Raw genomic sequence first — 72089 nt, forward strand, 5'->3', positions numbered from 1 at the left:
AAGGGTTAAATTAGTAACCTCCAGGCTTGGAGCATTCCTACTGCATGTGCAGCTCTCCCTATCCAGCTTGCTTTCCACCCACCAGAGCTTGGCAAGACAGCCTTTTCCTTTGCTGTGGGGTTGGTGTGCCACTCAAACCTTTCCTCTTTCTTTCTTTCTTTCTTTCTTTCTTTCTTTCTTTCTTTCTTTCTTTCTTTCTTTCTTTCTTTCTTTCTTTCTTTCTTTCTTTCTTTCCTTTTGATCCTGAAGACTTCACTTGGCATTTTCAACTGAAAGCTAGAGCTGGGGGCTGTGTCAGCATCTGCTGGCTGAGATCACGAGAGAGATGTTCTCTCAGACTGTCGCGAGGAGAGCAAAGCTGGCTGGCCAGCTTGGAGTTTCTGGGCTGCTGAGAGCTGCCTTGCGTTATGGAAATGACACATCGCTGTTTGTTCTGCTTTCCCCTTAGACTAACTCCCACTGGCCTTGCTTTTTCTGCTTCACATGGGCAGGTGCTGCATGGCCCAGCAGTCTACCTGAGTTCCAAAAACAGGTGTCATAATGATTGCTTTGCTGTCACTACCTTGCTAGAGTTTAAGATTGGCTGGCCTGCCCGGCGCTAGCTCGGAAGAGGACTGTGGAATTTATATTAGAGACTGCAACTACAATTAGCATCTCACTGGGCTAGGTGCAGTCCCTGTCCTCGGGCGCTTACAATCTGCATAGCCGGGACAGACAAAGGGGAGATGAAGTGACTTGCCCATGGTCCCTCAGCATAGGTCCCTGGATCTCAGCCGGATGCCCTATCCACTAGTCTGCACTGCCTCCTGCCACAGCATTGGCTGAGTATTCAGCGCTGTTGAGGGGAGAAGGGGTTTTATGTCCCTATGCACAGACCTTTCTGGCCCATTAAGGAGAAGTAATGACCATTGCTGAAGCCTTTTCAAGAGTAGCCCCAATCCTGCTGGCTACTACACCTGAACCTGGAGGCGACACAGCCACCTCCTCCCCGAGGGTTGGGCAGACAGTGGTGTTCTCTTTCCAGTCTCAGCCACCAAGGGGGCGGGGGGCAACAGCACCACAGGGCAGTGGAAAAGGGGTAAGAGGGTCAGAAATAAAAAGGGGCTGGGAGGAAAAACTGGGTGACTCTAAGTGGGTGATCGTTGGGCTCGGGGTACATGGATTACAATGGATGGTTTGCATGTGAAGGAAGCAGGCAGCCAGGTCAAACAGCTGTTCTGGGCTGGCTGCAGGAGTCACTGGGCGAGGTTGTCTGGCTGGCGCTGCAGGAGGGTGGATGAGATGATTGCAGTGGGCCTTGCTGGTCTTAAAACCCATGACTCAGACTGGGAGGAGAGGTGCATTGTCTGTGAGCCCAGCCAAATGCTGCTACTCCCCTGCCAGCGCCTCCCAGGCAGGGTGCTTATGTGATGTGAAGAAGAACCAGGATGTTTTCACAAATAACTCCATTGGGTGGGGCAAAAGGCAGGAGGGATCGATCAGTCCTCTGCAAGGAGCACAAGAGTTAGTTACAGTCTCGTTGTCATCTCTCCTCCTCGACTGGGGCTGTCCCACAGTAGCCCAGGAGCTGGTCGCAGCCCTTGGGAGATGAGCACACAAGCACTTCAGAGGGTTAATATGCCCCACCCCAAGTGGGAATTCTGGGGAGTCCCATTGCAGCTGGCACAGCACAAATGCATAGCAACGCAGCCAGACTGCTGATCCCAGTGACGGGACATGGGGAGGCTAGGAGACAGAACCCAGGGGAGCTGAAGAGCAGGGGGTGGGCTTGCTTTGGACTGAGCTAAGTAAGTTTGCACGGCTCTATGGGGTACAAGGCTCCCTGAAGTGGACTAGCAAGGGGAGATGGTAGCTGGGCTGAGGGGCACTGGCAGAGCTGCGTATGATTGGCCAGGACTGGAGGTCAGACTGCTGGTTGGGACTGAGGGGCATCACAGGGTTGGTGAGGGCAGTCAGGAATCACTAGGGGGTGGGGAGGGGGGGTGGGGAGGGGGACATTGCCAGGACTGTCTGTAGCAGGGCATAGCAGGGCCTGTTTGGAGCTGCATGGAGGACGTTTGCTGCTGTTCCTGGCTGCAGTGCATCTCCCTCTACCAATCCAGTTATTAGTACCTGTCCAGCGAGTGCTATCAGTGCCAAGCAAGGCAGTCACTTTCCCAGGCCTACCACAGACACAGCAGCGGCAGTGTAGGTCTGTTGCTGTGCAGCAGCAGCCAGTTGGCCTGCACTCCTGTGCCTCCTGCCAGCGAAGAGTTAAGAGTGGGAGGAATGTGTTGAAGGGCTGCCACATACCAGTCATTCCTGTCTGACTCTGCCTTGACCAGCTTTCCCAGGCTCCCTTTGAGGGCTTTGTTTTTCAAGGATTCCATTTCCTTGGCTCCCCTCCAGGAGGTTGCTTGGGTCTCCAGTTGGGGGAGGCAGAGCAAAGACATGCTTGAGGAATCTGTAGGAACATGGTTTGCTTGTGGCCTGTATAACAGGGACAAGTTGGTTCTTGAAACAAGTCACCACAGGCAGCAAGTAGGTTGAGAAGGGGCAGCCTCCCAGGTGTACAGTATATCTGGGCTTCCTGTTAGTCCTAAACCTCACCATTGCTGCTGGTACCTTACATTCCAAAGAGAGCTGCTCTGGCTGCTGTTGCAGCTGAGGTCTCAGAGAGGCAGGGTTTCCGGGCGTATCTCCCTCTGCTGCCTGCCAAGGGGTCCAGTGACATGACTTTACTTTCCGTAGAGACTGGGAGATAAGATGGCTTCTTTGGTATCCTCGATGTAAGGTCAGAGCTTACATTTGGAGAGGGATGTGCCCTTAAAGTGCAGTGCTACTCTGAAAAGCCAGAGGGCAAAATGGTGCCTTGGAACTAAAGCCAAGTGGGCATTTTCCAACAAAATGTGTGGCATTGAAAAATGGCAAGGTGGTGAAACTAAAACTGTTTCCAAGCAAGGGCTGGTGTTGATGAGTCTCCACTTCTAAACATTTCTTCTCTAAGAAGAAATTCCTTTCATCCTCAGTTAGAGTTCAGCGTGGATATTCCGGGTCCTTTCCCTAAGAAGATACCCAGAGGAAAGCTATACATACTGACCTTCATGGATTTTGCCACCCGATGTCCAGAAGCAGTAGCTCTAAGCAACAGCAGGGCTAAAAGTGTGAGCTAGGCATTGGCAGACATTTTTGCCAGGGTAGATTGCCGCCCCGATATCCTTATGGATTTGGGAACTAACTTCCTGGCAGGGACCATGAATTGTCTTTGGAAAGCTCAGAGGGTTAACCACTTGGTTGCCACCCCTTACCACCATCAAACGAATGGCCTACTGGAGAAGTTTAATGGGACTTTGGGGGGCCATGATACGTAAATTCATGAATGAGCACTTCAACAATTGGGACCTAGTGTTGCAGCAGTTGCTCTTGCCTACAGGGCTGTACCACATCCCAGTTTGGGTTTTTCACCCTTTGAACTAGTTTATGGCCACCAAGTTAAGGTGAAGTTGCAGTTGGTGAAGTAGCAATGGGAGGGGGTTACATCTTCTCCGGGAACTAACATTTTGGACTTTGTAACCAACCTACAAAACACTCTCCGAAGCTCTTTAGCCCTTGCTAAAGAAAATCTAAAGGATGCTCAAAAAGAGCAAAAGAGCAAAAAGCCTGGTATGATAAACATACCAGAGAGCATGGTAGATAACCTGCTGGCTGGATCTGGGGAATTTGCAGTAGCCTACCTTGATGATGTGACCATATTCTCAGATTCATGGGCAGAACACCTGGAATATCTCCAAGCTGTCTTCCAGCGCATAAGGCAGCCAGGATTAACCGTTAAGGCCAAAAAATTTCAAATAGGCCTAAACAGGGTAATGTATCTTGGACACCAGGTGGGTCAAGGAACGATCAACCCCCTACAGGATAATGTAAATGCTATCCAAAATTGGCCTGTCCCTAAGTCAAAGAAACAGGGCTAATCCTTCTTGGGCTTGGCCGGGTATTACCGACAATTTGCACCATACTATAGCCTAATTGCCACCCCACTAACAGACCTAACGAATTAAAAATAGCCAAATGCAGTTCAGTGGACTGAGAACTGTCAGAAAGCCTTTAACCAGCTTAAGGCGGCCCTTACGTCTGACCATGTACTAAGGGCCCCAGACTTCCACCAGCCGTTCATCGTAACCACAGATGCGTCCAAGCGTGGTGTAGGAGCAGTTTTAATGCAGGAAGGACCAGATCAACAGTTCCATCCTGTTGTGTTTCTCAGCAAAAAACTTTCTGAGAGGGAAAGTCACTGGTCAGCTTCAGAAAAAGAATGTTATGCCATTGTGTATGCTCTGAAGAAGCTACGCTCATACATTTGGGGATGGCGTTTCCACCCGCAGACTGACCATGCTGCACTGCAGTGGCTTCACACAGTCAAAGACACTAACAAAATGTTCTTCGGTGGGGTTTAGCTCTCCAAGACTTTGATTTTAAAATACTACATATTTCAGGAGCCTCCAAGAAAGTGGCTGATGCACTCTCCCGGGAAGGTCTCCCAGAATCAGCCAGGTAAAAATGTCCCTGCATTCTAAGTCATTGTAGTCCTTGAAAAGTGAAAAATACTGTTTAGCTCTTCATATAATTATTAGTAAAGTTAGAGATTCATGTATCTTATTAACTCTGTTTCCTAAACTTCCAGGAAGAAATCCCAGGCCAGTGGACCTGACCTGAACCAGGCTGGCCAGCACGATCTGTGATTTGGGGGGGCATCTGATAAATGAAGGGCGGGAAAGCTCCCCTTGATGGACACTCAGGCAGCCCGTTATATATTTTTTCTTTTTTAATAGAATTTTCCTTTTTAAATAGGATTGGGTTTTTGTGTCCTAAAAGGTTTGTGCATATGCTATTTAAGTATCTGGTGCCAAAGTTGATTTCCTTTGTTTTTTTTCTCAGCTCTTCTCTGGAGGGAGGAGTGAAAGGGCTTGAGGGTACCCCATAGGGAGGAATTCCCAAGTGTGCCTTCCTGGGTTCTAAAGATTGGGTTTTTTTGCATTTGGGTGTAGGCAGCATGTACCCATCCAAGTTCAGAGAGACATTGTAACCTTGGGAGATTAATATAAGCATGGAGTGGCCCAGTATTAATTTTTAGAATGCCTTGACATCTTCTTCTAACACGTATGCCACATCCCAGGAGTGGTATGCAGAGGCCAGTTCTAGATTGCAGTGGTGTGGACTACACTAAGCATGTCAAGTAATGTCGTTCTTTTCCTTGTCTCCCTGGGATTTATATGCACTCGAGCATCCAAAGTAAAAACCTGAATGATCAAAGAGGCGTGTCAGCTGCATATTTGTCAATTTCCTTGAGCCATACCTCCATCACCAGAGCTGTTAGGCTAGTTTCCCATGGACCCTATAGTCAACCTGTTGAATCATTAGGCATTGGAAGCCACTGAGGCAAAGAGTGTTGGTTGGTTAAGAACTAGGTCATTCATACTTTGCATATCATAGAATCATAGAATATTAGGGTTGGAAGAGACCTCAGGAGGTCATCTAGTCCAATCCCCTGCTGAAAGCAGGACCAATACCCACAAAATCATCCAAGCCAAGGCTTTGTCAAGCAGGGCCTTAAAAACCAATAAGGATGTAGATTCCACCACCTCCATAACTAATCCATTCCAGTGCTTCACCACCCTCCTTGTGAAATAGCGTTTCCTAATATCCAACCTAGACATCACCCACTGCAACTTGAGACCATTGCTTCTTGTTCTGTCATCTGCCACCACTGAGAACAGACTAGCTCCATCCTCTTTGGAACCCTCCTTCAGGTAGTTGAAGGCTGCTATCAAATCCCCCTCACTCTTCTCCTCTGCAGAGTAAATAACCCCAGTTCCCTCAGCCTCTCCTCGTAAGTCATGTGCCCCAGCCCCCTAATCATTTTCTTTGCCCTCCACTAGACTCTCTCCAATTTGTGCACATCCCTTCAGTAGTGGGGGGACCAATAGTGGATGCAATACACCAGGTGTGTCCTCACCAGTGCTGAATAGAGGGGACTAATCACTTCCCTCAATCTGCTGACAATGCTCCTACTAATACAGCCCAATATGCCGTTGGCCTTCTTGGCAACAAGGGCACACTGTTGACTCATATCCAGCTTCTCCTGTAATCCCCAGGTCCTTTTCTGCAGAACTGCTGTTTAGCTAGTCGGTCCCCAGCCTGTAGCGGTGCATGGATTCTTCCGTCTTCAGTGCAGGACTCTGCACGTGTCCTTGTTGAACCTCATCAAATTTCCTCCAATTTGTCTAGGTCACTCTGGACCGTAGCCCTACCCTCCAGCATATCTACCTCGTCTCACAGAACTTTAATGTCTTCTGTGAACTGTGCAATTAATCCCATCATCCAGATCACTGATAAAGATGTTGAACAAAACCTGCCCCAGGACCGACCCCTGGGGCACTCCGCTTGATACTGGCTGCCAACTAGACATCAAGCTGTTGATCACTACCAGTTGAGCCCGACAATCTAGCCAGCTTTCTATCCACTTTATAGTCCATTCATCTAATCCATAGTTTTTTACTTGCTGGCAAGAATACTGTGGGAGACCATATCAAAAGGTTTCCTAAAGTCAAGATATAACACATCCACTGCTTTCCCCATATCCACAGAGCCAGTTATCTCATCATAGAAGGTAATCATGTTGGTCAGGCATGACTTGCCCTTGGTGAATCCATGTTGACTGTTCCTGATCACTTTCCTCTCCTCCAAGTGCTTCATAATGGATTCTTTGAGGATCTGCTCCATGATTTTACTGGGGACTGAAGTGAGGCTGACCGGTCTGTAGTTCCCCGGGTTCTCGTTCTTCCCTTTTTTAAATATGGGCACTATATTCGCCTTTTTCTAATAATCTGGGCCCTCCCCCAATCGCCACGAATTTTCAAAGATAATGGTGCATTGTGTTTATCAGGCTCCTGCTCCCATTGAAGTCAATGGGATCTTTGCTTTTACCTGGAGTGGGTAAGGCCAATATCTCTTGCACTCAGAGGTAGGCCTGAGAATTCCAGATGAAGAGCAGTATCAAAGAACAGAGAGGAAAGCCAGCTGTGCAAATGTGTAGCTAGGCAGGCTATGGGCAATGGACTCTCCTGGCTGCAGAATAAGAGTGAGGGTTGCATGGCTGGCCCGGTGCAGTGCGGTTTTTCCTTGTATTGCCTTCCCGTGATTTACTCAGCATGCTTATAACCTCTATTAGCCATGTACTATCTATGAAACCTGATCTAAAGGGCAACAAGGATTTTACTGTTTACATCTTTGAGTGTATTCCTTGGTGTTGGGTATTTGGTTGTCGTGGTAATAACACCTTGTTGCTATGGCAACTGAGTTAGATTATTAGGGGATAGCCCAGCCAGTTTTGGCTGGTTTGGTTAGTTCAGTGTGTGGAAATAAATGGCTGCTTTCATGGCTCACAGCTCTGTGTGTCTCAAGTGATTTCTTCCTAAAACTGCTGCCCCCAAGGATACAACAAAGTGACGATGATGATGGGATCCCTGTGCATCCCCAGCAACAGAAAAAACAACCCTACCAAAATCTTTTAGCTGTTGGAAGGGGGTGAGAACTAGCTTGTTTGCACTGACTGTGCTGGCTTGTTGGCACTGACTGTGAAACCTGAAATGAAAACCATGGCTACACTTACAGGGCCACTGGAACCTTTTGAGGAGAATATAGTGCTATGTCATATGTATACTGAGCGTTTTGAGCTTTTTGTTATTGCAAATGACATTACAGAAGAGAAGAAGGTGCCAATATTCTTAAGTGTTGTGGGGGGCTAAAACCTACTCCCTGCTATGCAGCTTACTACACCTTGTTAAACCTGAGACCAAATTTTACAGTGACATTGTGGAAATCCTGGGGTCCCATTTTTCCCCAAAACCACTGGTAATCGTTGAACGATATAGGTTCCACAAAAGAGACCAAAAAGAAGATGAAACAGTTCTACAATTTGTAGCAACTTTAAAAAGGCTAGCAGAACACTGTGAATTTAAGGAGATGTTAAATGATGCCCTGAGTGACAGGTTAATGTGTGGCCTGTACAGTGAAGCTGTACTGAAGCGCCTATTGACAGAGGCTCAGCTTACCTTACAGAAGGTGGTTGAAATTGCGGTCTCCATGGAACTGGCTACAAAGGAGGCATAATACATTGGTGCATCCCCTAGGGTGCATAAAGTGTCACAAGAACCTACCCACAGAACTGTGCGGAGTCAGGAATGTTACCGCTGTGGTAAGCCGGGTCACCAGGCATCAGAATGCTGGTGCAAGGACCTGGTGTGTCGACACCGTGGCAAAAAGGGACACATTGAGGGTGCCTGTAAACAAAAGAAAAAGAGGCCTGTGGTCTGACTGACCAAAAAGGGGAACCTGCATACCCCTAGAGCAGACCCAGGATGACCAAGATGACCCCTCATCGCAAGAAGAAGTGCCACTGCACATTTTGTCTTTGGCCGTGGGCTCACATGAATACTGGGTAACCCCGCTGTTGGATGACAAACCCATACACATGGAGCTGGACACTGGTGCAGCCGTCTCGCTGGTCCCTGAGACTGTGTATAAAGAAAAGCTACAGCATCTTCCGCTTAAGGCAACAAAAACTGTTCTGAAGACATATACGGGAGAAGCTGTGCCCATGTTGGGCATTATTGATGTTAAAGTGGAACTCAGTGGACAAGCTGCTAAATTGCCACTGTTTCTGGTGAGAGGTAATTACCCAGCCTTAATGGATAGGTCTTGGGTTGGGAAGATTCAGCTGAACTGGGCAGAAGTGCACCGAATGACTAAAGAAGAAACCAGTCTGATCTTATACTAAGGAAACATGCTGCTGCTTTTGGAGAGGATCTGCAAAGTATGAAGGGAATCACTGTGACATCGAATATTAAACCTGACAGTCAACCAAAATATCTGAAAGCTCGAACTGTGGCATATGCCATCAGGCTGAAAGTTGAAGCAGACCTGGAGCACCTGGTCACAAATGGAGTCCTAATACCAGTTACCCATAGGCCATGGGCCACTCCTATCATTCCAATAGTGAAGAAAGATGGCTCCCTCCGGATTTGTGGTGAATTTAAAGTCACTGTCAACCCAGTGTTGTGTGCAGAGCAATTCCTGCTTCCCCGCATCGATGACCTCTTCGCGGGCCTGGCTGGGGGACAAAAGTTAAGTAAGATTGATCTGAGTCAAGCGTATTTACAGATGCACGTCGATGAAACGTCTCAAGAGTTGTCAACTATTGTGACTCATAAGGGGCTTTATCGATACTGTTGCCTACCCTTCAGAAAAACGTCTGCTCCCGCCCTGTTCCCGAGGGCTATGGATCAGATCCTGTGTGGCTTGCCAGGCATTCAGTGCTATCTGGATGACATCCTGGTCACTGGAAGGAATGAAGAGGCTACGCTACAAAGACAAAGAGTATGGCCTATGAGTCCGCAAAGACAAGTGTGAATTCTTCCAGCTCTCTGTTGAATATTTGAGACAGATCATTGATGCTGTGGGTCTTCATAAGGCCCCTGGAAAATTTAAGGCTATTATGGAGGCTCCCCTGGCTTGAAATGTTAGTCATCTGCGCTCTTTTCTAGCACTATTGAACTATCATGGAAAGTTCATCTCACAGTTAGCCACACTGCTAAACCACTTCACGAACTCCTTGGGCAGAACAAGACCTGGAAGAGGACTGAAGCCTGTAATGTTGCATTTAACAAAGCTAAGGATGCATTGCTAAATTCTGAAGTTCCAACGCACTTTGATCCATCCTTACCCCTAAAATTTGCCTGCGAAGTCTCCCCTTATGTAGTGGGAGTGGTCGTGTCACACATTATGCCTTTGGGAGAAGAGAGACCAATTGCTTTTACTTCATGCACGCTAAGCAAAGCAGAAACTAACTATGCCCAAATTGAACGTGAGGCATTGGGAATTGTTTTTGGAATTCGGAAGTTTCATCAGTACCTGTTTGGGCAGCAGTTTACTCTTCTTACAGGTTTCAGAGTGTGCACCCGATGAAGTGAGCTGTAGCTCACGAAAGCTCATGCTCAAATAAATTGGTTAGTCTCTAAGGTGCCACAAGTACTCCTACTCTTCTTACAGACCATCCAACCTCTGACGTCAATTTTTGGACCCTACACAGGCATTCCTCCATTGGCTGCTAGTCGTATGCAATGTTGGGCATTGTTACTTTCAGCGCACACATATGAAATCAAATATTTGAAATCCACTCTGCACGGCAATGCAGATGGTCTCTCAAGGTTGCCTTTGCCAGTCAAACATCAAGATACTACCCAAAAGGAAATCTTCTACTTTGAACTCGTAGAGAATACACCCATCACTGCTACTCAGATAAAGAAGGCAACTCGCGTTAATGAACCTGGTGATGCATGGAAAATCGCGACCAACCTCTTCTGTCTCACCCGACCTGGTTACCTACATGTCCAGGAGGATGGAGTTATCGATCCAGTCTGGTTGTTTGTTGTGGGGGAGACATGTCATTATCCCACCACCACTGAGATCACAGATGTTAGAAGAGCTACATTCCGGTCACTGTGGAATAGTACACACGAAGGAAATTGCACGAAGCTATTTTTGGTGGCCTGGATTGGACAGTGCTATAGAAGAGAAGGCAGGAGCTTGTATGTCATGCCAGGGTGTCAGGAATACACCCCAGTGGGCGCCCCTACACCCATGGGACTGGCCTGAAAACCCATGTCAATGTATTCATGTTGACTTCACTGGTCCCCTTGAAGGAAGCATGTTCTTGGCGGTGGTAGATGCCCATTCTAAATGGCCAGAAGTCTCTATTATCCAAAAACTACGGGGACTCTTTAGTTGTTTTGGTCTGCCAGAACAACTTGTGAGTGACAACGGACCACAGTTTGTCTCTCAGGCGTTTCAAAATTTTATGAAGGCAAATGGGATACACCACATCACTTCACCACCATATGCACCATCCACCAATGGATTAGCTGAAAGATTTTTGCAATGACAATGAAACAAGCTTTGAAATCAGCAAGGGGACAACACTCCATTCAAAAGCGTCTGGACACCTTACTTTCCTACAGAAACACACCTCATGCTACAACCAAGGCATCCCCAGCCTTTCTAATGCTGGGACGACAGCTGCACACTTACTTTGATCTGCTGAAACCTTCTGAACCCAGACAAATTGTGCAACATCAGCAGCAATATCAAGTCAGCAGACGTGCACCCAGAGCAAAAGACCGAACCTTTAGCTCGGGACAGCCAGTTTTGACTTGGAATTATACTTCTGGAGCTAAATGGGTCTTTGCCATGATCATCGCTCAAACAGGACCTGTTTTCTACACAGTCCGGACTGCAGAGACTCTCACCTGGAGGTGACATGTGTATCAGCTGTTGCCAGGTCATGCCAGTCCTCAGGACACATCTTTCGTTGAGTTGTCTGATTTCACCTCTTCTGGCGAGGCACCAAATCAAGAATCACCCTGTTCCTGACTGTTCTGCTCCATTGCTGCCGGTGGCTGAGATATCCCCTTGCCTGGAACAAGCTGTTACCACCTCCTCACCCGTTCGCGCTACAAACCCTGAGCCCATCGTCAGGCCTGCGCCCAAGGTACTTTTGGGTGCAACAACACCAGAAGTTCGCCGTAATCCACCTAGAGGCAGAAGACTTCCTCAATGGCTGGATCTTTAGCTTGGGTGAACCTGCAGTTATGGGGCAAAATAATCCCCGGGGTTTAGCACGGAATGGAGGCAGGCTACCCTCCTTCTCTAGTTTAGTGTTTGTTTTATTTAGGGGATGTTCTTATTCGGGGGGAGGAATATGTTGTGTATTTGGTTGTCGTGGTAATAGCATCTTGTTGTTGCTATGGCAACTGAGTTAGATTATTAGGGGATAGCTCAGCCAGTTTTGGCTGGTTTGCTTAGTTCAGTGTGTGGAAATATGTGGCTGCTTTTATGGCTCAGCTCTCTGTGTCTCAAGTGATTTCTTCCTAAAACTGTTGCCCGCAAGGATATAACACTTGGGGGTCCATATTTAAATGCAAGTAGAATAATGAGTAGCAAATACTCTTGTTTGCACCTGGTTAATTTTCTGACTACAGGTCTTGGGATGAAAAACAGCCAGTTCCTTAAAAAAAACAAGCAATCATGAATGAAATAGCAAGATGTAGGCATGGTGGGTGCAAACTGCTCTTTGGAATTCATACCAATGTTCACCAAGACTGTTTTGCAGGGTTCAATTAACTCTACTTAAAAGGATTTGCTATAAGTTCTATCCCCACTGCCCTGCCCAAGATGCACTGGTCTGCTTTGAGATGGATGCAGCAGTTTCTGGGTAGGGTTTTGTGTGTGTTTGTTGAGTGGTCAGCTTTGAGGCTGTGTTCCCATTGCCATGGCAATGTACACTGGGTAGCAAGACAGTGGACATGCTGCAAGCTCTAGTGCCCCCGGTCTAGGCCAGGAGTAGAATTCCAGTATGACCCACACCAGCCTTCTTTATGAGGCAATTCATGTGACTTTGCTGTCCAGGGTAGGCCCTAAAGGTTTCTTAGATGGAACCTAAAGTAACAATAGGCCCCAAGCCTTACCCAACACTTAACCCAACTTTTTTGAACTTGAGGTTTTACATTTTCCTTTTTACATTTCCTCCAGGCCCCTGCGCATCCTGCTTTCTGGCGGGGATCGAAAGCAAAATGAGGGCTCTGCTCAACAGATTTACAGCCTAGTGGAAACCACATCTTGGGAGAGATTCTCAGCATATTTCTAGACTGCAGTGGTTCTGCTGTACTTGTGGCTGTTTACTCATATCAGCCCTCTCAAGCTTTGCCTATCTCTGCTCTGCAGGCACGCTGAGACCAGGGGGATTGGTACCAGCTGCTCATGCTCAAATAAATTGGTTAGTCTCTAAGGTGCCACAAGTACTCCTTTTCTTTTTGCGAATACAGACTAACATGGCTGTTACTCTGAAACATGTACACAGTGTGTCTGTGTACCACTGCCCTCTAGTGGATGGCATCAGAACTGCTTTGAGTGAGTATTATCATGGCTCTGCCTAGTGGCTGGAGGCACAGATCTGATGAAAGCCCTACTATAGCAAATGAAGAGTCTCCTTTAGTTTAGGGAGTAGAGGCCTGTGTATATGGTGCAGGAGAAACTGAGTCCTCTCACTGCTTATGGTTGTGAAGTCCAGGCATCCATGGGGTACGTCAGAGGTGACAGATCTTTGGCTGGAGGAAAGAAGAGAGGTTGACTGCACCAGTGCCGCCCAGAGGATGCAGGGAGCCTGGAGCAAAGCATTTTCGGGGGCCCCATCCATAAAAAAAGTTAGTTTTGCCACCCCGAGCGGCGAAGAAAAAAAAAAGAAAAACCCAAGTCATGCCACCGAAGAAAGAAGAGGACAGGAGTACCCACCGCTGAATTGCCACAGAAGACTGAAGTGGAGCGATCGAGCTGCTGCCAAAGTGCCGCCGACGAGGAAGAGAGGGACTGAAAGACGTGCTGCTGAATTGCTGCCGAAATTGCCCCTGACCTGTCTGCGGGGCCCGGGGCTTGGAGCAAATTGCCCCACTTGCCCCCACTCTGGGTGGCCCTGGACTGCGCCCAATGATCCATGGAGAGAGCAAAAATGAAGAAGAGTGGGGTCTCCTGATACCTTTACCCCACTCCCCTCCTTGGGAAACGAAGCTAAGATTTCTCCCTCCTGTGTTCTGCCTGGGAGGGGAGATGGAGGAAGTGGAGAGCGCTGGGGCATGGGTGGAAACAGGAGGAGCAGCAGGATTGAATTATGGGGCAATCTCTTTTTTCCAGGTTGGGGATTAATTTAGGTCTGGGGGAGGGTGCGGGGGGAGGGATGGGCATGGCCGGATTGGAGCCTGTTGAGATTGCACTGGGTCTGTGCAACATCTCCAGAGTGGTCCTAGAGCCAGGCAAGATGCATGGTGGCACAAAGCATCCATCAGGTGACTCTGCTGCGGAAGCAGCATGGAGATCAAGCTCACATGATACCAGCAATCAATTCCTTCTGGCTCCAGTGCTGACAGCAACAAAACCCAGAGCCAAACTCCCCTGAACTTTGGGAAGGTTGAGACCTAGAGCCAAACATTGCTGCTTGAGCCCACCTCTAAACGTAATGCAGAGGAGCCTCTCCAGAGTCACTGATAAGTGGATTCCTCATTTTCATTCCTGATCCAGCACGGAGGGGAAGTGGGGAGTGTGGAAGCGGGGGCCATCCGTGTCACATCAGGCAGATGGTTAAGAACTCAGTCCAGGGTAGCTCTAGTCCTTTAACAGCTCTGCTAGTCATTGCCATATATTATAGTATCAGATACAATGGCAAAGAGCGCTTGGTACATCAATAATAATGCTAATTTCCTGCATCATAGTGATTGAAAAAGGATTTTATTTCATTGGTTGGCTCACAAATATAGCTGCACTGTATAACCTGTAATAGCTTTAAACCTTTCACTGATCACATATGGGTTCATTAGGCTACTCAATACTGTTGTGGCGCAAGACCAGAAGCCTCGGTCCTGATTCACAAAGGCTGGGTTCAGATCCAAAGTTCAGGGGGGACAGGGTATTATTTGGCTCCGAGGCTTCGTTCTGAGGCCCACTCTCTCTCTCCTCCGTTATGGAGCCTGGGGAAATATAACACCATATGCAGCAGCAGCTGTCCCTGCAATAGTATTACTTAGGGTGTATCTACTCTGCAAGAGCTGTGCACAGCCTAGCATAACCTACCTAGCTCGAATCCAGTGCAGGTAACAACAACCAGAAAGACAGTGCAGCGTGGGCTAGGAAGCTGAGTACATACCCAGGGCTCATGCTGGGGCTGTACACCTGCCCTGTGCTGTTTTCATTGCTATTGTTAGCCATTCTAGCTGGATTCATGCTAACCCCGGTAGACTGGCCCTGCACAGCTTTTGTGGTATAGACATATCCTGGGGATACTTAATGCAGTACCCCTTAGCATAGTCACACTGAATTTACTCGCGCCAGCCTTGGAGTGGGAAGGACCTAGCTGCCTGGGAGCACAGGGTACCTGAAGCAGAGCAATGCTGGGGAAGGGCAACAGGAGCTGGAGAGCTCCAGTTGCGGCCTTGTTAAAGGTGCAGCCGGGGATAGGCAGAGGCAGCTGGTCCAACCCCCTTGCCAATGATGAGTGGCCATTACAGACTGAAGTTTGTCCCAGAGAAAGGGGGCTAAATGACGACTGGCAGTAGTCACTGAGGCAAGGTGGGCATAGAGGGAGGGGGTTCCCCTGGGAGGGGAGACCCAGAGTGTGGGGGCACTGCTGCAGGGCAGCACTGCAAAGAAAGGGGCACTAGGGACTGGGAGGGACACGGGGCCTGGGGCAGGAGGGACACTGGCCAGCAGGAGGCACTCTGAGTGCTGGAATTGAGCTAATTCCCGGGTGACCAGCAGGAGGTGCCACGCTGGTGAGTCAGCGACTTGCTACAGGATTACTCTGGAAAACACGCACAGCCAGCCTTTCAGGTACAACAATGAATAAGTCAGACGGGGCTGATGACCCATCAGCAAAAAAATGGACTGTGGAATGTTTAATCTTCCTGTAGGCGTTTTGACCAGCCTGTAAGCAATGGCTGCTATAACACTGCAAGGTCATGTGACCAGACTACATGTCTCTGGACTCCAGATGTTAGTATTTTTCCACAGATTGGGCTGGGAACCAAGTTTTAAAACAAAGGGTTCCCACCATATGCGAAAGCTATATAAGGCAATGGAGTGACCTCATCTCATATGCAAAAGCTATATAAGGCAATGGAGTGACTCCCCACACGAGAAGACTCCTGGAAACGTCCGAGGAACAAAAACTGAACTGGAGGAAGTGCTGGACCCAGGCTAAAGGGATTTCTAGCCTGTGTATGAAGACCTGAGAAACCCAAGATGTAAAGCTAATGCAGCTTGTGCCTTAAGAATCTACAAGTCTGTACCATCAGTTAGGGTGAGAATCTGCTATTTATATCCAATCTCTCTAGGATAATAAGTTTAGGTTGCGTTTTTGTTTATTTGCTGGGTAATTCACTGTGATCTGTTTGCTAGCCCTTATAATCACTTAAAATCTATCTTTTGTAATTAATAAATTTATTTTACGTTTTAATCTAAACCAGTGAGTTTGGAATGAAGTGCATAGGAATTTTAGCTCAGATAGGCTGTTGTATATTCCTCTCCACATTGAGGGGGGAAGTGGAGAAATCTATGAGCTTATGCTGTAGTTCCCTGTGCAGCGCAAGACAGTATAATTTTGGGTTTATGCTCCAGAGGGGGGTGGTGACTGGGGAGCTGAGAGTTACTTTGGTTTTAGCCTTTCTACTGTTGGTTTGTGCAGTGGCTAGTCAGAGACCCTGCATGTAACTGCAGCTGGGTGTGTTCCTACCTCTGTATATGCTGGTGGAAATGTAAGACCAGGAGCATATCTGCAGCTTGTCACAGCAGTACAGTGTGAGAGAGAGCCCAGGCTTGTGGGTCAGAAGGCTCAGTGGTACCCCAGTTCCAGGTGGCACCCTGTGGGAAGCCTGTCACAATCCCCCTGTCCTGTTGGTGTTTGGATTCACAACGCTGTAGGGGAAAGTTTAACACTAATTTTTAAAAAATTATAAAACAACCTGATGTGATTATTATTTTTCTTTTAAATTATAAACTAAGATATTTCCAGTCATATTAGGTATTTTTTAATCCCTTCTGGCTTTTTAAACAAAATATAAATATTCAGTTGACAGCATCCCTTTAAACTGAATAAAAATTAAAACTCCCTGACAGAGTCTGATCTCACGTTCACCAGTGTAAATCAGGAGTAACCCCTCTGACTATTTTATATGGCTAAATGCAGTGCCCTCTGACTGTGACGTCAGTACTGAGTGACGTTGCATTGCTTTACTTAAGTTGTAAATTCTTTGGACAGGGACCAGTTTGTTGTTCTGTATCTGAACAGCACCTAGCACAATGGGGCCTGGGTCAATGACTTGTAACATTAAAGGTACTGAAAGAAGATTTTAGCCCTAGAGATTTGGCTAAACGTTGGGTGTCCTAAAACAGAACAATTTGGGCTTGATTTCAGAAGCCCTGAATACCCACTATTCCAGCTGAAGGCAATGGGAACTGCAGGTGCTCAGTACCTCTGACAATCAGACCCTAGAAGTCTTAGACTGGGCACTCAGGAACGTAGACAAAACCAGAGGTCGCATTTGAAACTTTTCACCTTAATTCCTATTTGGAGTGTGTTGGTGTCAGATTATACAAAATAAAATACACCCAGATTACAGCTGTATTCTTATTGTGAGGCTGGGGGCTAGGATTTGTAATGTCACTAGCAAACCTGCACAAAAATACAGCCCCATATTGTACAGCAGGGCACAGTTTAGACTATAGAGCTATCTACCGATATAGCATGTAATCTACAGATATTGGTAGTGCCTGGTACAGTAATAACCCTTGTTTTATTTAACCTAAATCATCAGCAAACTCCACGTGGAAACAGAGAAAAGCCCCAAAGATCGAAGAAAAGTTAAGTATAAAAATATTTAAAATAATCACGCTCATTTCCCTCATGTTCTTAAAATTGAGAAATACTTTTTTTGTCTCCAGGGGCTGCTGGAATGGACAAACATCTGATGCCCCACTGTATCATGCACCTCAGAAGCTGACATCTCAAATGCCATCTTGAAAGCATTGAATTTGGGTTGGGAGGTGGGGTCAGGTGTCATGCACCCCTCCCTGTGTGGATCACGACCTGCAAGAGGAAAATAAGAGCACTCAGCAGGCAGACTGGTTGGAAAATGCTCATTATTTTTAGGAAGGGGGAAAAAAAAAGTCCTGTGTCATCTCTGTCCCCCGACCCCTTATTATGGCAAACATGCATTTAGTAAAAATTTTCAATCTTTGAAAACCAAAAACTAAACTGAAAAACTAAAATGTTTACTGAAAGTGTGCACAGAAAATCTGCAATAATAATGACCAAAATGAATATTTTAATTTTTGGTCAAAAAGCTAATTTCCACTGAAAAAAAGTTTCAGTGGAAAAATGGGAGTAACTTTATTGTGGCTTGTTATGTGAAGGGAGGGGTAGCCCAGCTAAGGTTCAGCTGTCAACTAGCACACCCACCATGGCCCAGATCCTGAAAGGGAGTTAGGCACCAGAAAGCTACAGAGCAATCTGGAAATCCCAGATCCCATACAATACAGCCTGGTCTTCCCTGGGATCTGGAGGACCTATGGATGAAACTCTGGCCCCACTAAAATCAATGGCAAAGCTCCTATTGATGTTAATGGGGCAAGGATTTCAGCCTGTGAGTTTAATTGAGATTCACAACTCATAGAATGCCGGCAAGGCATCCTGTCCCACTGTGGCATGGAGCACTGACGAGGGAAACAGCTCCCAGGACCCGTAGCAGTGCCTGGCAGGAATCCCGCAGACATCTCACGGGAATGGTGTTGATGAGACCACAGCCTAACACTGAATAAGGGAGCAGAGCAAGTTGTTTTTTGTTCTGTGGCAAAGGGCTGCTTGGGGAGCAGATTATTCTGAAGGTGGCAGCTGGACACAGAACAACTCCATTTCAGGTGCCAACTGTTGCTCCACTAGACCAGGGATTCTCAAACTGTGGCTTGGGACCCCATTTTAATGGGGTCCCCAAGACTGGTGTTGGCCCTAGGCCCCAGCAAGTCTGAAGGACAAGCCCCACCACTCAGGGCTAAGGTTACATGTTCCCTGCCCAGGGCAGAAGCCATTGAGTTTCAGCTTTGCCCCCGCAACGGGGGGCAATGGGGCTCAGGCGGCAGGGCTCGGGTGGGCTCAGTCTTCGGTCCCCCCTCCTGGGGTCATGTAGTAATTTTTGTTGTCAGAAGGGGGTCATGATGCAATGAAGTTTGAGAACTGCTGCACTAGACCCTCAGGTCTAGTTCTGGAAAGACCCTTTCCCCACCCCTGATTCAAGTACCATTTCTGCATTTCCCATGCCCCTCCCCAACAGCAGCTCCCTGGCAGCTCCATCCTTACATTTCCCTTTTGATCTGTAAGTCTACACCACCAAGAAGTGATGGAGGCAGAAAAAGAAAGAGGTGAGATGCCTGGATACCACAGTAATGGAAGAACCCAGGCAAACACACAAGGAGTGGGAGAGTTTCACCAGTGCTCTTACTGGGCAATTTTGCAGTTTGTAGTGGCAACGTAGCGTCCAGTATAGTGAATATTGCACCTCACAACATTGTTGGTGAAGTCAGACTCCAGCACCAGGTACTTGGGGTTCACTTGAACCTGAGAAAACAAGACAAAGACCACATCAGGAAACAGTTCCTCTGATAGTCAGTGGAGAGAGAGAGAGCGAGTGAGAGAGATGTAATTGTGTGTTAGACCCCTTGTGTCTAACTTGTCTATTTAGCTTGTAAATTAGGACAAGGACTAGCTACTACTCTGTGGCTGTACAGCACCTAGTGCAATGGGGCCCAGTTCTTGGCAGGTCCCTGGGCTTTACTGTAAACACATGATAATGTACAACTAGAATTTTTTTCAATGAAAAATGCACATTATTTACGGGGTTGGTGTGGGTGTTATTCCTTTTAGGGAACTAAACTATGGGCAGTTTTGCTATTCTACTTTTATGGTTTCTTCTACAGGTAAAACACCTCCACTTTCTTCCAAGAAAACAGTTTGTTATCCTGATGCAACCATCTTGCTTCACTGTAGCAAATGGTCAAAAAAAGAAAGCTGTAAACAAAGAGAGTCAAATTCAGCGCTGGTGTAATTGGGCTTAGCTTCCCTTGAACCGAATGGCATTGTGCCCACTCGTAGCAGGGCTTAATTTGGTCCTAAAAATGTGTTTGAGTATGAGTACACAATGGCTTTCTTTCCATCTGTTCTTGGGGTTACCAGCTATTGTTTCATTTTCATACCTCTCCCCCACCCCCACTGTTACTTCTAATTGCCAATGTGTAGCTTGTGACTGGGCCCTCCGTGCAGCTGCTTCTGTCCTCAAACAAATGTCTGATCAGCCATGTTATTCACATGCTTTGAGGATGGATGTTCACAACCAAGGGGACTAGCAATGGGGCCGTGGACACACACAAACCAAAATCCAGCACTAAATTCACCATGGATTTCACGAGTAACTGCCTAGCTCTATTCATGGCAATGGCCCGTACAGAGAAGCTCTACATACAGGGAAACCAACCTTTAGGATGTAATTTCCAGGCTGAACGTCTGTTATGTCAATCCACTGGCAATCAATGTCGGCATTGTAGGTGTCATAGCAACCGGGACTCAAGCCCTGACAAAAGGAGAGAGCAGTGCTCACAATTCATAGGGCCCACACGGAGCCATCAGTTCATCTAGTCTGACCTCCTGCATAACACAGGGTATGGACTTTGCTTTTTATCTTTAGCATTTCTCATTTTTCGTTTTCTGTTGTTCCCTCTCTTTCTTTATATAGAAATATGTTCAGGAATTACCCACACTGCTCAATTCTGTGCAGGTGGCCTGTCTAGTCTGCAACTTTTACTATTGCAAAACACATGTTTTTCTCCCAGGAGCTGTATTGCAGAGTCCATTCCATGTGGGCAAAGGAATCTAGTTCAGGTTTTTCTCCTTCCCAAGGTCTGCATGCAGAGTCCATTCCTGGTGGACACAATCATCCAGTTCAGGCATTTTGAATGCGAAGGGAACAAGCAGTCTGAGGACTGTCCAGCAAATGTAATGCCTGTGATGGCTATATGAAAATACTGGAGTGGATTGCTGTGCCCATCTGGAATAACTATTTTATTTCATTTCAGGAAAAATTGGTGCATCTGTGTTTTGCTCAGCCCTATATATCTGAGCATCAGAAAGATTCAAGTGTGGAGTGCAGACTAATCCTATATACATATATACATACAAAAGCACTACCGAATGCTCAGCCAAAGATGTTGCTGCCCTGGGTGCCTCTCCTTTCCCTGCGCTGGGCAAGCCCAGGAAACAGAGGAGCCAGAACCGGGGAAGTGGGGCCTGGCTGGTACACTTTTCACTGGGGTGGACTCCGACCCTTCCCCTCCTCTCCCCCCCAAGCCAGCCCCCCCACAGCCAGGCTAGCATGGAGGGAGCCCACCTAGGGAGCCCAGGCAGCAGCTGTGCGGAGAGTGGGTCCCTCCACCTGCCCGGAGTGTGGGGGGCTGCTGAGGGCATCCCTGGCCCGTGTCCCCCGCCCAGGGCAGGTGGAGGGACCCAGGCTCCGCACAGCTGCCCGCCTGGCTCTTATCATGGCTGGGCTACGATTCCGAGCCCCCCTCCCTCCTGGGCTGGAGCCAGGTTGGGGAGAGCTGCATGGGCAGCTGTGGGGAGCGTGGGTCCCTCTACCTGCCCTGGGCGGGGAGCCCGGGACACAGGCAGGGGTCTGCTTTCGCTCCCCGGCGCCCCTCTGGCTTCGCAGGGGGTGGGATCGACCCCCCCGCCCTTTGGGGAGGGCTCCAGTGCCTGTGCCAGGAAATCAATAGGACATGCCCACCTGAGCCTGCTTGAAATTCCAGAGGGAGGTGTAACCCCTGCACTGGCATGATGCCCTGAGTGAGGGAGATTCCTGACCAGGTCCAGACACTCACTAATCCCTTCCGCAGCTCCCATAGGTGACTCTTCCTGCCCACTCACAGCTGGGTGTCCTGGGAGACTGGGATGGTCGGGGAAGAAAGCCCTGCACTAAATTGCAGCCAGACGGTAGAGTGGCCCTGAATTCGTTGGACACATCTCCTCCTCCTCTCACCTGGGTATGTGAAGTGCAGGCATAGCGCTTCAGGTTCCCAAAGTCACAGGTGGTGTCCTCCAGGCAGAAGCTAGCCTTGTGGCCCTCGGCCACCTTTCTCCCTGTGGCCGCATCCAGCAGGTCGTAGTGGCTGAACTCGTCCATGCTGTGGTAGTGCCTGGGGGAAACCCAGGGCAGAAGCATGTACCACAGTGATATTCACAGATATATGCTGGGTGGGTGCAGGGGCACCAGAGCAGCCCAGGAGTGGGCGGGGGCAGGGAAAGTGGCAGGATCCCAGATCCTCCCCACCCCACATTTAGAAAATGCTGGGGCTCTGAGCGATGGAGTGTGCGGCTTCTTGAAAGCCACCTGCTCCCACAATGCATAGGTCACAACATTAGAAGCCCAAACTTCTCTTTGCCCATGGCACTCAGTTCAGGGGTCCGTGATGATGTGGCCTGACCCTTTGGGATCAGCACAGGATACTCACTCTGAGCAGCATGGAGACAAGAGGAGGAGCTGGCAGGGAAATGGTTTTGGGTTTGTGGGGTGGGATAAATAAATATTGCAGAGAAAGGATGAAAGAAAAGAGGAGCAGAGGAAAAAAGAAAGAAGAAAAGGATTGGAGTGAGGGAATGAGAAAATGGAGAGAGGAAAGTAAGGTGGGAATGGAGGAGGCAAGTCCATTGATCTATAGCCAGGGGTGGCTCTAATCCTCAGCATATTGACCTAGATCCCAGTTCAGCAAAACGCTGAAGCATGTACTCAAGCTACTTTACTGAACCGAGCCTCACCCTGAACCAGCCTGGGTGGCTCCCCACGGCTGGATACCAGCCTCTGCCCACCAAAGGAAGGTCCCCTTGGCAAGGCCCTGTCACCCAGAGATGGACTAGTAAGTTGCTGAGGAGTGCCAAGTTCTCCTCAACTTACTGGTGGCAGCTGTGCCACTCCCAGTTGTGGCGGGGGCGGTTGGGCAGGAAGTCTGCTGTGCCCTGGTTCTTCACCCGCTGCGGGAACCTCAGCAGCACCCGGATGTCGTAGTCGGTGGCCTCGGGGGTGTAGGCAGTGCTGAAGGGGTTAAAAGGAAGGAAATGGGGGAGATGGGTGAAAGTCACTTCACCCTGAAAACAGCTGGTGACATCTGAGCACTGGATGGGCTGAGGGATGGAGCTTCTACTTGGAGCAGAGGGAATTTTTTTCAGTGAATAGATTTTTTTGCTGAAAAATGCATTTTATTTTATTTTTTAGCTCAGAAACTGTTCCTGAATTCGGGTTAAAGCTGATGTATCCCTTCTGGGTTTGATTTTAAGTCAAAACTTTTCGTTTCAGCTATTCAGTTTGAAGCAGCATTTTCTTTTCCAATGTGGCTGGTTAAAAAAAACAAAGGGGTGGTGGTGGTGAAAACACACGAAGTTGGCTGAATCAGAACACAAAACTTGAAAGCAGATTACCGGTAATTTCAAAACAACTGCAACATTCCAAAATTAGATTTTCCAAGTTTTTGATTTAATGAAATGTTTTGAAAAACATGGTTTTTGTTTTAATTGAACCCGTCTTTTCTTCAGCCAAACAAAAAAATTCATTATTTGCTCAGTTCAGCTTGTCATAACCTGCCCCTGGGAGGGAGGGCGGGGGAGGGGGAGGGGGAGGGAAAGGCTCTGCTACCCCATTGGAGGAGAAGGGTTATACAGAGCGTGACAAGGCTGAGGCATCAATTGCTTAATTGTTGGGTTTAAGTGGTGCTAAGAGTCCAGCTGAGAACAGCTGCCCAGCTCCAAGTGGGCCCTTCACACAAAGTTCATTTTGAGCACAGGAACTGATTGCAATTCTATGTGCGCTCTAAACTTTACAGTGCAGGGAAGCTGAGATGAGTCATTGCAAGGGGAACAAAAATACATCACGTAAAATAACCCAGCCCCTCATTAATATATGAGCCGCATCTGCTAATACTGTGCATTCCAAGGCACATCTGCTTAATTAAGGCCAGATTCTGATACCCTTACTCCTGTCAAACATCACCTTACTACACTGGTGTTAATGGCACTATGTACAGAGTAAGATACTACCCAATGTGACCAGCTGTATCAGAATCTGGTCCTCACCAAGCAAAGGCAATGTTTCATTATATTCAGCACAGCACTGCCTTAAGCAGCTACAGAAATGCCAAGTAAATTCCAGAGACTATTAGTGATGGTGGCATCTATCTATCTATCTATGCATCCGATGAAGTGAGCTGTAGCTCATGAAAGCTTATGTTCAAATAAATTTGTTAGTCTCTAAGGTGCCACAAGTCCTCCTGTTCTTTTTGCGTATACAGACTAACACGGCTGCTACTCTGAAACCTCTAATTTAATAGAATATCAATCACCAATATATTCAGTGTATGAACTAGAAAGAACAGTTACACGAATCTTCACATTCCATTGTATCCACAGTGAATGAAGGTAGATTTTCATGGGCACAAATGATTTTTTTCTATTAAAAATGGTTTTCATTGAAATTTTTTGTCCCTTCTCAGAAATCTGGACATGTGCAGAAAAGGGCTGTACAACAGTAAAACAACAATCCTCAGATTCATTCTCTCCTAGACTTCCTGTTTAGTGCTTTTGCTGGCCAAATTTGCGCACCTCTGAGTTAACACCGGAAGCTTTCCAAATTCAACCAGATTTTTGGCTGGCCCATCATTAATACTAAGGTAGCGACAACAGTATCATGAACTCCAAACATTCAAAAATCATGAGATTGTTTAAAAATCATGAGACTGAAAAAAATTGGATTATTTTTCTTTGCCTTCAGGTTTCTGAGCCTTTAAGTTGTCCAGCTTTTCTCTGCAACCACGAGGGTTAGAAACTTCTTTTATATAGGAAAGTTCAGATTCTTCCCTAATCTCCTGACTCCAGGAACTGGGGCTTCAGGGAGAACCCCAAATAGTACAATACTCATGTATAATCACAAGCGTTGGCAACATGGAGTCACGCATCTCCTTACCTGGCGAGGCACTTTTCCTCAGCGGCACAGCGGAGAGAATAGAGGTGAGCTCTCTGGATGTAGGTGGAGGCCTGGACATAGTTTGGATCAGGTACTAAGTCAGGGAGGCCTGTAAAAGATAGAGACGCAGCCTGAGAAAAGCCTGAAAATACATCAGCCACTTAAAGACTAACAGGAGCTGCTCGCTATGTGCGTCTGACAAAGCAGTATTCTCAGACTTGGAGGCAGCTGCTCCTAACCTCATTGGGAAAGCTTGCCTTGGTGACTGCCATGTTTTTTTAATTTCAGCTAAAGATGGAAATCCTCTTCACTTCCCCCCTCCCACCTCCGTTTCATTGGCAAATCAAACTTACATTTTCAAAGGCAGCCTGCTTCATCCAGCCTCCTGGAACTGATTAAATGAAAGATTCCATTGGCTGGGTTACCCATCAGATTTGCAGTGGATTGTGGCTTCTTTTTCCTTCCAAACCAGCGGAGATAGCAATTACCTTAGTACCAACCTGGCTGGGAGACAGCACCAGAAATGAGTTCTTCCTATTTAATTATTTATTTTTAAAGTGAATTTAGTGGGCATGAAAGATTAACAGCCTTGGTAACATGCCAGGGAATCCACAGACAAGTGATAGCACAGAAATCAGTAATGGAAGCTTTTGATCTATTCACTCCTTTTGGCTAGACCACACCACCTCTCTGGGTGAATCTGAAAAGGAAAAGAGGCTGCCAAGAAGCTGTGCATTCTAGATCTGGGTGCTGTGATGGTTACAGGTGGTACTGACAGGGCTTTTCCAGGGAACTAATGCGCTCTGCATTAGACAATCTGATTGCTTAAATTTTCTCTCAATGTTCCACTGAACTCAGAATGTGTCATACTCAGAAAGGGGAGGGCATAATCTTGGCCCCAGGGATTTCACTAGGACATTACAAACACAAGTTTCAGGAATTCTGATCAGGGAAAGGATCTGGGGATAGGCTTGCGGTGAAACACACTTGGGCAATATACAAAACTTGGTGGCAGAATGCTAACATAACTTACACTGATTAAACTTTATAGTGTAGACATGGCCTGTGAAACCAACATCTCACAAACTGGATACTGGGACTTAGTGAGAGGAGAATGATCATTACAACTCTACAAAAGGGTTGCTTTTTTCCAGGATGATGCTGCCTTGCTGGAGTATGGGGCACCGTAACTCTAGTTGAGATATAACGGGAGAGAGATTAATATTTGGCAAAAGTATAGAAGGTGGCAAATAGGGAGCTAATCTAGTTATGAGAAGAGGTGAAGGGCCAATATTTACCTTCCTTCGCACTGAAAGGGGTGCATGATGCAGGTAAGCAACTGATTTCATGTTCTTTCCACAGGTACTAATGTGGAGAGTGAACTAGATGATACATCTGAGGGAAGGGAACAGAAGGAGACTCTGCCGATTGGAAGGCATGAGATGCACTGTTTTAGGGATGGGGGTTCCATGACCACCGCTCCCAAGAGAAGGAGGCGGGTGGTGGTGGTAAAGGAATCTCTCCTCAGGGGGACTGAGTCATCTATCTGCCACGCCGACCGGGAAAACCGAGAAGTCTGCTGCTTGCCAGGAGCTAGGATTCATGATGTGAGAGAGAGACTGCCGAGACTCATCAAGCCCTCGGATCGCTAACCCTTCATGCTTCTCCACGTGGGCACCAATGATACTGCCAAGAATGGCCTTGAGCAGATCACTGCAGACTATGTGGCTCTGGGAAGAAGGATAAAGGAGTTTGAGGGGCAAGTGGTGTTCTCGTCCATCCTCCTGTGGAAGGAAAAGGCCTGGGTAGAGACCGTTGAATCGTGGAAGTCAACAAATGGCTATGCAGGTGGTGTCAGAGAGAAGGCTTTGGATTCTTTGACCATGGGATGGTGTTCCAAGAAGGAGGAGTGCTAGGCAGAGATGGGCTCCACCTAACGAAGAGAGGGAAGAGAATCTTGGCAAGCAGGCTGGCTAACCTAGTGAGGAGGGTTATAAACTAGGTTCACCAGGAGAAGGAGACCAAAGCCCTGAGGTAAGTGGGGAAGTGGGATACCGGGAGGAAGCATGAGCAGGAGAGTGCGAGAGGGGAGGGCTCCTGCCTCATACTAAGAAAGCAGGACAAACAGCAAGTTATCTCAAGTGCCTATACACAAATGCAAGAAGCCTGGGAAACAAGCAGGGAGAACTGGAAGTCCTGGCACAGTCAAGGAATTATGATCTGATTGGAATAACAGAGACTTGGTGGGATAACTCACATGACTGGAGTACTGTCATGGATGGATATAAACTGTTCAGGAAGGACAGGCAGGGCAGAAAAGGTGGGGGAGTTGCACTGTATGTAAGAGAGCAGTATGACTGCTCAGAACTCTGGTATGAAACTGCAGAAAAACCTGAGAGTCTCTGGATTAAGTATAGAAGTGTGAGCAACAAGGGTGATGTCATGGTGGGAGTCTGCTATAGACCACCGGACCAGGGGGATGAGGTGGACGAGGCTTTCTTCTGGCAACTAACGGAAGTTACTAGATCGCAAGCCCTGGTTCTCATAGGAGACTTCAATCACCCTGATATCTGCTGGGAGAGTAATACAGCGGTGCACAGACAATCCAGGAAGTTTTTGGGAAGTGTAGGGGACAATGTCCTGTTGTCAGTGCTGGAGGAACCAACTAGGGGCAGAGCTCTTCTTGACCTGCTGCTCACAAACCAGGAAGAATTAGTAGGGGAAGCAAAAGTGGATGGGAACCTGGGAGGCAGTGACCATGAAATGGTCGAGTTCAGGATCCTGACACAAGGAAGAAAGGAGAGCAGCAGAATACGGACCCTGGACTTCAGAAAAGCAGACTTTGACAACCTCAGGGAATTGATGGGCAGGATCCCCTGGGAGAATAACATGAGGGGGAAAGGAGTCCAGGAGAGCTGGCTGTATTTTAAAGAATCCTTATTGAGGTTAGAGGGACAAACCATCCCAAAGTGTAGAAAGAATAGTAAATATGGCAGTCGACCAGCTTGGCTTCACAGTGAAATCCTTGCTGATCTTAAACACAAAAAAGAAGCTTACGAGAAGTGGAAGATTGGACAGATGACCAGGGAAGAGTATAAAAATATTGCTCGGGCACGCAGGAGTGAAATCAGGAATGCCAAATCACACCTGGAGTTGCAGCTAGCAAGAGATGTTAAGAGTAACAAGAAGGCTTTCTTCAGGTATGTTCGCAACAAGAAGAAAGTCAAGGAAAGTGTGTGTCTTTTACTGAATGAGGGAGGCAACCTAGTGACAGAGGATGTGAAAAAAGCGAATGTACTCAATGCTTTTTTTGCCCCTGTCTTCACGAACAAGGTCAGCTCCCAGACTACTGCACTGGGCAGCACAGCATGGGGAGGAGGTGACCAGCCCTCTGTGGAGAAAGAAGTGGTTCGGGAATATTTAGAAAAGCTGGACGAGCACAAGTCCATGAGGCCGGATGCGCTGCATCCAAGAGTGCTAAAGGAGTTGGCGGATGTGATTGCAGAGCCATTGGCCATTATCTTTGAAAACTCATGGCGATCGGGGGAGGTCCCGGACGACTGGAAAAAGGCTAATGTAGTGCCCATCTTTAAAGAAGGGAAGAAGGAGGATCCGGGGAACTACAGGCCAATCAGCCTCACCTCAGTCCCTTGAAAAATCATGGAGCAGGTCCTCAAGGAATCAATTCTGAAGTGCTTAGAGGAGAGGAAAGTGATCAGGAACAGTCAGCATGGATTCATCAAGGGCAAGTCATGCCTGACTAATCTAATTGCCTTCTATGATGAGATAACTGGCTCTGTGGATGAGGGGAAAGCCGTGGACGTGTTGTTCCTTGACTTTAGCAAAGCTTTTGACACGGTCTCCCACAGTATTCTTGCCAGCAAGTTAAAGAAGTATGGGCTGGATGAATGGACGATAAGGTGGATAGAAAGCTGGCTAGATTGTCGGGCTCAACGGGTAGTGATCAATGGCTCCATGTCTAGTTGGCAGCCGGTATCAAGTGGAGTGCCCCAAGGGTCGGTCCTGGGGCCGGTTTTGTTCAATATCTTCATTAATGATCTGGAGGATGGTGTGGACTGCACCCTCAGCAAGTTTGCAGATGACACTAAACTGGGAGGAGAGGTAGATACGCTGGAGGGAGGGATAGCTCAGTGGTTTGAGCATTGGCCTGCTAAACCCAGTGTTGTGAGTTCAATCCTTGAGGGGGCCATTTAGGGATCTGGGGCAAAAATTGGGGATTGGTTCTGCTTTGAGCAGGGGGTTGGACTAGATAACCTCCTGAGGTCCCTTCCAACCCTGAGATTCTATGATTCTATGAGGGTAGGGATGGGATACAGAGGGACCTAGACAAATTGGAGGATTGGGCCAAAAGAAATCTGATGAGGTTCAACAAGGACAAGTGCAGAGTCCTGCACTTAGGACAGATGAATCCCATGGACCGCTATGGACTAGGGACCGAATGTCTAGGCAGCAGTTCTGCAGAAAAGGACCTAAGGGTTCTAAAAAGAAAAGGAGTGCTTGTGGCACCTTAGAGACTAACCAAGTTATTTGAGCGTAAGCTTTCGTGAGCTACAGCTCACTTCATCAGATGCATTCTGTTGAAAGTACAGAAGACGTTTTTATACACACAAACCATGAAAAAATGGGTGATTATCACTACCAAAGATTTTCTCTCTCCTCACCCCACTCTCCTGCTGGTAATAGCTTATGTAAAATGATCACTCTCCTTACAATGTGTATGATAATCAAGGTGGGCCATTTCCAGCACAAATCCAGGGTTTAACAAGAACGTCTGGGCGGGGGGGGGGGGGGGGAGAGGAAAAAACAGGGGAAAATAGGTTACCTTGCATAATGACTTAGCCACTCCCAGTCTCTATTCAAGCCTGAGTTAATTGTATCCAATTTCCAAATGAATTCCAATTCAGCAGTCTCTTGCTGGAGTCTGGATTTGAAGTTTTTCTGTTGTAATATCGCAAGTTTCATGTCTGTAATCGCGTAACCAGAGAGATTGAAGTGTTCTCCGACTGGTTTATGAATGTTATAATTCTTGACATCTGATTTGTGTTCATTTATTCTTTTACGTAGAGACTGTCCAGTTTGACCAATGTACACGGCAGAGGGGCATTGCTGGCACATGATGGCATATATCACATTGGTAGATGTGCAGGTGAACGAGCCTCTGATAGTGTGGCTGATGTTATTAGGCCCTGTGATGGTGTCCCCTGAATAGATATGTGGGCACAGTTGACAACGGGCTTTGTTGCAAGGATAGGTTCCTGGATTAGTGGTTCTGTTGTGTGGTATGTGGTTGCTGGTGAGTATTCGCTTCAGGTTGGGGGGCTGTCTGTAGGCAAGGACTGGCCTGTCTCCCAAGATTTGTGAGAGTGATGGGTCATCCTTCACGATAGGTTGTAGATCCTTGATAATGCGTTGGAGGGGTTTTAGTTGGGGGCTGAAGGTGACGGCTAGTGGTGTTCTGTTATTTTCTTTGTTAGGCCTGTTCTGTAGTAGGTGACTTCTGGGAACTCTTCTGGCTCTATCAATCTGTTTCTTCACTTCCGCAGGTGGGTATTGTAGTTGTAAGAATGCTTGATAGAGATCTTGTAGGTGTTTGTCTCTGTCTGAGGGGTTGGAGCAAATGCGGTTGTATCGCAGAACTTGGCTGTAGACAATGGATGGTGTGGTGTGGTCAGGGTGAAGTCTGGAGGCATGTAGGTAGGAATAGCGGTCAGTAGGTTTCCGGTATGGGGTGGTGTTTATGTGACCATCGTTTATTAGCACTGTAGTGTCCAGTAAGTGGATCTCTTGTGTGGACTGGACCAGGCTGAGGTTGATGGTGGCATGGAAATTGTTGAAATCATGGTGGAATTCCTCAAGGGCTCCTTTTCCATGGGTCCAGATGATGAAGATGTCATCAATATAGCGCAAGTAGAGTAGGGGCATTAGGGGATGAGAGCTGAGGATGCATTGTTCTAAGTCAGCCATAAAAATGTTGGCATACTGTGGGGCCATGCGGGTACCCATAGCAGTGCCGCTGATTTGAAGGTATACATTGTCCCCAAATGTAAAATAGTTATGGGCAAGGAGAAAGTCACAAAGTTCAGCCACCAGGTTAGCCGTGACATTATCAGGGATAGTGTTCTTGACGGCTTGTAGTCCATCTTTGTGTGGAATGTTGGTGTAGAGGGCTTCTACATCCATAGTGGCCAGGATGGTGCTATCAGGAAGATCACCGATGGATTGTAGTTTCCTCAGGAAGTCAGTGGTGTCTCGAAGGTAGCTGAGAGTGCTGGTAGCGTAGGGCCTGAGGAGGGAGTCTACATATCCAGACAATCCTGCTGTCAGGGTGCCAATGCCTGAGATGATGGGGCGCCCAGGATTTCCAGGTTTATGGATCTTGGCTATGTAGACTCCCTCCTCAGGCCCTACGCTACCAGCACTTCCCCCCCTTCCCCTCCTTCCTCAGATGTTCTTGTTAAACCCTGGATTTGTGCTGGAAATGGCCCACCTTGATTATCATACACATTGTAAGGAGAGTGATCACTTTACATAAGCTATTACCAGCAGGAGAGTGGGGTGGAGGGAGAGAAAACCTTTTCTAGTGATAATCACCCATTTTTTCATGGTTTGTGTGTATAAAAACGTCTTCTGTACTTTCCACAATATGCATCTGATGAAGTGAGCTGTAGCTCACGAAAGCTTATGCTCAAATAAATTGGTTAGTCTCTGAGGTGCCACAAGTACTCCTTTTCTTTTTGCAAATACAGACTAACACGGCTGTTACTCTGAAACCTAAGGGTTCTAGTGGACGAGAAGCTGGATATGAGTCAACAGTGTGCCATTGTTGCCAAGAAGACCAATGGCATTTTGGGATGTATAAGTCGGGGCATTGCCAGCAGATCGAGGGACGTGATCGTTCCCCTCTATTAGGCATTGGTGAGGCCTCATCTGGAGTACTGTGTCCAGTTTTGGGCCCCACACTACGAAAAGGATGTGGAAAAATTGGAAAGCGTCCAGTGGAGGGCAACAAAAATGATTAGGGGACTGGAACACATGACTTCTGAGGAGAGGCTGAGGGAACTGGGATTGTTTAGTCTGCGGAAGAGAAGAATGAGGGGGGATTTGATAGCTACTTTCAACTAGCTGAAAGGGGGTTCCAAAGAGGATGGATCTAGACTGTTCTCAGTGGTAGCAGATGACAGAATGAGGAGTAATGGTCTCAAGTTGCAGTGGGGGAGGTTTAGGTTGGATATTAGGAAAAACTTTTTCACTAGGAGGGTGGTGAAACACTGGAATGCGTTACCTAGGGAGGTGGTGTGTCATAAATATAAAGGGAAGGGTAAACCCCTTTAAAATCCCTCCTGGCCAGAGGAAAAATCCTCTCACCTGTAAAGGGTTAAGAAGCTAGGATAACCTTGCTGACACCTGAACAAAATGACCAATGAGGAGACAAGATACTTTCAAAAGCTGGAAGGAGGGAGAAAAACAAAGGGTCTGTGTCTGTCTGTGTGATGCTTTTGCCGGGGACAGAACAGGAATGGAGTCTTAGAATTTAGTAAGTACTCTAGCTAGATATGCGTTACATTATGATTTCTTTAAATGGCTGAGAAATTAAGCTGTGCTGAATGGAATGGATATTCCTGTCTGTGTGTCTTTTTGTAACCTAAGGTTTTGCATAGAGGGATTCTCTATGTTTTGAATCTAATTACCCTGTGAGGTATTTACCATCCTGATTTTACAGAGGTGATTCTTTTTATTGTTACTTCTTTTTTACTGTTTCTTCTATTAAAATTCTTCTTGTAAGACCTGAATGCTTTTTGTATTGTTCTTAAGATCCAAGGGTTTGGGTCTGTGGTCACCTATGCAAATTGGTGAGGATTTTTATCAAACCTTCCCCAGGAAGTGTGGTCAAGGGTTGGGAGGATTTTGGGGGGAAAGACGTTTCCAAACAATGCTTTCCTAATAAAATAAACCCCGATAAACATTTGGTGGTGGCAGTGGAAGTCCAAGGGCAAAGGGTAAAATAGTTTGTATCTTGGGGAAGTTTTAACCTAAGCTGGTAAAAGTAAGCTTAGGAGGTTTTCATGCAGGTCCCCACATCTGTACCCTAGAGTTCAGAGTGGGGAAGGAACCTTGACATGGTGGAATCTCCTTCCTTTGAAGTTTTTAAGGTCAGGCTTGACAAAGCCCCGGCTGGGATGATTTAGTTGTGGATTAGTTATGCTCTGAGCAGGGGTTTGGACTAGATGACCTCCTGAGGTCCCTTCCAACCCTGATATTCTATGATTCTATGTTTCCACAGCTAAACAGGAAAGAGAAGGTGGTCCATAGGTGCTGACTCCGTGGGTGCTGCAGGGCTGGAGCACCCACGGAAAAAAATTAGTGGATGCTTAGCACTCAACGGCAGCTAGCTCCTCCCCTTCTCCTCCCACCCAGTGCCTCCCGCGTGCTGAAGATCAGCTGTTCCATGGCATGCAGGAGGTGCTGGGCGGAGTGGGAGGAGCAGGGATGGGAAGAGGCAGTGGTTGGGTGGCAGTGGGGGCATGGGCAAAGGGGTGGAGTGGGGCGGGGCTTGGGGTGGATCAGGGCTTGGGGTGGAGCAGGGGTTGAGCACCTCCAGGGCAAGGAGGAAGCCAGAGCCTGTGGGTGGTGCCATCAAAAGGTCAATTGCAGAAATCAGAGCTGCAAAATCTGTAGGTGGCCAGCCAATGCAGGCTTCTCCTGCATTTTTAAGTATATCAGAAGCAGGAAGTCTGCTAAACAACACATGGGTCCACTGGACGATTGAGATGCTAAAGGAGCACTCAAGGACAATAAGGTCATTGCGGAGAAACTAAATGAATTCTTGCTTCAGTCTTCATGGCTGAAGATGTGAGGGAGATTCCCAAACCTGAGCCATTCTTTTTAGGTGACAGAGCTGAGGAACTGTTCCATATTGAGGTGTCATTAGAGGAGATTTTGGAAGAAACTGATAAATTAAATAGTAATAAGTCACCAGGACCAGATGGCATTCACCCAAGAGTTCTGAAGGAACTCATATGTGAAATTGCAGAACTTCTAACTGTGGTATGCAAACTTTAAATAATTTAAATCAGCTTCCATACCAAATGACTGGAGGATAGATAATGTGACATTTTTTTAAAAGAGCTCCAGAGGTGATCCCAGCAATTACAGCCTGACTTCAGTACCGGGCAAACTGGTTGAAACTATTGTAAAGAACAGAATTGTCGGCCACATAGATGAACATAATTTGTTGTGGAAGAGTTAACATGGTTTTTGTAAAGGGAAATCATGCCTCACCAATCTACTAGAATTCTTTGAGGGGATCAACAAGCATGTGGACAGGGGGGTTCCAGTGGATATAGTTTACTTAGATTTTCAGAAAGTCTTTGACAAGGTCCCTCACCAAAGGCTCTTAAGCAAAGTAAGCTGTCATGGGATAAGAGGGAAGGTCCTCTCATGGAATGGTAACTGGTTAAAAGATAGGAAACAAAGGGTAGGAATAAATAGTTTTCAAAATGGAGAGAGGTAAATAGTAGTGTCCCCCAGGGGTGTGTACTGGGACCAGTCCTATTTAACATATTCATAAATGATCTGGAAAAAGGGGTAAACATTGAAGTGGCAAAATTTGCAGATGATACAAAACTACTCAAGATAGTTAAGCCCAAAGCAGACTGAAAGAGTTACAAAAGGATCTCACAAAACTAGGTGACTGGGCAACAAAATGGCAGATGAAATTCAATGTTGATAAGTGCAAAGTAATTCATGTTGGAAAACATAATCCCAACTATACGTATAAAATGATGGGGGTCTAAATTTGTTGTTACCATTCAAGAAAGAGATCTTGGAGTTATTGTGGATAGTTCTCTAAAATGTGCAGCAGCAGTCAAAAAAGCTAACAGAATGTTGGAAATCATTTAGAAAAGGATAGATAATAAGACAGAAAATATCATATTGCCTCTATATAAATCCATGATGTGCCCACATTTTGAACACTGTGTGCAGATGTGGTCGTCCCATTTCAAAAAAGATATATTGGAATGGAAAAGGTTCAGAAAAAGGCAACAAAAATGATTAGGGGTATGGAACAGCTTCCGTATGAGGAGAGATTAATAAAACCGGGACTTTTCAGCTTGGAAAAGAGATGACTAAGGGGGGATATGATAGGGGTCTATGAAATCATGACTGGTGCGGAGAAAGTAAATAAGGAAGTGTTATTTACTTCTTCTCATAACACAAGAACTAGGGGTCACCAAATGAAATTAATAGGCAGCAGGTTTAAAAACAAACAAAAAGAAGTATTTTTTCACACAACACACAGTCAGCCTGTGGAACTCTGCCAGAGGATGTTGTGATCGCCAAGGCTATAACAGGATTCAAAAAAGAATTAGATAAATTAATGGAGGATAGGTCCATCAATGACTAATAGCCAGAATGGGCAGGGATGGCGTCCCAACCCTATTTTTCAGAAGTTGGGAATGGGTGACAAGGAATGGATCACTTGATGATTACCTGTTCTATTAATTCCCTCTGGGGCACCTGACATTGGCCACTGTCAGAAGACAGGATACTGAGCTAGATGGTCCTTTGGTCTGACATGGTATGGCTGTTCTTATGTTCCTCTAACATAGTCTCCAGTGCTTTGTGCAGCCCCCTTTGCACAGTCCAAGGGCTGGGGGGCCCACTCCTTCCCTTGTGACGTTACATCCCAGCCAAAGATTCTAAAGCAAGGGGATGCAGCTGAAGGGGAGAAAGGCTCCTTTGGGAGAATTGCTTTTACAGAGGGGGCAATTATCCCAGGGAATGGACTTCAACCAGGAGCACAACCAGGGAAAAGGCTCAGAAGACAGTGGGAGAGACACTGAGAGCAGGGCCAAGTTCAGACCATGGGGGGCTCTAGACAAACCCCACATGGTGTCCTTGTGGCCCTATCCCTGATTCATGACCCTCCCTCCCACTCCTTCGGGAGGCTGCAGGAGTCAGAATTAAGATGAATGGGGCAGTCCACACCTCTTGGAACTATAGTTTCAGGCTGTCTGTAGACTCAGGCAGGCATCAATTACATCCAGTTCACCTTGTCAAGCTTTCTTTGCGTCCATAAGGGCTAATCACATTTGTGTTAGCTGAGAGCTCTGCTCTCAGGCTGTGACTCCAGGAGCTGGGACGCTAGGCACGGGCCAGACTGTCCTGAGCCAGACATCAAAACACGTTGCACACGCATTGCAGCTAGTGAGGCAAGTGTACAGAGCAGGAATGGGATGCCTGGGCTGCTTTCCATTCTGGATTGTTGTTATTTTGTCTCCTGGCCCTTCATGCTCCTCCAGCACATTCCCATCAGACTCTCCTGTTTCCAGCTTCCAAAGTGAGGCAAAGTAAGTGCTCAGCGCCAGCCTCCCCAACGTTGCCAAGGGATGTCTTCCCATCTTGCTTTAGAAGAGTAGATTAGCTCACAGAGGTTTAGCATCAGCTTATCCTGATTCTTGTGCCGTATCCCCAGACCAGCCTCATGCCTCAGGAAGGAGGCCCGTGCTGGAAGATGAAGCCTCATAGCAGAAGCAGAAGGAGGCAAGATGTTGACAATGGCCAGGAGAGGGCCAGGTTAGGAAATAGGGCTGGGGGGAGGCTGAGTCATTACAGAGCTCAGCTGGAAGTAGAGCCTCAGTCTTCAGAGCCCCTGAAGGGCAGTGGGAAGAAAATGACGTGATCCCATTACTATGAATGGGGGGGTGAGTTTGGCCTAATGGTTGGACCTGGGGGGAGCTGGGTCTCTTCCATTTGCACCTCTGCCCTCAGTCCCAGTGTGCCAATGACTGGGGAGATTGCTTCACCTTGCTGTGCTGCAGTTCCACTAACCTCCCTCATGAGGCTGGACAAGTTTGCACTTATAAAAGGCTTTTAGATCCTGCTTCAGGGTGACTATGGTCTAGAGGGCTGGGCTTCAGGGGATCTGGGTGCTATTCCTCAGCTCTGCCACTGACTCCCTGTGGGATCTTGGGCAAGTCTCATCTATGTGCTGTGCCTCAGTTTCCCTCTCTGTTGAATGGGGATAATGCTGCACACCCCTGTTTGAGAACCACCATCACCCCTATGGGTGACAAGCTCCAGCTGTTATTTAAATACCTGGGTACACTGTGCTGTACAAGTGGAAGGATTACCACTTATCCCCAGAATCAGCGCTGATGCCCCAGCAGACCAATCCCCAAGCTCTACAGCCCCCGTCTCCCCCTTTCTTCTGTATTTCAGAGTGCAATCAGACCTCACGGTTATGGCATAGTCCTCCTCCTTTGACTACAATTTGTAATGGATTTGCAGCCCAGCTTCCCACAGCAGAGCAGCTCAGGTGAGTTTCAGACAATCTGGGATGCTTGTGCAAAGTGAGCTTTATGTGGCTTACCCTTTGCCTGTGTTGCAACAAGCCTTCCTCTGTGCTGCCAGAGGTTGCTGAATTCCAGAGACTTCAGCTCTGCTCCAGCTCCCGCTGGAGTCAGTGGGAACCTTTCCATCAGTTTCAACGGGAACTGGATCAGGTCCTGAGTGGTTTTTTTTCTTCCAGAGAACAATGCCTTCTTGTTTCTTGAACTGCTTTCCCTGGAGAAATCACGTCACTAGATTGGATCTTGTTTCCTGCCTCTATGCTTGGTCATTTCTGGTGATGTAATGCACAGGGGGATTTGAACACAAAGACAAGGAGAAGGCGTCAGGGGAAACAACTGTTTTTTCGAAAGAAACTGTTCACTAAAAAGAAAAGAAAAGAAGAACACCCCAGGCTGATCAGCCATGCTTCAGGGAAGGAATTCAGAACTGGGCCCCATCCTTCTTCCTTGATGATTTGTGCCTACATTATAGACAGGAACATTGCCAGGGGATTGGTCATTATTTATAAAAATGTTTCCTTTTCACTGATGTTTATAATAAATCTTGGGAACTTGAGACAGCAATCAGATTCCTTTACCAACATGGATCTTCCCTTCCCACAAGTTTCTGCACTGCCTTGTTATTGTAGGGCTGCTCAAAAGCACTGGGCGGAGCACAGTGGTTTGTTATTGTAGGGCTGCTTATATGTGCAGGGCTGCACTCCCTGATTTGTTATTCTAATCACTCAATAGTACTGTACTGTGCATGCTGGTTGGCAATCGAAGCGGGGGCTCACTAATTCTGGGTTGCGCATACTGGTTAGTTATTGTAGGGTTGCTTTCAATCGCTGGGTTGCATGACCTACTCAATCAATGGGAGTTCTGTCTGAGGAAGCACTGAGAAAGAATGGCAAGATTTGGTCTTTATGTCAAGAATCCTCAACATATTTGAATAATAACTGATTATAAAACATTCTTGATTGTGGCTTAAGCAACTATCAAGTGTACCTGCTAAAGCACCACAATTGTGCTTGAGGACAGCATTAATGGATGTACAAGTCTTACAAGTATCATTAAACTAAGTTCTTCAGTTCCTTTCCCATCAAGAAGCTAGGCTTTTTCTTTCTTTCTTTCTTTCTTTCTTTCTTTCTTTCTTTCTTTCTTTCTTTCTTTCTTTCTTTCTTTCTTTCTTTCTTTCTTTCTTTCTTAATTCAGTGCTGGTAAAAGGAGGCAGATTGACAGCCTCACCACACGTAGCTCGAAGAAAGTGGAAATATTTCATGAACAATTTATCAACATTTCCCCACCCTTTTTTGAAAACTGAAATTTTGAAAATTCCTCAAAAAACAAACAAAACAATCAAACAAACAGGCCTCCGCTGCCAACCAAACCCAATCTGACCAGCCCCATAGTTAGTTGAAAAATAGGGGAAATTTTTCATCAACATTATCCAGATTTTTTCTGTTTTGAAATTTCACATCAACATCCAAAAAATGTTGACTGAAAAAACTTGTTCTTCGTCCCTTTCCTATGGCTTCATTACAACAATAGATGGAGTTTTACATTGAGATAGTGACAAGAATGCTGTTTGGGGCGCAGAACAGAGGGCTGGGAGTCAGAACCACTGGGTTATGTTTCTGGCTCTTGCCACTGACTTGCTGTATGATAAGTTCCTTTCTTATAGTTTATCCTTCCATAAAATGGGTATGGTGGTTACTGCACAAATGTTGGGAAAGGAGCTGTACAAGTGTAATGTATTATTGCAAGACACCTCTAACAAGTGATGTGTTTGAAATGAAACCTGGCAGAGGACGGAGGGAGGAGACAGCAGAATATGGAACCATTTGCTTTAGATCACAAGTTCAAACCCATTTGTCAGAGGGCAAGTGACTCCATCATCAAACCACCCCTGCAATGTGAGCAGATTATTGCTCTTGTCTCAGGGGAAGGCCAAGAATTGATTGGGCCACACGAGCTGAACTGCACTCTCCCACCTTGAGCCCCAGGTCAGGCCTGAGGTACACAAGGCTGAAGGCAAAGTGAGCTGAGCTTTGCATTTCTGCTGCAGGGGCTGTGGCCAAGGAGAGCCTTCGGTCCCCAGTGGGATCCAAGTGAACTTGAGTAAAACTGAGATCTTGTTGGCGATGCAGCCCCTTCCCCCTTTTAGCTCTATAAATCGAACCAGCTGGACTCAGGGTTGGAGGCAGCAGAGCTCATTAAGCCTGGAGCTTTATGTTTCTGACATGTAAGTGCTTCAGTGCCGAGATACTACAGTGATGGGCATCCTTTAAGGATCCGATCCATTGCCTACTGAAGGCAGTGGAAAGACTCCAGTTTGCTTCAATAAAAGTTGGCCCTAAATTCTTGATATAAACAGACAGTCGAAAGCCGAAGGAATCAGTGAACCATGAAAGTTGGAAAGAAAGAGAGTAATGGAAAGTGACCTCGCTTCGTAAGATAGGAAGGAAGTGGAGATGCAGGATTCTAGTTGGTTAAAAAATCCCAGTGATTTTTGTAGGAATTTTTGGAAAAAAACAAACCCCCTTTTTTCCCCTCCTGAAATTTCCTATGAACATTGCCTGGGGTTTTTTCAACAAGAAGAAACCTCAAACCCCAAAACATTTGTTTTTTGAAAAATCATTTTGGGGTTAAAAATCAGTTTCTGGTAACAATTTTTCATTGCAAAAGGGAATAATTTGATCAGAATTAATATTTTCTGCAAAAATGTTCATTTTTGGCTAAAAAGCCTTTTTGGTTGAAAAAAAATGCCCTGCAGCATCCAGGGTCAGCCTCAGCCTCCCAGCAAACTGATCTGCCATGGAATGTTGCTGTTACCAGCAGGCAGGGTAGCCCAAGGAATGGGGACAGTCTCCCTCTCATTCCCTTCCCCTCCAGGTGCCATAAGGTGTGCCATAAGTGCCATCATTAAAAGCCATCTCAGCTGACAAAGGCAAACCGCCTGTTCTCCAGTCACTCCGGCTGCAAAGCCCCGACTTTCCACTTGTTCTTTTCTTCATTTGGGTTCATGACCATGCCCACAAGCCAGGTACCAGTGATGCTTTGATAAGTACTCAGCAGCTAACTTGAACCTTTTGCAACTGGAGCCAATGCCATCCCAAGGGCTAAATGGCTCCAGTCATAATGATCAAAGGTATTCCATGGCTGTAATGTCTGTGCACATCCCAGTCTTTCATACATTTATCCTCACAGCAGCCTGCGGAGGTGGGTTTTGATTTAAAAATAAATCTATTGTTTTTTTCTGGCCAAAACTGTTCACCAAATTCAACCCAAATTTGCATCTAGTTTCAGGCGATCCACAATTGCATTTTTGATGAACAAACTATTAATTCAAAAACCTTCACCCAGCTCTATCAGACAGTTTAAAACATCAAAAAGTCTGGTTCCACTGGATCAAAGGTTGCCCCAAATATGGCATGTCCTGATCTTTGCCCAGGGATGTCTTGTGTAAGCTCATGGCTACTGGACCTTGTTTCCAACCCATCAAGCCAAGAATTTTTAATAAAAAACAAAGTCTCAGATAATCAAATAAAAAAAAACATGAAAAACATAAGAGGACCCAAAAATGCCACCATGTCTAACCAGCAGAGTAAAAGAGGCTGTGAGAGTTAAAACAGCAACCTTTAAAACTGGAAGTCAAATCCTACTGAGGAAAATGAAAAGGAGCATAAACTCTGGCCAGTCAAGTGTCAAAGTACAATAAGGCAGACGAAGAAAGATTTGAAGAGCAACAACAAAAAAAACTAACAGATTTTTTTAAAGTACATCAGAAGCAGGAAGCTGCTAAACAATCAGTGGGGCCACTGGACGATAGAAGAGCTACAGGAGCGCTCAAGGAAGAGAAGGCCATTGCAGAGAAGCAAAATGAATTTTTTGCATCAGTCTTCACTGCCGAGGATGTGGGGAACACCCCCACATGCAAGCCATTCTTGTAGGTGACAAATCCAAGGAACTGTCCCAGACAAAGGTGTCAACAGAGGAGCGTTTGGAACAAACTGATAAATTAAACAGTAATAAGTCACCAAGACCAGATGGTATTCACCCAAGAGTTTTTATATCTATATATTTATATATATAGATATAGATGTATACAGGCAGTCCTTGTACTTATGACACAATATCCTGAAAATTGCGTCTTAAGTTGAAACGTCGTAAGTCAGAACCGCAAGCCACTCCACTGCGAGACCGACCATCATAAAGTTGAAACCAATTGTCATAAGTCTAATCAGGGTATCAATTTAGAAGTATTGGAAGTGCCGTTCATTGTAAGTCGAATATCATAAATTCAAGGACTGCCTCTGAGTGTGTGTGTGTGTCTGTGTGTGTGTGTGTGTGTATTAGGGCTGTCGATTAATTGCAGTTAACTCATGAGATTATCTCAAAAAAATTAATTGTGATTAAAAAAACTAATCGCAATTAATTGCAGTTTTAATCACACTGTTAAAAACAGAATACCAATTGAAATGTATTAAATATTTTGGATGTTTTTCTACATTTTCATATATATTGTATTCTGTGTTGTAATTGAAATCAAAGTGTATATTATTTTTATTACAAATATTTGCACTGTAAAAATGATAAACAAAAGAAATAGTAATGCACAGTGGAAAAAATAATTCCAACTATACATACAAAAATGAGTTTAAATTAGCTGTTAACAGTCAAGAAAGATCGTGGAGTCGTAGACAGTTCTCTGAAAATATTTGCTCAGTGTGCATCTGCAGTCAAAAAAGCTAAGTGAATGTTAGGAACCATTAGGAAAGGGATAGATTATGGGATAGAAAATATCATGCCACTATATTAATACATGCTTTGCCCACACATGGAATAATGTGTGCAGTTCTGGTGGTCCTGTCTCAAAAAAGATAAAACTGGAAAAGGTACAGAGGAGGGCAACAAAAATGATTGGGGTATGGAACAGCTTCTGTATGAGGCAAGAACAGGACTACTCCACTTAGAAAAGAGATGACTAAGATTGGATATGTCAGAAGTCTATAAAATCATGAATGCAGTGGAGAATGCACAGTCAATCTGTGGAAGTCATTCCTAGAGGATGTTGTGAGGTCAAAAGGTGTAACCGAGTTCCAAAAAGAACCAGATAATTGCATAGTCAGAACCTTGCACAAAAGTGTTAGCTCCCTCTGGACAGTGAGGGTCCCCGCAAGACCCACGCACAGCAAGTGCAACTATCACACCGCAGACACCAATCATGAGGGAGGCCTGCTGCGAAACCTGCCCACCAGCTGGCAGACACAGCATGGGGGGAATCAATCTTATCTATTGTGCCCATAGCACACACACAGCAGTGTATTGGTGGGCAGAGTGTGGCTGGGGAGCAGTGTGCATGGAGGCAGCCAGCCATGGGAGGGGTCTCACAGGGTAGCCTGCTGAGCCACATGGACGGTGCTCACTGTGGACCAATAACAGCAGTCCCTTCATACACGCTTCAACTGAAGTTGTGCCTGAATGAGGGCTGCAGGATTGAGCCACCCTACTGATAACTACACATGTCTAGAGCTAGAGACCAGGAAGACTGGGTTCAATTCCCAGCTCTGCCAGTGACCCATGTGTGATGTTGGGCAAGTCCCTTCACCTCCTTGTGCCTCAGTTTCCGCACCTGTAAAGGGGGATAGTGGCAGGGTCAGCCTTTGGGGTGGACCACCCAGGCAACTGCCCAGGGGCGTGATGGTCAAGGGGGTGCTGTGCAGCAGCACAGAGGTGTGCATTGCCAGTGTAAAGTCAGAAACTGCTCCCGGCTTGCAGGGGAGTGCCGTGTGGAAGGGCGCCCAGATTTCTCCCTGCTTCCGCCTGGTGGAGGACAAGCAGAGATGCACAGATACTGCTCACCCCCAACCTCCAACGTTCCTCCATGCACCCCTAGGGGGCTGTGAGTGGGGGAGCAAGGAGCAGCACCAAGTACTTATGCAGCCTAGGTGGGAAAAGTGACCTGGATGCAGGGGGCCCTGATGTCGGGCCTCATTCTCCCCCCCTCCCCCAATCCCCTAGGGGTGTGCGGAGGAGCAGTGTGGTGGGGGTGGAGAGAGCGAGCAGCAATGCCAGCTGCTCCATGCATCTGGGTCAGTTTCCCAACCTGGGCACAGGAGAGGGGTGCAGGGCTTAGGGGCAAAAGGGGCACATGCAGGAGTTGGGGCACAAGAGAGAGGCAGGGGTTGGGGGTGCAGGTGGGAGGGTAGTGCAGGGGTTGGGGACACAGGTGAGGAGCCATGGGGGTCAGGGGCAATGGGAGGCACTGCGCCCACAGGGGTCAGGAGCGCCAAAATGCTAGTTCGTGCAGGGTGCCATTTTCCCTGAGGCCGGCCCTTGATAAGAGTACTGAGCACCTTTGTAAATTGATGTGAGATTACTGATGAAAAGAGCTAGGTATTATTATTAGTTTCCAAAGAGGGAAGGGTTTGGAGGGTTTGGAGCGGGGGACCCCCAGGATTCTATTTTCAGCACTGCTGCCATTTTACTGGGTGACTTTGGGCATGTCACTTACTCTGTCAGTGCCTCAGTTTCCCCACCTATAAAATCGGAATATTTACATGGACCTCCTCACGCATGGTTTATTCACCAATTTTGCAAACTGCTTTGAGATCCTCACATGGAAAGAAATTTGAAAGTCTATAAGTAATTACACATACACACACAGAGTGGAACACAGGTACTTCTGAACTGGAACATGGCCACTCTTCTCTATTAGGAACACTACCCAACAGTTTATAGGAGGAGACTAACTTCTCTAATTGAAGCTGCTCAGGGACTTTCAGCTCAGCCAGAATGTAATTACTTAGCCTGAAAGCTGGCCAGGACACTGGGGCTAACACCTCCTGTGAAAAGTGTCATAGGAACTTTAATGCCCACAAGCGGTCAGGCCCTGGAGTTTATGGATTAGCAGAAGGACACAGGACCCCCACCTGCTGAGGGAGCAGAGGAGGGAGGGGGCCTGTTATTCCACCGGTACCCTGAACTCATATGTGCTGGTAAATGTGAAGAAAAATCCCAGCCCTCCAAACCAAGCCGCCCACAGAGTGAACACAAATCCCTGTGGGAAACCAAGACAGCTATGCTGGGTTGAGTGGTTGCTAGGTGACCTGAGTACATATATGGAAAGAAACATGAAAATAAATCTAATCAGAGACATGTGGAGGCAAGGGGAGGAAAGTGGTTCTGCTGCAGAAACTGCTCAGAGCAGAATGGCCAGGCCTCTTGGAGACAGCCCTCTCCTTGGAGGGAGCTGAGGAGGCCAGGCAATGGGATGCCCCCTTCAGTACCCCGCCAGGCAGAAGGTAACATCTTCTTTAGATGTTTTATAAGGGGTGGTTGCCCCTTGCCCTATTCTGTTCCCTAACTCAGATGGAGAGATTGGCCAGAGACACAAAGTTCAGGCCCAAACATATTCAAGCTAGCTTTACTCCAGTTACCATGGTACTGGAGCAGGGCCGTCCTTAGGATTTATGGGCCCCTATGCAGTATTATTAAACTGGTGCCCCTATGCCCAACGGCAGCCCGAGCTTGCAGCCCGGCGGGGTGGATGGGTGGGTGAGTGAGGGGACGAGGCACCAAAGGATAACAAAGACGCCCAGCCTGCCTCACGGTGGTGGAGCATCACAGTTCCACGCAGAGACCCCTGTACCATCTCCCTCACATAGAATGGACATGCAGAAGGTACCTAATTAAAAGCACTAAACTTGGGAATAAAAAATGTCAATCACAGGTTTTTTGATATGCCCTGAAGTTAGTCAGACATTTATTTGCAAAAACTTTGTAGTAAGGGTGAGTCAGCTGTCTTGCTGAATACAACATTAAATATTATGGAATACATGATGCAGCTCTTCTCTGTTTTACATTTTCTTAATCAGTATTTCTAAGCTGATTTTATATTTTAAATGTATTCTTAAGCCTTCATAAAGTAATCATTCCAGATTACTACATATTTAACTCACTGAAACAAAGACATTATTTTAAATTAATCAGTCACAGAGGTTTAGTGTGTTCATAACAAAGTTCATTGCTTTTAGAAAAAGGGAACACTAATTTGCCTTGTGTGATCTCCATAACAATAGACATGTTTATGAAATTTCACCAACTTTAAAAAATATGTTTCCAAAGATTTTAGGCATAACAAAGGATTTTATATCTTACTAAGGTACTGATTTTGCTGGAGGGTTCTCTTAGTTCACCAGATAGTCAAAAGTAAAGAAAGGGAAACTCTTTGTCCAGCTACCTGGAAGAAAAGGGGTGTTGTCCCTTTAAGGCTCTGTTCAGTGGAGATGGGGGTGGGTGGGTGAAGGGAGAAAGGGATGGACAAAAAGGACAGGAAGACTTTGGAAGCAAGTTTTTTTTAGTATAGTAATTAAAATGTGTATTTTAGATAAGGGTGGTCTTTTGAAGGATTTATTTAAAAAACTATATGTCTGAAGAGCCAAGTATTTAAGGCTAAAGATGATTGTGCATCTAAAAATCTATGCAAGGATTTTTTAGAGATGTGATTTTACAATCTTCACAAACACACTAATTAAATATTTTTAAAGCAAATTTTAAACTAAGGTCCTGTAGACTGACATGTTCTGAGTAAATATTATAGTAATGCACAACTGTTTTTGTCAGTAAATTCAGAAACTGACAGTATATACCTGGGGTTTGGCAAATGCTTGTTAAATGGCTTCATTACCCCTTGAATGGCTGTTCAACAGTTTCAGTGTTCTGCTAATAGGTCTGGCAGACTGGAAGGCTTTTTCATTTTTAACTACTAGATCCCCTCCCGAAGAAGCCAGCTGCAGGAACCTGTAGGAAGGGTCAGAACAGGGATAGGAAAGTCAGATGGGTGGACACTAAGACCCAGTGGTGCCCCAAATTTTCAGGTGCCCTATGCAGCTGAGTATGTTGTGTATGCCTCAGGACAGCCCTGTACTGGAGCAGGGAAGCTGCATCAGTAGCACCCAAGTGCTGCTGCAGCTTCGCTGCTCCAATGCCTGACCTAGCTAGCTCAAAACTAGTTCTGGTACACCCACATGAGCTGCAATCACACCCCAGAATCGCACTGCTGATGTACCCTTAGAAGTTGAAATGTAATGGCCCTGGAGCGCTCTGGTCCCAGGTCCCATATGGGAGCAGATGCCAAGCGCCCTGCAAGAACCACAGGGTTTTGTCTACCTGGTTTTGGGGGAAGGAGAAGGGAACTGAGGGAAGATTGGGATTTTGTTTGGCTCATGGAATGGGTGCATCTGTGACATCAAAATCAAACAATCCTGTCACCAGTACAGTCCCCTTGGTTCTCCTGGCCAACCAGTCCACTGACAGAGAGAATTTTTCTGGGATGACTAGTATCTTATAAAAAAAATACCCTTGAGAGAGGGGGCAGTGTTGCCAATTCTCACAATTTTATCCCAAGTCTCATGATAATTGGTGTTTGTTTTAAATCTTCTTCTTCTGGAATCATGTGATGATGATGCTTTAATTTTTTTAAAGTAAGTTTCTAGTCCTTGTGGTTGGAGAGAGAAGCCTGAGGACAACCAGAAAGCAAAGCAAAAGAACACCAGATTTATCAAGGATTTTTTTAATCTCGCAAGTTTTAGGGCCTGACTTGCAATTTTTGAACACTCAGGGTTGACCAATGAAGATCCTTGTTATTGTTTCAATTCCCTGAGTCACACGTTCCCTGTGGATCTTTGTCTGGATTGCTTAAGTACAGAAAAGCAAAACATGGAAGTGGGTTTCCAATGAAAAGGTTTTAAACTAGATCAAGAGGAGATAAGAACAGAAGGAGGCAAGAGACAGAGACAAATGGCAGCAGATGGAGCGAAAGAGAGAGAAAGAGAAGACTTAAATATAACAAAATATGCAATGGAGAAAGTGAAGTAAGTGCTGGAAATAAATATTAAGGTAAAAGGAAGGAGAAAGAGAATGGATGGGGAAGAGGAAAGAATTGACGCCAGAGAGCATGTTAACAGCAGAGAGAGAGAGAGAAACAAATGGTAGTGTAAATGGAGCAAAGAGCATGGGGGTTGTGTTTATTTTAGAAAGTTCACATGTGTTTAGTATTGCAAGTTGACAAGAATATATACACACTCAGCTCCCCTTTGCTTCTGCAGCCCCTGGAGCCAGGCCAGAAGGAAATGAGGTCAAGCTCATAAAATTAGCCCTTTGTTCAGTGCTGCTTGCATGAAACATGGACTTGGAGGGATCTGATCACAAGCACATGCTCAAGGCCAGCTATGCCCGTGAACGCTGGCACTTTCCAGGCACAGAATCTCAGCTCAGAATTTCTGAGCTGAAGACACCCACTCAAGGTGGAGTTCCAACCAGACAGCCCCACTCCTGCCACCCAGGGAGTTCATGGCATTTTGGGAAGGAGGGAGGGAAAGGTACAGTGGAAAGAGTGGAAAGGGGGGAGGGATAGCTCAGTGGTTTGAGTATTGGCCTGCTAAACCCAGGGTTGTGAGTTCAATCCTTGAGGGGGCCATTTAGGGAACTGGGGCAAAAATTGGGGATTGGTCCTGCTTTGAGCAGGGGGTTGGACTAGATGACCTCCTGAGGTCCCTTCCAACCCTGATATTCTATGATTCTATGATTCTAAGACTTGCTGGGTCTCCAACACTGATATCCAATCGAATGGTTGGACACCACAGGGGTGCTTAGAAGGTTTCTCAAACATCCATCCAGTTGTTTGCTGGTTGCATTGGGGTCCTTGAATTAAATGTGCTTTGGATCAGGTCCACAGCATTGCAGTATCATCACCTGACATTTGGGCCACATGGCTCCTACTGTTGCATCATGCTGCTGGGCCCCTAAAGCTCTGCCCACAGGCAGAAGGAGATCGGGCTGAAGTTTAGATTCTATAACTTCAATTAACTTTGTAACCAACAGCAGAAGCCAGGCCTGAGCTTCTCAAGTTCAGCTCCTCCTAGAGCCTCTCATCTCTGTCCCAATTCTGCCTCCTCCCTCTGCCCAGTACTGATCACCCAGCTGGACTTTTACAAGTTTACAGTAGGTCCCTGTGGAGATTTTTGGACAACATGATCAGTAGAGCTGGTTGATCAGGCCTCCTGTGACCCTTCCCCTCAGCAGTAGATCACAGGTATGTTTACTCCTCATTGACTTTTGCCTTGAACGTCATGTCCCAATCACTAGAGCTGGACACAATTTATCAGCTGAGACTTTGTTTTATGGCTGAAAAACACATGTTTGTGTTGACCAAAACATTTTTGCAAATTACAGTTGAATTTGCCAAGCTGGTTGTTGGGGGGAAAAAACAGAAAGAAAAAAAAATGCTGAAAAATCCTAAATGTTTTGTTTTGATATTTTTTAAATGAAACATTTTGATTTTTACACTTGGAATTCTGTTTTGTTTAGGATTTCACTGCATTTTTATTAATAGGTTAAAAAACCCCAAACCAAAACAAAATGTTTCAGGTCAAATTAAATGTTTTGTTTGATCTAAATTAAGCTTTTATTTTTTTATTTTGTTGTTTCACCGAAAATAATTATTTTGGGTTGACCCAAGGATTTTTTCCCCGATTTTTTGGCTTCGCCACTCATCCAAAAAATTCAGTTATTCACACAACTCTACCCTGAAGGGTCAGAGTGAATCTCAGTGACTCAGAGAGATTCACTTGCTTTATAGCTGAACCATAAACTGGCCTGGGCTCACTTGAAATCCAGACTGCATTGACTCCAAAGGTTTTTTAGACTCTCAGTGAATCTGAATGTAGTCATTGCTGTAGGAATGAAACCACAGATTTGCCCCAGTTTCACCTGGTTTCAGAATTCATTGTGAACATTTTGGACATCTCTGGCAATCATGAATGGGAACCTTTCCTGAAACTCTTCTCTTTGAGAGACCCTTGTGTTGACTAATATATGCTGGCTAGCATATAAATATAGGTTTCAGAGTAGCAGCCGTGTTAGTCTGTATTTGCAAAAAGAAAAGGAGTACTTGTGGCACCTTAGAGACTAACAAATTTATTTGAGCATAAGCTTTCGTGAGCTACAGCTTACATTCACAAATGCATCCGATGAAGTGAGCTGTAGCTCACGAAAGCTTATGCTCAAATAAATTTGTTAGTCTCTAAGGTGCCACAAGTATTCCTTTTCTTTATATCCTTTTCTTTAAAATATATCATATTAATAACATCTATTATCCACACCATATATATTAGTATCCATTAAGCACTAGTAACATTAAGCACAGTGATATAACCTAAACTGACCCATACCATAAGCTTGTTTACTTATAAGTATACTAAGTATCCCATAACTGCTTGTATTTGCTGAAGTAAACATATGGCATAAGCAGATAGGAAACTTGTCAAAATCAAGAGACATTCGTTTTATATCTTAGTACACTTAGGAAGTTCCTTCATGGACCGGTACCTGGAATGCTAGTATTCACAACAAAGATAAGGAAGGAACAGAAGAACCAATTAGGGAACTGGGACAACTGATGGGTTGGATTTTAGTGATGCGTAAAGAGATGGTCTGAAGTAAATAGGATGAAATTCAATAAGGACAAATGCAAAGTACTTCACTTAGGAAGGAACAATTAGTTGCATCCATACAAAATGGGAAACGACTGCGTAGGAAGGAGTACTGCGGAAAGAGATCTGGGGGTCATAAGCTAAATATGAGTCAACAGTGTAACACTCTTGCAAAAAAAGCGAACATCATTCTGGGATGTTTTACAGGAGTGTTGTAAGCAAGACACGAGTAGTAATTCTTCTGCTTTACTCCATGCTGATTATGCCTCAACTGGAATATTGTGTCCAGTTCTGGGTGCCACATTTCAGGAAAGATGTGGACAAATCGGAGAAAGTCCAGAGAAGAGCAACAAAAATGATTAAAGGTCTAAAAAACATGACCTATGAGGGAAGATTGAAAAAACTGGGTTTGTTTAGTCTGGAAAAGAGAAGACTGAGAGAGGACATGATAATTGTTTTCAAGTACATAAAAGATTGTTATAAGGAGGAGGGAGAAGAATTTTTTTTCTTAACCTCTGAGGATAGGACAAGAAGCAATGGGCTTAAATTGCAGCAAGGGAGGATTAGGTTGGACATTAGGAAAAAATTCCTAACTGTCAGGGTGCTTAAGCACTGGAATAAATTGCCTAGGGCGGTTGTGGAATCGCCATCATTGGAGACTTTTAAGAGCAGGTTAGACAAACACCTGTCAGGAATGGTCTAGATAATACTTAGTCCAGCCATGAGTGCAGGGGACCGGACTAGATGACCTCTCGAGGTCCTTTCCAGTTCTATGATTCTACGATTCTATGTGTAACTTGTAAAATTATATAAATAATACCAGCTGAAACATGTAACTTGGGGAGCACACCTTCTGTGTTAAGTGACTGTAACATCACTGCATGGGGCAGCTTGGAGACTGGTATTATATAGACAGAACCTTTTTCTCACACCATATTAATAAACCTTACTGACATTGGTTATTTGGTCTTTGTATATACTTCATAATGAACCAAATCATGGTCAAGCCATTGACTACACAACTGATCAGCACTTGTCACCCTACCTTCTTTCACTTCACAGGTAAAACTATTTAGATAAGCTCCTACTTACTTTGTGATTCTAGCCAATCACTTTGCCTCCCTATGACTCAATTTCCATGTCTGTAGGATGGGGCTAATAAAATGTAAACACCTTGGTTAAAGTGAGCTGCTGTGAGATCTCTGGATGAAAAACACTCTTCTATAAGTACCAAAGAGTATTAATTATGAGTTGTATTTGAGCATTGCTAGCTAGAGTGCCATACTAAAGTGGATGCTATTGTGGTATTGCTAGCATGGGACTGTGATTTCCTGATGATGGAGTGAGTCATTAAGGAGTTGATTGCAAAGAGGAAAGGTTCAGTTTACACTTAAATATCTTAGCAATCAACAAGGACTGAAAATAACAGCTGAAAGTTGAATGGTGTTTGGTTTTGGCATGAACAAGTGCCAAAGTGTGGTAGGGACGGGATCACCGAGTCTTGTCAGTTGCCTTTTAAGATGCTTTTGTTGTGTGAGTGGCAGAAGGAAGAGAGGATGTCCATACAGTGCACAAAACTCAGCTCACACAATCTAATGATCTGGCTGCTTCACTAACAGGCGATGTAACCAGCTCAGTTATGGGCTTGGAATTTCGTAAATTCCTTCCAGGCCATGAGCTGCGACTTGGGCAGGTTGACTGAATGTTTAAAGAGATTAGAAATGGCAATTAACATTTGATTCTATTTTAAAGGTGATTTTACCAATTAAGAAACCTGCCTCAATGACTGCCCTGTGGACTAGAGGTCTCTGTTTATAATCAAAGCACAGGGACAGCCTTGGCTCTTGGCTAACTGACCTGAAAGGCCCAGTTATAGGGGAGAAAGAGGAGAGAGCAGCTGGACTGCTAGTCCGGAGACATCAGAGTTTTATCCCGGGTTCCACCACTGAGCTGCTATGTGACCTCAGGTGAATTATTTTTCTTTTCCTCCTAGACTTTTGGGCATGGACTGTCTCTGTGTCCATACAGGACCTAGCTCAGTGGGGCTGGGATCTCAGCTGCGGCCTTTGGATCCTACACTAAGATAAATAATAACTATTATTACTATTTCTTTTGACCGATGATCTATATTAAAAAAACACCCAAGCCAGACAGTAAGCATGTTTCCCAGGAACTAAAACACAGCTGCATGGAAGATAAAAACAGCAGTTTCTCTTCTGCTCCAGACCAGAAAACAGCCAACCAGAAATAACCCCAAACCCAAGCAACACCAGCCCCTCACTCCCTCAAGGCCTGGGTAATTGGACGGGTCAGCAGCATGCCCTGAAGGTCAATGGGCTGTTTTGGATCAAGTGGTGGAGATGTTACAAAGTCGAGGGCCCTTCCCCAGAGAACACTCTGCCAGCAGCTCCTTCCCTTGTACAGGGTCCAGTTGAGCCCCTCTGTTTACTGCAGCTGGGGTTCTGACACACAGAGAAAGGGGATTCAGACAGACAGGTCCCAGGCCATCTAGGGTTTTACAGCACCACCAATGCCACCAAGGGAGGCCAACAGGAAGCCAGAGTAGATCATGGAGTACAGGAGTGAAAATGAAGCCCTGTGGGCCTCCAGTGGGAGTTCAAACAGTCACCCAAATCCCCCTTGGGGAGTGCTCAGCAAGGAAAGAACAGACACCAAGAGCAGCCCCCTCCTCTCTTGCTAGAGCTTCCAAATGAACCAGCAACACCTCGTGATCAACGGCACTGATGGCAGCTGACTTGACAGATCGATTGATCTTAGTGTGGACACCTGATCCTCAGCCCTTGTCCAGAGGATTCCATATAATCTTTGGCCTCTCTGCTGAGAATGCCAATGAGAGGGCCAATTAATGCCAATTGTGAGACCAGTTTTCATGAAGGAACTGGACTGAGACCCACCAATTAATTACATATAGTCCCCCAAACCACTACTGATGGCTACAGTTCTTGATCTCTACCATCCATAGCTGGCCCCAAACAGGTGTCCTAGGTTTCTGTAGCCCATTACCAAACTCCTAGATCGTCTGCACTGAGACATCCCAGCCACATCTTGCTGCACTGCCAGCATGGAACCTGTAGCCTTGTGCTGAGCAGCAGCAGCACACAAAGAGCCATCATACTCATCCAGCCTACACCAGCATGTAGGGCTCCCCAGGGGAACTGAGCGCGGAGCCTGGAGAGGTGTCTTTGTTCTTGTGTATCAGCCAGCCCATTCTGGACGTGCTTATCTCAGTAACCACTAGGGAGCTGGCCAGGCTAAAGGAGTCACAGGGGTCAGAGGGGTCTGGTGAGCCGGGGTTTCCATGGGTTCATCCAAATCATTTTGGGGGGGGGGGGGAGTTAAATTCCACAGGTTTCCTGTCACACTCGCTAGCCTTTGTTTTGAGTTCCAACTCAAAACAAAAATATGCAAAGCAAACTCAGCCAAAAGCTATAACACTGGCCTATTTTGGGGTCAAAATCATGTGAAACCACTGAGTGTCACTGTTCTGACCTTGATGATGCTCATCACACCAGACCCTCCTGCACAATGCAGTGCTAAACTGTGCAACCTAGCCTGTATCCTATCTCCTGTACAACTGCAGAGCAGTCCACAGTGCAGAATACAGGCAAGAAACGGGACATAATTACAAATCGGTTCATAGCTGGAGTGCACTGCAAATGATGTCTCACGATGCAGTGCTTCTGAGCCAAGGAGCACAGTGCACATCACCCCCGCGATGCAGTGCTGCTGGACCCCAGGAGCACAGCACAGCTCAGCCCCCGCGATGCAGTGACACTTGGGCCCATTCTCAGGTTCGCCGCCCAGTTCACCCTGATCTATATAAGGTGTTAACAGGCATAGGTGCCAACTCCATGGGTGCTCTGTGGCTGGGGAAAAATTGGTGGATGCAGACTCCCCGCCCTGCCCCCCCTCACCCCAGCTCACCTCCGCCTCCTCCCTAGCTCTCAGTGCTTGCTGCCACAAAACAGCTGTTTCACGGCAGCAAGCACTGGGAGGGAGAGGGGAGGAGAGGGAACGCAGCACGCTCGGGGAAGAGGCGGGGCTGGGGCCGGAATTTGGGGAAGGAATCCAATAGGGGCAGGGAGGGGGCAGAGTTGGGGTGGGGACTTTGGGGAAGGGGTCGGAATGGGGGTGGGGCAGGGGCGGGAGGAGGCGGGGCAGGGTGGAGTTGGGGCGGGGCTGGGGTGAGGGTGGGGGTCGAGTACCCACTGGCACTGGAAAAATTTGTCGCCTATGTTAACAGGGTGTCAATCAACCTAGTGTATAATGGCACCTTCCCCACATATGTCCCCACCCACTACCTGAATACACAGGAATGCCTCCCTCTGTCCATCATCTGGCTCTGCTCAGACCCTATGGTCCCATCCTCATTACTCAGGCAGCTGAACTGCAGGAGATGCCTTGGGCCGCTGTGAGCAACTGGGCTGCTTTGTGATTCAGAAACAGAATGTGGAACAGAAGGGAGTTGACGCAGGTGTAGGGGAGTCTCTGCTCCCATAGGGCTCTGCCTTCTGGCGTGTCCCTGAAAAGGCCGTGGGTAAACAGGCCATAGTGTGTGTCTAACTCAGGTACTGTGCAGCACTCCAGCCTCCCCATCCACACACCCATAGCTCCCAGGGCCAAGGACTCACCCCGTCCGTTCTGAGGAGGTCTGTAAACACTGCCCACGCTGACCCGGGCTTGGTTGTCGGATATCACTTGTGGGGCTTCCGGGCTCCTCACAGGGAGGTAGGGTTCAGGTCGCGGAGCCCCATAGGGATCCAAGTTCCGGAAAGGTGGCTGGGGTTCCACGTTGTGGGGTGGGACATAGGGCTCCAGTGGCATGTTACCGTAAGGGGGGTATCGCCCCAATCGTGGGTCAGTTCCATACCCAGGGCTGGCCCCCAAAGGGGACCCCGGGCTGAGCTGTAAATTGTCCATAGTGGGGACCCCTTGTCCCATTGGCTGCTGGTTTCGACTTGCTGAATAAGGATCTTGGAAGCCTTGCTCCGCAGTGGCGCTAGTGTCATGATACAAGCTGTGGGAGTACCTCCTATCCAGGCCATCAGCAGGCTGGGGCTGGGGGGGCACTGCAACATAGGGCCTCTCTGGAGCAGGATAGTAGCCTTGGGCTCGGTAGGGATTCTGGTCCTCCCCATATTCCTCATACCGTGCCCTGGACTGGAAGGGGTATAGGACACCGACACCAGCAGCAGCTGATGCAACAGCGCCCCCTCCGTTTCCTGTGCTGCGGTAGTACAGGTAGCCTTCGTCATAGCCCCGAGACACCTGGGCATCATAGGGCTCATGCTGGTTCCCAAAAGGGGGCTGGGGGAAGGGGAACTGTGAGTAGGAGGGCTGCCCAAAGGAGGAGTGTGAGAATGAAGAAGAGGCCGCGACGGTGGCAGCGGAGGAGCTGGTCTGTCGTTGCCGGCTGGTGGATGGCCTGATCCTCTGGGAGCTGGTGCTGTCTCCGACAGGACCTTCCCGCCAGTTCTCTGGGACTTGGCCAAAGCCAAATGGGTGCCGTGTCTGGCCCCGGATGGTGTCGGAGCCCACCCTGACTGGCAAGGTGGGCGCTTGCCTCCTGAGGTTCCCCTGCCCCCTTCTGCTTTGACTCCTGGGGGTGTCAGCTAGCAGGACCCTGGTGCTGCCATCCGCCGGCTCCTGGCCAGCGGGCACGTACTCAGACCCTGTATTCAAGAGGCTGTACACCCTGCCATTGTTCTCCCACTGGATCATCTGCCTCCACCGATTGCCGTCTGTGTTGCTGCTCTGTGGCTGCTGCCCATGGACCAGCAGAAAGATCCCGCAGCCCATCACAGCCCACCAGTCGCACAAGCCACAGGCCGTCATTGTGACCAAAGAGGAGCGGATGATTTAATGGCTAGTATTTGCAAAACCAAACCAAAGAGGCAGCCTGGATGGCCTCTGCCAGCTGTTCCTCTCTCCAGAGCCTCTACGCTGCTTCCTGATGTGAACAGCTCTAACTCTGTCCATTCCTGGCCTGTTCTAAACTGCACAGCTCTCCCGCAGGCTGCATGGCCAGGCCAACATATGTGGAATTGACTTGGGAGATGAAAGGAGGAAAAGAGCCGCTTTTGGTCTCAAGGCTTCAGTAAAGTTTGCAGGGCTTCTCCGTGAATGGTTTTCACATTGCTGCTATGTTCCGAGCAGGGATGTTCCTCTCTCTCTCTCTCTCTCTGGGCTGGATGGATTTACTCCTCCTGATCTCAATGAATAAGCAACAGGCTGTGAAAAGTTTGGAGAGGTTTGAGGACAGCTCGTGTGACGTTCCTCCACTGGGTCCTAGAGCCCATCAGTTTTCAGTAATTCAGCAGCACTTCACAATTTCCCCAAGGCTATTTTATATATGGTGTTTGAGTAAAACAGCCCCAAGATGGAACACTATTTATGAGCAACAAGTGTCCGTACAGTTCAGTGCAACCGTTGTTTCTTCCTGAAACAGCCAGTTTGAATAAAGCTGACTGTTTTAACAGCAATGCGCGCTTTTTGCCCAGAAATCTCAAAGCTCTTTACATCAGAATCCTCCTGTTACTGATGGAGTAAGTGAGATAGTCGGCCAGGTAGAGTGACCCAAAGGTCACAAGAATGAGTTAGTGACAGATCTGGAGGCAGACCCTACCTTTCCTGTCTTGCAGGACCCCATTTTTTCCCATGCAATGGGAGAAAAGTTCAGACTGCAAAATTCAGACCTGGCTACTGATACCCAGCAAGTCTGGGGCTGTGTAGATCCAGGGCCCATCTCAAAATGAAATGCATTCCTGGATTTCAGAGGTTTTAAGGCCAGAAAGGAACATTCTGATCTAATCCAACCTCCTGCATAGCCCAGGCCAGAAAACCTCTCTCAGTGTTTCCCACATTGAGCCTAGTTGACCATGAGTGTATCTTTTAAGAAGACATCCAATCTTAATTTAATATACATGAAACATCCCTAATATAGATGGAGAATTTACCACAGCCCTTGGTAGTCTGTTCCAATGGTTAGATTCACTAGGATTTTTTACTCCAATCCTTTTCATAGTTTTGACCCTTCAGTTTGATGTCTTCTCTCTGAGACCCCCTGAATTTTTTAACCGCTGTCTTAGCCACAGAGTGTGGGTCATGTTTTCAAACTGGTTTGTATCTCTCAGATTGTGCCTGCAGGTTTTTGCATTAGAGCTGGTTGAACAAACAAAATGTCTGTCCCACAGAAAATTCTATGACATTTGAATTTGGTTTTGTCCTTGTGACGGGATGGACTAGTGTGAGGCCCCCTGCTGGAGGCCTTTTGGCCCTGCCACACCCTGCCCCAGAAAAGGGCAGTAGAGAGGCCCTCTGAGCTGCCTACAATGGCTGTGTGGGATGCAGCCAGTCAGGGCCCAGCAGACTAGTATAAGAAGAGCTGCAGGGCCAGAGTGAGTTCAGTGCCTTACTAGAGCTGGAGGAGTGTGGATAGCTGAGATACCTGCAGGACCTTAGCTAAGGTAATGCTGCCAGAAGCCAGGGAGAGCAAGAAGGAGCCCTAACCTGGTTGTGGGGATTCCATCAGGACAAGGCCCTGAGATAAGGGTGAAGATGGCACAGGGTTGTGGGGAAGTGGCCCAGGTAGTTGTAGAAGCAGTGCAGTATATTTAAAGCTTAGAGGAACATTGTAGATGGCTGCTATCTATAAGGTCCCTGGGCTGGGACCTGGAGTGGAGGGTAGGCCCAGGTCCCCCCACACCAGCCACTGGGAAAATGGTGTGGTCATTGAAGTACCCCAGTGTTAGGGGGCTTATTCCTTCACCCACTTACTTCCCTGGTCCTTCAGGTATTGTTGCTCTCTCTTCATGCAAGAAGTCCAAAGGTGCAAACAATTTGATGTTTATTGGGGTGAACGTCAAGCAAGCATGATTCCAGTTTCCTTCCTTAGTGTCCCTCTTCCCAGCTCTGACACCACAGAGCTTTATCTCTGTCCCTGTTCCCATTCCCCCACTTAGCAAAACATGACTCCAATTTCCCCACCCCCATTCCCTGTTCCCATTCTCCCCACACACATACTCACTCCCTGATTGACTGCAGACTATATAGTAAAACTTGAGTTCTGCTTAGCTATACCTTAACCAAACATTTTACTGAAATTTAACTAACCAATCCTAACATATTGTAACATGATTATGTAACCAATTTTCTCCCACCACCTTAATTAGTTTACACCCAGCAAAATTAATTATACAGCAGACAGGAACAATCACAGAACCAGACAGATTATGCAGACAAACAATAGCAAAGTGGGAACTATAATGACAAAACAATACAGAAGTGAGGATTTCACCTCCCAGCTATTGATAAGTGAGTTCTTGCCAGACAGGATGCTATCAAACTAAGTTTCCTTTTACATCTTCTAGGCACTTCCCTTTCCCTGGAGGTGATCGGCATTATCAGGACAGGATTGTATTCCTAACAGCCCGATTGCACCTTATTTCAGTGTGACTAGGTTGGAATGTGAGGATGTGACTGGTCACTTCCCAGTTTATGGCTGCCTCTGCTGCTTTGCCAAAGGCCTTAGCCTAAGAACAGGGCCTCAGACTGTAACAGTAAGAGAAGGCCCTTACACCGGCAGACAGTGATTTTGATTCTTTCTTTTATACCTCTAGAACTAGCCAAGTTCTTATTCTTTAAGATAAGAATACATCTAAATTCTTAAAGTCTAGGCCTGAATATCTATATCCTAACACTCCACCCCTTTTTTTTTCTTTTTCTTTTGGGATTCTCCTGCCCAGGTATCCCTGGAAAAGCATAGGACATATGGCGACACATTTCCTGATAGGGCCAGGCATCAAGGTGGAAGGTATCAATATTCCATTTGTCCCACTGCCCCTTGTGTAGTATAGTACCCTGCACCTTCTCTCGTACGGGCATACCTATTCCAATTAGTGTTTCAGACTTCCCATTATAGTGGGCCTGAGAAGGTTGGGTCCGGGTTGCCTAGTACACTGTAGGGTTTGGAGGGCTTATTACAGTACTTATAGCATATCTCCATATGCAACATAACACAAGTACAGTTAACAATACAAAATCCACAGCAACACTGAGTCCTGACCACTGCAGCATGATCCAACATCCGAGCCACCACAACACTGCCTCCCCTCCTTCGACAGGGTCATGATCTTGTGTCAAGTTGCAACAAGCTTCTCCTGCAGGTTTTGTGTGCTTTTGTCCATATCATAAGTCCATTGAAGGTTCACAGAGAAATGGGATATTGTTCAAACCAGCTTGACCACTTGGTATGGAATCAGGCCGTATGCCCTGGTTTGATTATTCACAGCAATAAGATTCACAGATCCATTTGTGCACCAAAGTCCAGATAGCAGCATAGATAGCAGGGGGTTGGACTAGATGACCTCCTGAGGTCCCTTCCAACCCTGATATTCTATGTGTGTAGTTATGGGCCAGTGTAATTGTGCCCCCAGTAGTATGTACATTCCCAGCAAAACACCTTATACACAGTATGCCCAATTGTCCACCCCTTGCATAGGCCATTGATCCCACTCCTCTATAGTCATAGGAGAGGGGCATATCCAAACATCTTCTGTTGATTTACACTATTTTACACACACCCCTCCATTGATTCCCAGTGAGCTCCTGCCCTTCTCATTATTTCCATAGGGCTTGTGGGGACCACCTTAGTTACCATTCCATTTCCAGGTACCACAGTAGCTATTACACAGGTGCTGGCCTCCTAGTTGAGCATTTTGTATTCCCATACACATCTCCCTCCCCACCCTCAAGGTCAGCCTTTTGAAGCCATCCCCCACCCATGTCATGAAGTTTTTTGTTCATTAAAACAACAATGCTAGCAACAAGACACACACCACAGACAAACACAAAACACAGATCCATGGTATTCTGGGTTATTTTTCCTGCTGGCGCCAGCTTGCTTGTAGAGTGTCTGAAAAACAAAAGAAACAACTTCCACCCCCCTGGTGGGGACAGATTATTGCTTTAATAATAATACCACTTTCTTTTACAAATTTTCTTCTAATTGCAGGAAAAACAGAAGAATTACCTCAAGGCTGTCCTTATTTTGTTCTATAGTCAGGGTAATGAATTATCCCACTCACGGGTCACTTATGAAATTCATGAGATGGTGTACCTCAGTTTCCCCTCCTGTACAACACACCAAGTTTGCAATAGTTTCTCTGCTGTACCAAGCATTAAGTTTCTCAGGTAATAGCTGAGACACAGCTTCAGATTTTAGCACTGTACACACACCTTAAGGTTAACCTGTTCCCCTTATTTTCAGGCTTGACTTGTTTTTTCACCTCCATTTCCTGGAGGGCCATAATCTGAGTCTTCTAGTAACTCGTTTGCTGACCCGATGTATTCATTATCTGCAGCTCCTTTGTGCCCATCAGCTAAGTAATTTGCATTTACACAGAGGCTTACTAGCTTGCTTTTGGATCCAAAGCTGTTAGCAGCTCATTAAAAGGGAAACATTTTACTTCCACCAGAGTTCTGATTACTTTCCACTTTCATCTCCTGCTCCAAATCACAGATCTGAAAAAGAAAGCACAACCTATTGTGGCTCCTTTTGGAGCCCTAGCAGGGTTTTATTTAAGTACCATGTTTTATTTGCATTTCTTTTACCCCTTCTCCTATATACACTGCACACATCCTGGGAAAATGCACATTCCTTCCATATAGTTTAACTTCCATAACATTATATTAGCCATATTAATTTTACACAAGGTGTAACTGCCTCCCCCATTCCCACAAAGTTTTCATACACACCCACCAAAGTGACAGTCCAATCCCCCAGAGCCACCCCGAGGCTCAGTGTTCCCATCATTCCTCCCTTTCTCCTTTTCTTATGCACACACAATTCTCTTTTGCCTAACATTTCTTGCACTGCGATTACTCTTTTTCACAACTGTACCTGATTACACTCCCATCTTGTACAACTAGACACAAGTAGGGGCGGCCAAGTTAAGTTCCAATAGAAACCCCTTACATTCCTTTAGTGATTTTGATTACATTACCCAATAGTCAAATTATTTGGATCAGATTCTCTCTCCACCTGCTGCTGTCAGCAGTCCCTTATAGACCATTTCTGTGGGAAAGGGCCCATTTTCCTTCAGACTAGCTGTAAAGGCTTCTGGGGACAGAAGCATAGTGGTGGTAGTAGCCACTCTACCTGACCCCTTTGGATAATTTAATTACCAAGCTTCCATCCAATGTAACTGTATGTGCAACTCTGTGCAGTCACATTTATATAACTGGGTTTTATCATTAAACAAAAACTTCCTTCTTGTAACACCACAACAGTTACCCTTTTAACATCTTCACAACAGTTACCTTTTACCATTTCCACAACTCCCAAATGTTTACTTTCCTGAAAACCCTGTATTATCAATTTTTGCAAAAGCTATTTGTAACTTTTCACTCACTTCTTTAAATCACTTACTCCTACATTTAGTTCTTTAAGGTAGTGTAATTTGTCTGTAACAACTTAGCCACCAAGTACAATTATTGCCACACAGCTGCCTTAACCTGTGCTGTCTTTACCTTGAGACTGTTCAAAGAGGCAGTAAAACATTTGTCTCCATGGATGCCCATGGATCTTTTACTCCAAAAATTCTAGTGGAATACAGCAGACCTCAGTCATACTTTATCCAAAATAACCAAAAACATTTCACATAAGTATCCAAAGTACCCGCCATTAAAACTTCAGGAAAAACAAAAGTGTGATGGGGGGAGAGGTGGAAAGAAACCAATTAAGCCTGTCAGGTCAGTTTAAAGTGTAGGCTACCAGCAGCAAGTTAAGTAAACCTAGTAAAAGTAGAAAAGGATATAGTTAGCTCTGAGCCAAGAGTAGGCTCCCTGAGTTGAAACAGTTGGGAACCCTTATCCCCAGGTTCTCATTCTGGTTCTGGGAGAAGAGTGGGGGTTGTTACCTGCTCCTGCAAACCCTGCCATTTTGCACTTTGAAAATTTTTTTTTCTTCCCCTTCTTTCTCTCCACTCCCCCAGGACCAAGTCCCAGCTCCAGTCTCTAAAGGTAGTTTGTTAACTCTGCTTTTGACTTTAAACCCTTTTGTGCCAAATCTTTAACCACCCCTAACTAATTTACAACCCTTCAGCAGCCCTTGTTGAAGCAGCACCGAACTTGAAAGATTACTGGCAGCTTCCCATAATGCTGCCCTTACTTCAAACCTCTCACAAGCAGACTGAAGTGTCTCCTTTCCCTGGAAGGCATTCCATCCCCATGGGCAGAGACCTTCTTCCACTACCCATATACCAAGGAGGGTGGGCTCCTCAGCCACCCCCCATTCCTCTGGGTCCCCTAACACTTCCTCCATTTCCTTTTTAATCTCATCCCAGGTTGACCCCTGCACCTGGAATGGGCCCTAGTTCTTCCTTATTCATTTATCCAAAAAATCCTTTACCCTGGCTTGCCAGAACCCACAACTACCATCACGAGAGTTCGCGATACCCCCTCCAAGCAGCTGCACGGACTGTTGGGGAGGGGGACTTACAGGCTGCCACTCACCTATCCGATGCAATGCATCTGAGTTACCAGCACCAAGATGTTAGGGGGCTTATTTCTTCACCCACTTACTTCCCTGGTCCTTCTCACATGAACCAAGAGCAAAAATACCTGAAGTACAAAGGTGCAAACAATTCAATGTTTATTGGGGTGAATTTCCAGCAAGCATGATTCCAGTTTCCTTCCTTAGTGTCCTGCTTCCCACCTCTGACACCACAGAGCCTTACCTGTGTCCCTGTTCCCATTCCCCCCCTTAGCAAAACACGATTCCGATTCCAATTCCCCATCCCTGTTCCATTCCCGACCCCCTCACTTCCTGATTGACTGCAGACTATATATTGTTCTGCTTAGCTATACCTTAACCAATCATTTTACTGAAATTTAACTAACCAATCCTAACATTGTAACATGATTATGTAACCAATTATATCCCACCACCTTAATTAGTTTACACCCAGCAAAATTAATTATACAACAGACAGGAACAATCACAGAACCAGACAGATTATGCAGAAAAACAATAGCAAAGTGGGAACTATAATGACAAAACAATACAGAAGTGAGGATTTCACTTCCCAGCTATTGATAAGTGAGTTCTTGCTAGACAGGATGCTATCAAACTAAGTTTCCTTTTACATTTTCTAAGCACTTCTCTTTCTCTGGAGGCCATAGGCACTATCAGGACAGGATTATATTCCTAACAGCCCGATTGCACCTTATTTCAATGTGACTAGGTTGGAATGTGAGGATGTGACTGGTCACTTCCCAGTTTATGGCTGCCTCTGCTGCTTTGCCAAAGGCCTTAGCCTAAGAACAGGGCCTCAGACTGTCACAGTAAGAGAAGGCCCTTACGCCAGCAGACAGTGATTTTGATTCTTTCTTTTATACCTCTAGAATTAGCCAAGTGATAAGAATACACCTAAATTCTTAGAGTATAGGTCTTTACAGACAGGCCTGAATATTTATATCCTAACACCCAGAAGGGGGACTGAACTCTAGTGGCATAGCTGATGAGGTGGGGCCAGAAAGGCCCGGAGAGGGTGAAGACACTGCCTCCGGGGAAGGAGCCCTGGGGCACTGCTCAATTTTGGAGCAGGGACAAACAGACATCACAGAAGGAACTGAGAGGCCGCTGTTGGACTTATACCCCAAAAGGGATTTGCTTTGTTTTTATCTCAGATTGTTTATAACTTGGATGGAGAGCTGAGTCAGTGAAGACCCACCACAAACAGGTAGAGAGTGCAGGCACTCAGCCAGGGGTGCTTATGAGAGGTTCATAGACTTTAAGGTCAGAAGGGACCATTATGATCATCTAGTCTGACCTCCTGCACAACGCAGCCTACAGAATCTCACCCACCCACTCCTACAATAAACCTCTCATCTATGTCTGAGCTATTGAAATCCTCAAATCATGGTTTAAAGACATCAAGGTGCAGAGAATCCTCCAACAAGTGACCCGTGCCCCACACTGCAGGGGAAGGCAAAAAAGCCACAGTGCCTCTGCCAATCTGCCCTGGAGGAAAAGTCCTTCCTGACCCCAAATATGGCAGTCAGCTGAACCCTGAGCATGTGGGCAAGATTCACCAGCCAGATACCCAGGAAAGAATTCTTTGTAGTAACTCAGCTCCCACCCCATATAACATCCCATCACAGGCCATTAGGCCTATATACCACTAATAGTCCAAGATCAATTAATTGCCAAAATCATGTTATCCTATTACACCATCTCCTGCATAAACTTATCGAGTTTAATCTTGAAGCCTGATAAGTCTTTTGCCCCCACTGCTTTCCTTGGAAGTCCGTTCCAGAACTTCACTCCTCTGATGGTTAGAAACCTTCTTCTAATGTCAAGTCTAAACTTCCTGATGGCCAGTTTATATCCATTTGTTCTTGTGTTCACACTGGTACTGAGCTTAAATAATTCCTCTCCCTCCCTGGTATCTATCCCTGTGATATATATAAAGAGAGCAATCATATCTCCCCTCAACCTTCTTTTGGTTAGGCTAAACAAGCCAAGCTCCTTGAGTCTCCTTTCAAAGACAGGTTTTCCATTCCTGGGATCATCCTAGTAGCCCTTCTCTGTACCTGTTCCAATTTGAATTCATCCTTCTTAAACATGGAAGACCAGAACTGCACACAATATTCCAGATGAGGTCTCGCCAGTGCCTTGTATAACAGTACGAACACCTCCTTATCTTTACTGGAAATACCTCGCCTGATGCATCCCAAGACTGCATTAGCTTTTTTTATGGCCATATCACATTGGTGGCTCAGTCATCCTGTGGCCAACCAATACTCCAAGGTCCTTCTCCTCCTCTGTTACTTCCAATTGATGCGTCCCCAGTTTATAACTAAAATTTGTGTTAATCCCTAAATGCATGACCTTACACTTCTCACTATTAAATTTCATCCTATTACTATTACTCCAGTTTACAAGGTCGTCCAGATCTTTCTGTATGATATCCAGGTCCTTCTCTGAATTGGCAATACCTCCCAGCTTTGTATCATCTGCAAACTTTATTAGCACACTCCCACTTTTTGTGCCAAGATCAGTAATAAAAAGATTGGTCCCAAAACTGATCCCTGAGGAACTCCACTGGTAACCTCCCTCCAGTCTCACAGTTCACCTTTCAGTGTGACCTGCTGTTGTCTCCCTTTTAACCAATTCCTTATCCACTTTTCAATTTTCATATTGATCCCCATCTTTTCCAATTTAACTAATAGTTCTCCATGTGGCACTGTATCAAACGCCTTACTGAAATCAAGGTAAACTAGATCCACTGCGTTTCCTTTGTCTAAAAAATCTGTTACTTTCTCAAAGAAGGAGATCAGGTTGGTTTGGCACGATCTACCTTTTATAAAGGTAGTATATGTTGTATTTTGTCCCATTTACCATTGACCTCAATGTCCTTAACTACTTTCTCCTTTGAAAGTATTTCCAAGACCTTGCATGCTACAGATGTCAAACTAACAGGCCTGTTACCTGGATCTCTTTTTTCCTTTCTTAAAAATAGGAACTGTTAGCAATTCTCCAATCATACAGTACAAACCCTGAATTTACAGAGTCATTAAAAATTCTTGCTAATGGGCTTGTAATTTCATTTGCTGGTTCCTTTAATATTCTCAGATGAGGATTATCTGGACACCCTGATTTAGTCCCATTAATCTATTGAGGTGAATGTGACCCGTTATAGTCCTAAATCAGGATTAAAAAGTTGAAATCTCAGACTTTTGTTGTGACATTAAATATTCCCGAAATGAAATATTTTGGGAATATTTAATCTTCTTGAAATACTTAGTTTTGATTTTATCATTTCCTCTCTTGTATCTGTAACAAGGTGTTTCAAGCTAATTTTCCTTTAATTTGCCATGGAACGTTCAATGAAATTTAATGTGTTATCAACATTTTGATTGCACTGAATCAGCATTTTTCCATTGGAAAACTAGAGCTCATTTGGAGGTTTTTTAATGAAACTCTTTTGGCCAGAAAATACCAATTCATTGAAATTAAAATCATTTGTAGAAAATTGTTGGCTTTGTCAAATTTTGGAAACGCTAGTTTTGACATTGTCCTGTTTCAGCATTTTCTAAGTTCTGCTTTGTGTCTAAACTACTTTTTTGTTTAGAAACTTAAGGTTATTTATAGTAAAAATGTAAATACAATTTTAAAAAATCAAAACTGAAACATAACATTTGGAAATTATTGAAACAATGTTTCAGTTGATCAATGCTATTTCTTCCCAGATTTTCAATTTGCAAAAACTGTCAAAATTTTGATTTGTCCCAATTCAGGACAGAAAAAAATGCTGAAATCTCAAACTGTCACAGGAGAGGAAAACAATTTCCCATCTAGCTCTATGTAAAACTGTTCCATCAGAACATACTTAACCATACCCTCCCACTCCACACAATTATAAATGCAAGAGGACATTTGTGCGCACAAAGAATGGCCAGCTACAAGAATGTGAAGGTAACTCTCCTCAGATTTTAGCGTCTTTCTCAAAATTTGGACCCACATTTCCCGGAGCTGCTAAAAATGTTCTCTCAAAGTTTCCACGCTGAAAAGTTGTGGGGTTTTGTTTTTGTTTTTTCAAAAAGGAAACTTCACCAAAAATTATTGGCATAATCTAAAATTTTCAGTACAAAACTAGGGTTTCAGGAAATGGAAAAAGTAGAAAACAATTTAGCAATGGATATGAATAAGAATGTAGCAAAGATATTGATTAAAAATCATGCGAAATGGAAAATGGATGTTTGGAACACTGAGAAATGGGAACAACTCTGAAATTTAAAAATTTGTATCAAGATTATTTTCTCATTTTTTTTTTTTAACCAGCTCTGTTCCCTAACTACTCCACTTCTGAGGGTGGGCTCAGAAATATTGTCATAACCAACTCTGGGGGATGGTTATGGGGAGGCAGTGGACACCAACACCCAGGAACCCTCCATGATGAATTCATGGCCACCTTCCCTAGTCTTAAGTCACCATTCTATTCTGATGTTCTCAATACTTTTGCCATTCTCTATCACGCCTCTCAACTGCCAACTTTTTGGGGACCCTCTGAAAGGTCTGGCAGCTTCAAGGGTTGCTTAATTTTTGAGGAAATAACCTGAGGTCTTTGGAAACTAAATTTGCAGGCATCTATCATGGAATCGAATGCCCTTCCAAATGGGCTTGTTTGTTGGAAGCTCGTGTGTAGTAATGGGCAGCAGCAGCAGGCCAGTCTCTTGCTGGCAGGCTAATCACAAGACAGGAAACTGAGTATGCTTGCTAGGTCTCAAAGACCTTCTCCCTGTTATGAGTCTTTCTAGTTGCTCCTTGAGGGCCTTCAACCAGGTGTGCAATGGACACCATTAATATTTCAGAGTGTATTGGTCTCGGTGCAACCACAAAGTCTCCTAAATTTCCACTGGACTCAATGGAATTTAAACATTTTTGTGATGAGCTTTGTGGTGAAAAACAGAAAAGCAAATTTGAAGAATGCCCTACTACTGTAGAGGCCAACGACAAACACAATAGACTTTCCTCAGTCAGTGCCCCAGTCAAAGGTATAAGGTAGCGCCTGCTGCAGCCAAAGTCCGAAACAAAGGTCTAAGTTGGCAGTAGCTTTGGCTGAGTTCCAAAAAGGAGGGGGAAATCCCTTGATCCCTGCTTAGCTCCAGCCTTCTACCTAGAAACCCTGATTCAGCCCCCTTGTTCTTACGGTGGTGGTGGGGGGTGAACTCCCTGGCAAATCCTTGCACCCAAGATAGGAACCTGGGCTCCCTTCAGCCAGCCCAAGAGTTAATCCCTTCCCTGCCAAACTGTGGAGAGGGTCAGTGCTCCCTGACACAAAGAATGTGGCTTAGTTTTCAGAGACCCAGTCAGAGCTGGCAAGACCAGCAGTTAAGGGAATCTTGGTTTGTCAGTGACATGAGCAAATCTGATCTGGCAGTCAATGATAGAGAATGTATGCAAGACAGACTGAAGTCATTTTTCTCACTATAGCCACACTCCATTGGATTCTTACTTAATGTGTTCCTCTCAGCAACTAAGCTTGGATCCTAATTAAACAGTTTTCAAGAGACACTGTAAATGGAGAAGGTGTACACTGCATGGAAACATTGTACCCTTATTAATAGTACCTTTGATTAAAACAAGGGTGGGTTTACCTAGTGGCTACAGAAGTGTTCTGGGAGTCAGAATTCTCCCTGAATTCTCATCCCAGAAGTTCTCCCACTGATTTAATGACTATCTGTAAATTTGGGCAAGCCACTTTTAGAGCCCAAATTCTCAACAGAGCTCAGTTTTCATTTAGTCACCAGAATAAGGGGTGGGTTTTTCAAAAGAACTTGGTATGTTGGGTGCTGTGGGAAATCTAGCCCCAAATGTGGGCACTGAGCTGTTGAAAATCCAAACCTGAGTTCTTTTGAAACTCTGGCCTGCAGTCTCTGTGCCTCAGTTTATCCATTTTTAAAATGGGGATAATGCCTTTCCCAAATGGATGGTGTAGTATTGACAGTAATTGGTGCTTACGAGATCCCTTGGGATCCTAGGGAAGAAAGATGATATAAATGGGCAAAGTGTTTCCATTAGTACTGGTCAAACACCTAAAATGCATTGTGAAAATGTTAATGTTATATGACAAAGTTAAATTGAAATTCAAAAATATATTGCTCAGCTCTGGTTCCTCAAACAGAAATCCTGTTAAAAACCTCTTTGATTTCATATATGGAATGCAATATATTTTATTGCTAATCTTAAATTAATCTGAGAAGAAGATGGAAATATCTAGGCCATGCGTTAAGAAGGAAGCCAGAGCATCTGTCATGGCAGGCATGCAATTGGGCAGCTCGAGGAACATGCGAAAGAGGGCAAGTGAAAGAATCCCTCCATTGAACTGTACTCTGAGAGGGACAACTTATGGAGCATAACAATGTAGGACATGCACAAAGCATCCCGCAATAGAGAAGGATGCAGGGCCAGGCTTTATACCGCAGTGATGAGTGTGGTATATAAGCCTATATAGAACAGAAATGAATTATGCTCTAAGCAACCTCTGGGAGCATGGCAAGGATTCAGAATTCCTCCATTAATTAGCACTTTAGGTCTCTTTGTTCTGTGTTTGTACAGCACCTAGCACAATGGGGTGCTAGGCCATGCCTGGGGCTGCTGGGCACCAACATATTTCAAATAGTAAATATTATAATAATACCATTCGTTCTCCTTTCACTTGGCTTGACCACTACTGGCCAGCAGTTCCCAGTGTAACCATAAACGCTGCAAAACTATGCCCAGGGCAAAAGGCCAGGAAAGGACCATTAGATCATCTAGTCTGACCTCCTGGGGCGGGGCGGGCCGCTGGAGGAGCCCGGCCCCGGGGCGGGGCGGGCCGCTGGAGCGGCCCAGCCCCGGGGCGGGGCGGGCCGCTGGAGCGGCCCGGCCCCGGGGCGGGGCGGGCCGCTGGAGCGGCCCGGCCCCGGGGCGGGGCGGGCCGCTGGAGCGGCCCGGCCCCGGGGCGGGGCGGGCCCGGGGACAGCCACACTGGCCAGTGCTGGAGCATCTCTACAGCCAGCCCCAGCCCCTCAGGCAGTCCCTGGGCCAGCCACACCAGCTGCTGCTCTGGTGGTCCTGGGCAGCTCGTCTCGGGGACTGCCTGAGCAGCAGCCAATGCAGCTGGTTTAGGGACTCAGCGGTCTTGGAGTGGCCAGAGCAGCCTGGGGACGGCCAGAACAGTGGCAGGTCCCCCGGGACTCCCCCATCCCAGCAGCATCCAGAGAGGCGGCGGGCCCCCTGGGTCTCCCTCCCATTCTCCCCTCCCTGGCATAGCTACAGTGCAGAGCTGGAGGTGTCCTGCCATTGTGCCCACTGTGTTGTAGACAGGGCCTGATGCACACAAGTATCTTTACACAGGTAACCAGTTCCATGGTGCACCCTAAGTACAGATACTGCATGGAGAACACCACAGGCAGGCCACTGAGATTGCATGGACCCCTGTAGACTGTGTCATAAACCACTGACACAGCAGCTTCTTTAAGTATTAAATCTCTTAGTCAAGCAACACACATGTTTGCAGTGGTTCTGTGGTCCTGCATGGTGAGCAGTTGCCAACACCCAACAAGCAAATAGTAGACAGTCACACATTTCCTTTCAGAGTGGTAGCCATGTTAGTCTGTATCGGCAAAAAGAATGAGGAGTACTTGTGGCACCTTAGAGACTAATCAGTTTATTTGAGCATAAGCTTTTGTGGGCTAAAGCCCACTTCATCAGATGCATGTAGTGGAAAATACAGTAGGAAGATAGATTTATAGTACTCATTCTTTTTACACATTTCCTTATTTAACAATCTGCCCACTCCATCTAGTGGATGATTTATTGTACTTGTAACATCTTCTCCCCCCCCCACCACCTCCTTAGGTATTCACTTTACAATGTACAAAACCCAGCAATAGTAATTAGCAATGCATTTCAAATTACAAATAATAAAACAGGCACTCTGTCCCTATTACACTGTATAATCGTTCAAATATCTAGATGGATGTTTCTCCTGTATAGAATTTGCAAAAGGAAATTCTACAAGAATGGCCATACTGGGTCCATCTAGCTCAGTATCCTGTCTTCTGACAGTGGCCAGTGCTAGGTGACCCAGAGGGAATGAAGAGAACAGGTAATCAAGTGATCCATCCCCTGTCGTTCATTCCCAGCTTCTGGGAAACAGAGGCTAGGGACACCATTCCTGGCCAATAGCCATTGATGGACCTATCCTCCATGAATTTATCTAGTTCTTTTTTGAACCCTGTTAGGATGTTGTGAAGGCCAAAACCGTCTGGCATGGAGTTCCACAGGTTGACTGTGCATTGTGTGAAAATGACATGGATTTATATAGAGGCAATATGATATATTCTGTCTTATTATCTTTCCCTTTGTTAATGACTCCTAACATGCTGTTCACTTTTTTGACTGTTGCTGCACATTTAGTGGATGTTTTCAGAGAACTGTCCACAATGACTCCAAGATCTTTCTTGAGTGGTAACAGCTAATTTAGGCCCCATCATTTTATATGTATAGTTGGGATTGTTTTCTAATGTGCATTATTTTGCATTTATCAAACATTGAATTTCATCTGCCACTTTGTTGCCCAGTCACCCAGTTTTCAGAGATCCTTTTGTAGCTCTTCGTAGTCTGCCTGAGTAGTTTTGTATCTTCTGCAAATTTTTCACCTCACTGTTTACCCCTTTTTCCAGATCATTTATGAATGTTAAATAGTACTGGTCCCAGTTCAGACCCCTTGGGGACACTACTCTCCATTCTGAAAACTGACCATTTATTCCTACCCTTTGTCTCCTATCTTTTAACCAGTTACTGATCCATGAAAGGACCTTCCCTCTTATCCCATGACTACTTACTTTGCTTAAGAGCCTTTGGTGAGGGACCTTGTTGAAGACTTTCTGAAAATCTAAATACACTACATCCACTGGATCCTCCTTGTCCACATGCTTGTTGACTCCCTCAAAGAATTCTAGTAGATTGGTGAGGCAAGATTTTCCCTTTACAAAAACCATGTTGACTATTCCCCAATAAACTATGTTCATCTGTGTCTGACAGTTTTGTTCATTACTATAGTTTCAACCAGTTTGCTCAGTACTGAAGTCAGGCTTACCAGCCTGTAATTGCCAGGGTCACCTCTGGAGCCCTTTTTAGAAATTGGTGTTACATTATCTATCCTCCAGTCATTTGGTACAGAAGCTGATTTAAATGATAGGTTACAGACTACAATTAGTAGTGCTACAATTTCACATTTGAGTTCCTTCAGAACTCTTGGGTGAATACCATCTGGTCTTGGTGATTTATTGCTATTTAGTTTATCAATTTGTTCCAAAACCGCCTCTAATGACACCTCAGTCTGGGATTATTTAGTCTGCAGAAGAGAAGAATGGGGGCAGGGTTTGATAGCTGCTGTCAACTACCTGAAAGGGGGTTCCAAAGAGGATGGATCTCAACTGTTCTCAGTGGTAGCAGATGACAGAACAAGGAGTAATGGTCTCAAGTTGCAGTAGGGGAGGTTTTAGGTTGTATATTAGGAAAAACTTTTTCACAAGGAGGGTGGTGAAACACTGGAATGGGTTACCTAGGGAGGAGGTGGAATCTCCTTCCTTAGAGGTTTTTAAGGTCAGGCTTGACAAAACCCTGGCTGGGATGATTTAGTTGGGGATTGGTCCTGCTTTGAGCAGGGGGTTGGATTAGATGACCTCCTGAGGTCCCTTCCAACTCTGATATTCTATGATTTGTCACGTAAAAAGAATGGCTCAGAGTTGCGAATCTCCCTCACATTCTTATCCGTGAGGACCGATGCAAAGAATTCATTTAGTTTCTCTGCAATGGCCTTATCATCCTTGAGTGCTCCTTTAGTATCTCGATCGTCCAGTGGCCCCACTGGTTGTCTAGCAGGCGTCCGCCTTCTGATGTACTTAAATGTTTTGCTATTACTTTTTGAGTCTTTGGCTAGCTGTACTTCCAATTCTTTTTTGGCCTTCCTAATTAT

At 46.0% G+C, this 72089-nt stretch overlaps 1 protein-coding gene across 1 annotated transcript; it reads right to left on the reverse strand.

The window, feature by feature from the left end:
- Positions 1-14353: 14353 nt before the first annotated feature.
- On the reverse strand, positions 14354-55801 carry LOXL1 (lysyl oxidase like 1). The gene is made up of 7 exons (XM_084641162.1): positions 54189-55801; positions 24687-24795; positions 22629-22766; positions 21717-21873; positions 20160-20255; positions 19131-19246; positions 14354-17722 (listed from the first exon to the last, which is right to left on the reverse strand). The coding sequence occupies exons 1-7, from the start codon at positions 55390-55392 to the stop codon at positions 17716-17718; spliced, it is 1827 nt and encodes a 608-aa protein (XP_084497288.1). The 5' UTR covers positions 55393-55801; the 3' UTR covers positions 14354-17715.
- Between the last annotated feature and the right edge of the window lie 16288 nt (positions 55802-72089).

The sequence above is a fragment of the Lepidochelys olivacea genome (genome assembly GCF_965140295.1).
Source record: "Lepidochelys olivacea isolate rLepOli2 genome assembly, chromosome: 10".
Lineage (NCBI taxonomy): Eukaryota > Metazoa > Chordata > Testudines > Cheloniidae > Lepidochelys > Lepidochelys olivacea.

Bases quoted from the DNA above. Each gene is read 5' to 3' on its own strand.
- LOXL1 (XM_084641162.1), bottom strand. From the start codon at position 55,392: ATGACGGCCTGTGGCTTGTGCGACTGGTGGGCTGTGATGGGCTGCGGG. The intron at 21,874-22,628 runs GTAAGTTGAGGA...GGTTTCCCCCAG, and splicing joins GAGTGGCACAGCTGCCACCA to GCACTACCACAGCATGGACG. The intron at 19,247-20,159 runs GTTGGTTTCCCT...TTGTTTTCTCAG, and splicing joins CTGGAAATTACATCCTAAAG to GTTCAAGTGAACCCCAAGTA.